At 44.9% G+C, this 60,948-nt stretch overlaps 1 protein-coding gene across 1 annotated transcript; it reads right to left on the reverse strand.

Moving 5' to 3' along the window:
* Positions 1-30,711: 30,711 nt before the first annotated feature.
* LOC142774734 (uncharacterized) lies at positions 30,712-46,219 on the reverse strand. The gene is made up of 4 exons (XM_075875697.1): positions 45,887-46,219; positions 34,558-34,631; positions 33,904-34,036; positions 30,712-31,062 (listed from the first exon to the last, which is right to left on the reverse strand). Exons 1-4 carry the CDS (start codon positions 45,988-45,990, stop codon positions 30,759-30,761), a joined length of 615 nt encoding a protein of 204 aa, XP_075731812.1. The 5' UTR covers positions 45,991-46,219; the 3' UTR covers positions 30,712-30,758.
* Positions 46,220-60,948: the final 14,729 nt, after the last annotated feature.

Consider the following 60,948-nt stretch of genomic DNA (forward strand, 5'->3'; position numbering starts at 1 on the left):
GAACACGGTCCGCTGGGTGCTAGCTCAGTATTTTACCACTGAGCCAGGCTAGTACTTGGGACTTGTTGGCCAACTTGCCTTACGCAGAGATGTTGTCAGGAAAGCAATCGCGTTATTACGACCCGATAAGCGTTTTAAAATAGCGAAATAACAAGCAGTCGTCACACAATTCGCATAGAGTAACGAGTGGATCGTCCAATGCTCGAACCCATTACAAAAGCTTGTTTTTATTTCACTATTAACTGTGGCGCATACCCACTTCAGGATCGTCGTCAGCCACTGCGTGAACGATTGGCACAAAATTCCTCGCAATAGTTTAGCGAATACCAAGCTTCTCAGAAGAATAAAAAATAGCGTAGCGAATGATGGCCTACTACCGTAAAGTTTTGTTATGAATGCCGTAGTGAGCACCAAGCAAGTGTGTTGCAGCAGTTAACCAATGAGTATTTACAAAAGGCTCTGAAAGGCGGCTCTTCTAGCTTTCGCTGTGACTATGCAGCGCCTTGCGCGCAGGCTGCGCGCTTTTTTTTCTTACTTTTTTTCTCATTTTAGGCAATATTGGTTACGGACACAGGCGACGCTAGACAACAGCAAAGCACGCGACTCTATGTGAGCGCATAACAGCGTTTGCTGTAAAAGTTACGGCTCATCAATTCCGCGAAGGTGGTCTAATAGAAAAGCTGTCTACCCACAGCTCGCGCTGTACAACCATTCACTGGCTACTATATAGGCAGCGGCTCTGGACCTCAGCTTGTGCGTTTCATCATTTCATGAACAGGATTCTAGGCTCCAGGACGCAGGGTACCAGTTCTCTGTGATGTTGACTGTATGTCACCAGGTTATTGAGAAAGTCCAAACACGCAACGCGACCTCATTCGGAAAGGGGTTGGCTCGCTGGTTCTAGCTCTCACGTGGTATCAACCCCTTATGTACAAAGGCTATCGCACAGAATATAAAATTGTGGCTGGAAAGTACGATGTAAAGCCAATAACAAAATCGGAGGAGTATGTGCGTTGGTCAACCAGAAGTGTACAAAGGGACATAAAAAATGCAGCATAAAAAACAAGCTCAAGTTTGTTGAATGTTCACACAATCTGGTGTATTATATACCTCTGACGTGTGGTTGTGTATATATAGGGCATACTTTCAGGCGCATTAGCCCGAGGCTAAGGGATCATGTGTCAAGTCTGATACATACTGCGGATTTGAAGGGTTGCCAATAAATTTCTCGCACAAATCCTCCATGATGTCAATCCAAGTCTCGTTGTAACTGCAAATGTTCAATGGGCTTGTATGATCAAAAGCTAACTCAAAGCTCTGTTAAAACATTTGATGGAATGTTTGTTACAACTAATGTCCTGAATAAGAAAACCATTTGCTTTTTAGGAACGTGCTACCATTCCACTTTCCGCAATGACAACATGTGGCGCCGACTGCTGCTCCCACGTTTAATGCGCATATACAGCCTGTAATGTGGACAGTAGGATTACCGCCACCGTAGCTCAGTGGCACAGCATCGAACGTGTTGTTCGAAGGTCGCAGCTTAGGAGCCTGGTGGTATAGAGTTATTTCTGTGCTTTCTTATCTCTTCATCATGCTTCATGCTTTCTTATCATTCATTGCTTCTAAAACATCCCCTATATTTATCCTGATATCATTGTTGTTAGCCCACATTGCTATTGTGGCGAATGAAACTGAATCTTTAGGTTAAACATTCTGCCTGTCTTTTTTTTTACATAGACTTTATGTAAATCTACGACCTGGCAACATGTCCATGACACTTATGAAGCACAATTGCTGAAGAACTGATTATTTTAAGAACGGCTACTTTTGTTCTAACACTGCGGAATAGGTGAGAAAGAGAATCAGCTTAGAGAATCTATATTTATTAACAATCACCCATGCGGATTCTTTCAAATAAATGCGCAATAGTTACAGGGCACTCACACCGCAATATATGCTGCAAAACTGCTCCGCTGCTTGTACTCAGTTGTGCTGTGGCACGACTGTCAGCTGACGTCGTAAGCAATAGTCTCTCTGCTTCTGAGTGCAGTCAATAGTCTCTGTGCTTCTGACTGCCATAGACAGTTCATAGCCATATCCGTATTGTCGATGCACTGCGTGCTTACTGTACCCGATTCGCTTCAATAAATATTTTTGCAGAATCTTCATAGATTGAAATAACGCTCTCACTAAAGTATAATAAACGGTAGCAATCACAATTTCTCGTGGACGCGCAAATGGTTAACGGAAAGATACGATGCTTATTGAACAATCTGGCACTCTGGTACCACACTTCAATAAGTAACACATTCTGATTATATGGCAATGCAATAACATTTCGATTGTGTGCATGCGCTTTTTCCAACCAGCGATTGAGAAGATTCGAAATCACAGTGCTGGCGAAAGCGTCCTCGTGCGCTTGACTCACTATGCATAACTTTACTGAAGTCCACAACATATTTGTGTAAGTTTTCGTCAGATGATTGCATGTACCCTCTTTCTACCAATATTTAATACTTCTAGTATTTAGGGTGTGACGTGCCAAAAACATGCATGTTATGATCGTGTGGCCTTACTGAAAGGCTGTAGAATTTTTCTTGATCCTATTTTCGCATGCAGTTTCATCACACATTACACTGGCCCCTAGCCTTTTGCCTCCAACGAAATGCGACCACCATTGCCGCAATCAAACGTATTATTTCTACGTAACACACCAAACACCATGACCATTGTATCAACGCCACGTAAGCTGGCACTCATTCGTTTGCACACAAGGTAAAACTATACACAGCAGGATAAAATACTGTCAGACTTCGTAACGCACCATAGGCTTCAGAAGACACCGTAAGCCAAGAATAGTCACTGTCACATTCCAAGAAAGGAAAAGAAGCCAAGGCATTCAGTGATTTACGTGCCGAAATTCGGGCTGCAAGAATTCACGGATATCTTCTACAAGAGCTCACCTGCAATCTTCTTTTTCTTCGCTGGCTCGTTTCATGCACTTCTGTGTAGCTGCCGCCACCAATCTCGATGTGTCGACGTTCTTCACGGGCCATGTCTATTTGTGTAAATGAGCAGGATGGGGTGTATCCTTAAATGGGAGTGTTGGACAAGTTGCTCACATGGTTATGTCTTGGCACGTATCAGCTTCGTAAAATATTGTGGCAGTTGTGTTTAGTAGACCACATCCCTTGTTTTACGTGGGATCCCTTGCCACATCTTACGTGGCATTTCTTGCCAACTCCCTTGTTTTAATAAGTTGTCCCGCATTTCTTGCATTTTAGTCTAGACTGATCATAAAAGCGCTTGGTAGGAGCTTAAGCGCTGACTCAGAGTAGGCATGATACTTGTATTTCCCCATGAGCGAAGAAGCAGCTGCTTAAAGTTAGGCAGAATGGTCCGGTGAGGTAGCATTGCTGGCCAGTCTATTGTACGAGAGCTCATTTTTATCCTCATATTTAACTGCATATATAAATATATATATATATATATATATATATATATATATATATATATATATATATATATATATATATATATATATATATATATATATATATATATATATATATATATATAGAGAGAGAGAGATATAACAGACAGTAATGCCAAGGAATGTACAGGGGAAGTTATTAACATTATTGGAATGTAAATAAGAAGAAAGAAAAGTGGATGAAAAAATTACCAACTGTAAGCAGGAATCGAACCTACGACCTTCGAAAAACACGGAAAACGAGCCCTTAGGTATACACTTCTTTCCCTTATATATATATATATATATATATATATTTTAGGAATGAAGATCGATGGTCCGGTGTAATAGATGATTGAAGAGAAGGACGCACGTACGAAATGTGGATTTATTAACGTTTCGGCTGGTGGACCAGCCTTCGTCAGAAGGCTGGTCCACCAGCCGAAACGTCATAACCGAGACCTTCTGACGAAGGCCGGCCCACCAGCCGAAACGTTAATAAATCCACATTTCGTACGTGCGTCCTTCTCTTCAATCATATATATATATATATATATATATATATATATATATATATATATATATATATATATATATATATATATATATATATATATATATATATATATATATATATATATATGTATATATATATATATATATATATATATATATATATATATATATGTTTTTTATCCTTTAATTACTTTTTCAGAGGTAGAATTCAGAACAAATGAAAGCAAGCGCAAATTCTTTAGTTTTGAAAGATTTATCATATTTTAGATCCGTTGTTCAGAAACAATTGTTTTAATAAAGGCGTTCTAAAAGAGGATTTCACACTACTGCTGATAATTTATCACAAATATAAATGCACGTAATCGTGTGCTTTCGGAATATTTTTGCGTTTCAACACTGACAGTGGTGTGATGCGATAAGAACAATGCTACGAGTGTTGATTGATCATCTGCGCAGCAATTACAATAGCGTGATGAGCTGTGAAGGGGTTCACAATATTGCCTGTTAATGATGAATATTCTTGTATTAATGCATGGTTCCTATCAGACTCGCATATTGTTATAAAAATATCTAACTATGGGAGATGAAGATGTGAAAGAAGATTATTGTGCAAGACCGATGTTGAAGTTTATCTCTTAGGATAAAAAGAGTCCTCTTTTTTTTGCTCGTACTTCAGTTGTAGTCTTAAGGAGTAAGAGTAGCCCATAATCGCTTCCAGGATGGCGGTACTTTCAAGTATTCCAAGTTCACAAGAACTGCAAGACGTTCTCAGATTTCTTTCCGAGCTACTTTTTTGCAACAGTTCACGTGTTGGGTGTTTTGTCCTCTTCTGAATCGGAAGCGCATGTCTATATGCTTGTATTGAAACTCGCATATCTCGCAAGTGTCACAACGTGTCCATAGGCGTTGAGATTGTTGAGAAGTGGTGGCCACTGGAAAACCTCCGTCCGCACACTTCATTCGAATAAGGTCTTTTACCGGTGTGACATATGCAGTGTCTCTTGAAACAGTGGAGTTTGTTGGACAACTCTCCGCATGCAGAGCGCACCTGTCGTCCATCAATCTTGTAACATTCCTTATTATTGTTGAGGTTGGCCAACAGAGAAATTATTCTACGGAGGAGCACACTCGGGGTTTTTCATTGACCGAGTTTTCCTTCTGATAAGACGCTTCAGGACTTTCTGTAGCTCAGCTGTGACGGGACGATGGAGAAACACTTAAGATACCTTATGGTGAAGCTGTATATGGCGAGGGCAAGTCCATCATCCACTGGCAGTTCATAAGGAGAAACCTGAAAAGTTCAGAAAGCTTTGAACTAGTGTCATGCCTTTCAAAATTGTGGTACTTGGGGGCCTTCTTTTTTTCCTCTTCAGTTTTTGTTTTTGATTCCTTTTCTCTCACTTCTCTTTTCCTAGTGTGTATCTTTTTTTTGTTTCAAATTATATCGATTAATTTTCAGTTTTCGTGACCCCGGCCATTAACAATTGTTTTAAAACGCACTTTTAAGCTGAGAAGTCTGGGCAACATAGCCAACGGTTTGTTCAGGCGGAATGATTTAAATATGCAGATTTACGGCATATTAAAAAAGTGTGACACTGACTACTAACATATTCCGTACGAACACCCTTTATTCTATCTAGCTTCACGCTCTCGGTTTGCTCCAGTAGTTAGCTGCCAAAGAGAACACGCCAGTCTCTACCATATCCTAAGAAGCTGCCCTAAAAAGAAAGGAACCTTACAATCCTCAGACTGCGCATATCAAAACGTTTCAGCAATAGGTGGCAACGTTCCTCAGGTGTCAACCGAAAACGCAAGTGTGGGTCATGGAGCGGGCAGAAGCAGTCACTAGGTCCCAAAGTATCCTGGCTGGCTTAACAACAGAGAAATCTTGTCGCTAAACATCAGCTCCACCACATCACATTGTTTCTCTTGCTCCTCTAGCACACGAATTGGCCCCCTATCTTTACGAATGAACTGAATAGGCATGCTACGGTTGTTTAAACACACATAAATACTTCTGCCTCATCGCAAGGGGTAGCAGTATAGCTGGCACTTTAACCGAGACGCTTCATAATCCATCCTTTCCGACACCAGAGATGCACCTACTGAGATGATCTGATTTGCCTACTTCAAGTCATCAAGTCACAATATCACCTACGTGTTAGCCGAAGTCAAAATGAAGCGGACCGCAAACTTTTATTTCCATCACAGTAGCAGCGCGTCGAAGTCGAGCGCGTTTATTCATCAGTAGTTCATTACACATATTTTCACCTGGAATGTTTCATTGCACATTTTGATGGTGAAAAAGATACACAGCCGCTTGGTTGTGAAGGGGGAGATAGTAATGGTCATTACTATGAAACGGCAAAATGAATCTTCCGTGAGTTGAGCCGTTACTGTAGGGCGCCAGTGGCACGAGCAATCCGCTTGACATGTTCCAAGGTTACCTGCTCGCTTCCCGAGTCCCACTGAATGAGACTCACTTGCCAGAATCTTTTAATTTTCCGGCGTGTGATGACGGATGAGCTGCTCTCGGTTTATCTTTGTCTAAAAGTTCAACTTATGCCAAATAGTTACCCATGATTGCTTGTCATGAGTTGTCAAGTCAGTTACATTTCTAAAAACACCAACGCACCAACACCACATATGTTCATGGATGGTTCCCAATTAGGACTTTTTGTACGCAAGTCAGTGATCTGCACAATTCGCTAGTAAAGATATAAGAGAGAGAGAGAGAGAGAGAGAGAGAAAGGAAAGGCCGGGAGGTTAACCAGATATTGGCATCTGGTTTGCTACCCAGCGCTGGGGGCGGGGAAGTAGGGGCAAGAAAGAGGGGTTAGATAGAGAGAAAAAAAAAACAAAAACACACACAGGAAGGGCGTCCTAGCTACAACCGTTCAGTAAGGCCGGTCGATCGCAAAAAGTGTAGTAGCGCTTTCAGGGCCCTCTTCTGTGAAGTCGCATCCTGACGATACTGCAGAATTCCCTGCTCCGACAGAGGTTGATCATCTAATTTGTTGGGTTCCTTGTGAAGGCATAGTCGTTGTTTACTATACGCTAGGCAGTCACAAAGAATATTTTGGATTGTTTCCTCTTTGCCACAGTGGCCACAGGCTGCGGTGTCGGCCATCCCAATGCGGAAAGCGTAGGCGTTGGTTAACGCAACGCCCAACCACAGCCTACATAACAGGGTCTGGTCTGCTCGGCAAAGCCTCGACGGGACTTGAAGACTTAGCGTAGGGTCAAGCGAGTACAGTCGGGCAGGCTTGAAGTGTGGCTGATTCCATTGCGATGTGGTTTGCTGGAGAGCAAGTCTGTGGAGCTTTCGTGCAGCATCTGTCCTAGAAAGTGGTAGTCGCAGTTTATAGTCTTCTGTGTGGGCTGAGCGAGCAGCTTGATCGGCCCGTTCATTGCCGATGATTCCGCAGTGACTGGGCAACCACTGAAATGTAATTTGGTGCCCTTTCTCAGTCAGGTGGTGTATAACCTCTGCTATCTCTAGTACCAGCTGCTCGTGTGGTCCACGGCGTAAGGCTGATAGTAGAGACTGCAGTGCCACCTTCGAGTCGCAGAAAATAGTCCACTTGCGTGTAGGTTGATCAACTACAAATTGCAACGCGGCGCGAAGTGCTGCCGATTCTGCTGCCGTTGATGTTGTTGCGTGAGATGTCTTGAATTTAATTGTCGTGGCCAACCTTGGTATCACTACTGCTCCAGTAGAGCTGTCCGGCTGAACCGATCCGTCAGTGTAGATATGTGTGGAGTCTTGATATTTCTCATATAAGAGAAGTAGTGTGAGCTGTTTAAGAGGCGGGGGACGACAAATTGGCCTTTTTCTGGACGCCAGGTATGTTAATATTATTCATTGGTTGAGCGAGGCACCATGGCGGAGTCACAGGTCTAGCGGCAGGAGAGAACGAAGTTGGGATCGACTCATCATGTGCGGTCACTGTTTTGCAGTAAGATGTGCATGGCCGCACAACTGGTAGAGAGGCTAGGTGATGTTGAGGGGTTCGAGCAAGGTGTCGTATATGTGTCCTCAGCACTTCCACATTAATGTGGGTCGTGATGAGGTTGTCCCTTGTGATGGCGATAGTTACCGCTGTTGACGCACTTTTGGGCAAGCCTAAACATATCCGGAGTGCTTGAGCCTGGACACTTTGAAGCATTCGTGTACTTGTTTTCCTTGCGTTGGTTAACACAGGTAGGCTGTACCGAAGGAATCCAAGGAAAAAAATCCTGTATAGGCGCAACATAGCAGTTGTGGACATTCCCCAGTTTTTTCCAGCGAAGAGCTTGAACAAATGACAGATGCCTGTCAACCGCCTTTTAAAGTATGATACTTGTGAGCTCCATGAGAGGTCTCTGTCAATTATAACACCTAGGAGCTTGTATGATTGGAGGTGACGTATTTTTTCGCTGTTTATCAGAACGCTGTAGTTATGCATTGGTTTGCGCGTAAATGCCACTAGTGCACATTTCTCAGAGGAAATTTCCAGACCTCGTTGACGGAGGTAAATATCAACTTGAGTGGCAGCTTTCTGAATTCGCGCTCGCAGCTGTAGACGTGTTACTGCAGACGTCCAAACGCAGATGTCGTCCGCGTACATTGACAATCTGACAGTACTTGGCAGATGCTCATTGAGAGCTATTAGCGTCAGGTTGAAAAGTACAGGGCTAAGTATGCCACCCTGGGGAACACCACGGTGGCTGTAATGTAGCGAAGTGTCACCATCCTCGGTTCTCACGAAAAAGGATCGCTCAGAGAGATAGCTGCGTAGCCACTGAAACATCCGACCACCCACTCCTACCTCCTTGAGAGCGGTGAGGATAGCTTCGTGTGTGAAGTTATCGTACGCCCCTTTAACATTAAGAAAAAAATAAGCGCAGAGACGCTTACGGCCTTTTTCGTGTTGCACGTAGCTGACCAGGTCTATGACGCTATCAATTGATGACCGGCCACGGCGAAATCCCGTCATAGCGTCCGGGTAGATATTGTGATGCTCCAGGAACCATTCTAGCCGTCCAAGTACCATCCTCTCCATCACTTTGCCCAAGCAACTAGCCAGTGCAATCAGGCGGTATGATGCGAGCACCAATGGTGACTTGCCAGACTTCAGTAATGGAACCAAACGGCTGGTCTTCCAGTTAACTGGGAGGGTGCCCTCTCGCCACGAATTGTTGTATGTCTCGAGGAGGGCACTCCTCACACACTCACCAAGGTGACACAGTGCTCTGTATGATATTCCATCAGGCCCGGGTGCTGATGTCCGTCTACACAAATCCAGTGCTGCTTTAAGCTCATGGATAGAAAAAAATTGGTCCATGTGGTGATCGTGTGATGTCGTGCCACCACGTGAGAGCGTGGATATGTTGGGATCTGCGAGTTGACCAGATAAGTTGGCACAGAACTCTTCTGCCGCGTCAACCTCCGATCTCTGCTGAGAGAGAGGGCTAGAGCCGTGAATAGAGACCGCTGAATGGGAGATGTCCGGAGCCCTCTTATTGTCCTCCACAAGTGTGATAAAGGCTTGCGGGGATCTAACGAAGCACAAAGGGCTGCCCAACGTTGTGACTCTAGCTTGTCTATGCGGCGTTGTATCTTCTTCTGAAGACGTCTAGCGATTCGTAAATCGTCGATTGCTTTCGTGCGTCGGTACCTTCGCTCCGCACGCCGTCGGAGAGCCCGAAGTGGTTCTAATTCCACATCAAATTCGGTTACTCTCGAAGAGCATGTGAGGGTGCACACTGTGTCTTGCACTGTGGACTTGATCACCTCTTCTAAGTCAAATGGGGTGTTCTCTTGACAGCGTTCTTCCATGAAAGATTCAAACTTGGTCCAGTCCACTCTTTGGATAGTTTCGCGTACCTTGCAAGGTGATAATCCTCTGATCATGACATATGTGGGAATGTGGTCGCTCCCATGGGTTTCTATGTCCGCAAACCATCCGGCACATCTGACGAGACCTCGAGAAACAAAAGCCAAGTCAAGGCAACTGCTGTATCCAGGGCCACGTAAATATGTTGGGCTGCCATCATTTAACAAGCACAGCTCGTTGTCTGAAGCAAACGTTATCAGACTTCTACCCTTTGCGCTGATCTTCGGGCTCCCCCATAGCGTATGGTGGACGTTGAAGTCTCCGATGGTCACCCATGGGCCAGGAGGATGATAGGATGTGTCCTAGTCTTCTGTGGTCAAATCTACTTGATGGCGACAGGTATGCACCGAAAACAGAGACAATAAGACCCTTTTTCTTCACTGTTAAGCACATATATTGTTATCGTTGGCAGGTGGTACAGGCCGAAGAATGTAGGTCAGGTCACGTCGAATAAACAGCAGGACCTTGCTGTTTCCACTATAACAAGCCGACATAAATGATTCGTATCCGGAGAGTCTAATAGCGCTCGATAAATTTCGCTCACAGATGACGATGATGGGAAACATATTGGTGGAAACGCACCGACGGAAATCTGCAATGCATGATTTCAGTCCCCGTGCATTCCACTGAAAACTTGTTGCTTTTTTGACCTCTTCTCTGAAAGGCAGTGGCTGGTGGCCCATTATCTACTCAAGAGCCGCCAGTACTGGACTCGCGTCCAGTACTTGAAGTGCACTTCTGGCTAACGTTGTGCGCATGTTGTTTAACACCGTGCGAAAGGCATTAATTATGGGTCGTAGAAGAGCAATCACTTGCTTATCCAAGTTCCGCTGCTCCTCTGTTGTCGCAGCTTGCTCTGATGAATGCGGCTTCTGATGTGGTTCTTCCACAAGTTGCGTGCGCGTAAGTGGCGGTCACCCTTCAGTAGAGAGATGTACTTGTTTTCTCTCTTCCATCGTCTGCGCTTGCCACGGTGTACCCTGCAGTTGGCGCCATTCCCAGATGCGTTGACTTACTTCTTGTAGTTGACTGTGTTCTTCGCGAAGATCTTCGACGGTGACGTCGTCGTCTTCGCCGGACTTTTTCCGTGGCCTCTTTGTGGGTAGAGCTGTCTCGCACCATTTGTCTAAGAATGGTAAACTCCTTCTTTGTGCGTGGACAGTCTTTGGAAGATGCACTGTGGGCACCTTGACAATTAGGGCACTTTAGTATGGTTGCGTTGCATTTGTCCTCGGTGTGTGGTTCTGAGCATCGGGGGCACACTTCGGAGTTCCTGCAGGCTCCCTCCACATGGCCGATCTTCTGGCACTTATGACATCGCATAGGTTTTGGAATAAATGGTCGGACCTGGTGACGAAAGTGGCCAACCTTCACATGGGAGGGGAGACAGTCCCCTTTGAACGTAATTCTCACACAATGTGTGTTACCAAGGCGGCTGACATTCACAATGACGTTATCTTCATTTGCCGGTTTTATTAGCACTGAGAGATCCAAGTTTGGAATTTCAGTGGTGATTTGATAAATGACTTCTGTTGAAGTGGTGCTATCAGCTGGTATTATAAACTTGATGTTGCCCAGTTGCGTTACTTTCTGAAGCGCGTTTAGCGCACGTGGGTTCAGCACATCGATTGCCAAGATGTTCCTTCTTGCGTTTAGACGTATTTCTTAGATCTGATTTGGCGCAATATTCTCGAGATACACAGAGAACGCTTGCCTGTTCAGCACGCGTAGACTGTCGGTAGCCTTCAGCGGCACAAACGGGATAGAGTTAGGCCATCGCTGAGGGGCAGTTTTCACGGTAGTCGTGCTTGATGCCGAAGATGCACTGACGATGCGTCGTTTAGCCTTGCGGTACAGGACGGGTTGGAAGCCGTCGTCCGAGAACTCGTCGCTTGATGCGGAGTACAGCTCAGTGTCCTCACTCTCACTAGACGCGTTTCCTTGCTTCCACGAAGCAGTCCCCGCGGTCGAACCGGACTCGGACGGTGCCCCGTGAGGTTGAACATCCATCATCACGGTATATGGGGCGACAGACCCCACACCTGCGGCGAAAAAACCAGAAAAGCACAAAGACGAGCAAGATGTGTTCCGTAAACGAATCACTTCGTCTTCCTTCCCCCTAGTAAAGATATACACAGTGGTGTTAATATGGGGCTGCCAACGAGTGCTCTTCATGAAGGATCAGAATAGTCAAAAGTACAAAAATACCGGTGCACCGCTAACAAATAAAATTTAATAATCCTGCTCATCTATCGTTATGTAACGAAGACATTTATAGCATGCTAATCATTGATTTTTTTAAATTTCGCCAGTGGAATGATACACGGCCATGAAGTTTTGGTTGTACGTAAGTGTGCTTATCAGAATATATGGGGTAAGTTAACGTTCAAATCTCTCGGATAACCAAGAGCACGTAAAAATTCAGTGCTAATTCACAACCAGAAATAATAATTAAATATGTTTTGTACGCGAATAATTGCTTGCACATATCATTAGTGATGTACACGCTGCGATGGTAGTGTGGGCGTGTCTACGTGTGGCTGTCATGAGGTATGATCATGAGCTTTTAAAACGTTGCCGCTCATAGATACAACGCCTGTATGAGTGACCGTGTTCTTTTTTTGGCAGGCTTACGTTTCCTTGCCTCTATGCGTGCGTTGATGCCTTCGAAGAGCTGATGCCTTCCATGAATTGGCACACAACTTGCATTTAGAGCCCAACTCACGCATACGCATACTTTCATGTGAACGACGCTTCCGTAGCCATGCAAAGGAATTAGAGCAGGTAGTGTGCTTGAGGAATTCTCGCCTGTGGAGTGCCACGAGAGTAGACTTCTTGGCAAATGATTTACCAAAGCTGTTGCAATGGTAAGACTTGTATTATGCGCGCATTAGGCGATGTGCCACAAGATCAACCTTTTTGTTCAACTAATCTGTCTGACATGTGGCAATGATAGGGCTTCTCGCCTGTATGCATGCAGTGAAGTAATACGAGACTGCCCTTCCGTGGAAATTATTTAGCCAATACGTTGCTATTTTAAGGCTTCTGACGCTTCTGCGTGCGTTCGCGCTGACGAAGATATCCCGCCGGTGTGAATGATTCAGCGCATGTAGCACACTTTAAGGCTTCTTGCCTGTGTGCACCCGCAGATGTCTTGTGAGGTCATACTTTAGTCCAAATGATTTACCACGTGAGCCGCAAGGATATGCCTTGTCACCTCTATGCATGTGGAGATGTCTTGTGAGGTCACGTTTTTGTGCAATTGATTTATCGCTTGATCCGCACTGATATGGCTCATCGCCTGTATGCATGCGGAGATGTCTTGTGAGGGCATTCTTTTGTGCAAATGATTTATCGCCTGATCCGCACTGATATGGCTTAACGCCAGTATGCACACGGAGATGTATTGCGAGGGCATTAATTTGTGCAAATGATTTATCGCACGTGTTACAATGATATGGCTTAACGCCTGTATGCATGCGAAGATGTTTTGTGAGGTAATCCTTTAGAGCAAATGATTTATCGCACGTGTTACAATGATGTGGCCTCTCGCCTGTATGCGTGCGCCAATGTCTCTTGAGATATTTCTTCATTTCGAATGCTTTGCCACACATTCGACACTTCTGACGTCGCTCCCGAGGTGGCTTCTGGCTGCGGTTGACGTCGCCGTGGATAAGGCCAAGATCATCGCACCATTCCCTTTCTGAGAAGCCTGTAGCGATCTACTAGGTTGGACAATACAGTTTAATACAGCGCATACAATATTCATGTGGAAGGACAGCAGCCTATTTTTGTCGATGCACAGTCTGGGAAAAACATGGTAGCTTCCATGTGAGGCCTACTGACTTATTCATAGACTTTAGCATTTTGTATATCTGTTTAGCCTTCATTCGCAGTGTTCAGCAACAACTCAACACCGGTGCATAAGGTACATATGCATTTTCCTGATAAAAAATGGACACTGGTTTTTTGTTTAGGCGTTTAAAATATTCTCGACCTAATTATTCATAATTAGTGCTTACTTGCACATAACTACCCAATGCGACAAGACAGTATGTACACCAACAACCCGAAAAAAAGCTCTAAACAAACATTTGTGCATATAGAACGGAGAAATTTTTGAGAATCAAGTCACGAGACTGCTTTTTATTTTAAATACTTTCAACCGACAACGGCATGGTTGACTGCTTATAGTATTGTTTTATCTCATCTGAGCCTGGCTTCTTATAGCTGAGCACATCGGCAGAATGTTGTTATGCAGGCTTTACGAATTATTACATTGCATATTTTTGCAAGCAAGATAACTTTACACCAACACAGTGGTAATGTGGTTTCATTTGGTATAGATAACACTTTTAAGTGATCGCGGCAGTTTAATCCGCTACAACAAAGCAAAAAGAAGGTTGTCGTTTTCCATCGGAGACTGTAGCTCGTTTTGGTATTACACGATGCCAATATTCCGCAGCTACTCCGGGGTTGTTGATGTGTGCTACATTTTCAAGGTTGTATAGATTACTGTTACCTCTAAAACAATGATCACGAAAGCTCCTAATGAACGCACGACTTTTCTAATGAACCAATTCACCATAAAAAATATTTTACAACTAGATCACTAGAAGAAACAAAATTATAAAATTTTCAAAAATAAATAAGTAAAATAGCTTCCAGTGAAGTGACGTGCCTTGACACAATAAAAGACGTTTTGAAATTATGATACAGTTGCAAATATGTACTGTAAATATTTAAAACTGCTCTTCACAAGCTCTTCTAATGCATTATCCATATACAGTACAGCACTTTTGTCTACCTTACATGCTATATAGTGCGCCATGCAGAGTTTCGTGACATTTCAAAATGCATTACGTGTAATCGAATAGCATCGAAGCGGCTCAAGCTTCTGCATAACACAAGCACACAATAGCGGATACTGCCACTCATGTTTTGGTATTTTAAAAGCAAATATTCATATTCCGCAGGCAACTTCTCATATGGAGACATATATGGCACATGCGCATGTAATTACAATCGCCCCGCAAGCATATCATACATGAAACCAGGCGTTCGTCTACCATCTCTTGCATCACGGCGTAAACGTTTCCGCTTATGACTTTTCACAAGCTCTAACACCCTGCCTACTTACATCACGAATTCATAATTCATCTTCATCACATTTCACAACGTCTGGATCACGCTTTCAACGTCGGCATGCCTTTGCGTAGAACTAACTTATTTTCATAGTCCTTCATGCCACGTACATCGAAGGAACGGAATGGCCTTCCGAACCCGCCAGCAACCACTCGAGATGTCAACTTTTTCAAGAACGCAATAGCTAACATTGTATGACCAGAAGCATGCTGACTGTATAACTATTGTTCTTTTTTTTTCTTCTTGCATTGTGCGGTAATTTTACTGTTTCTCCCTACCCACACCCCTCTGTTATGTCTATTCACCTTGAGGGTAAATAACTAAATATATAAATGAATAAATAAATAAATAAATAAATAACTCTGTTCCCTATCATTTCCGTAGCTTCAGTAGAAAAAGAAAATTCCTCAGCTCTCACTAAATCGCACAAAGCTGGGCCACAACAGAGTTGCTGTGCATGTTTCAGGTTTTCTTGTTAACCATGTTTACAGAATTTTTGCCTGCGATCGAGCGCGCTCCGAGATAATATTACAACAATTTTCCATCCGCCACATTTGGCAAACTTTTTTCCTAACGCCTCTACTGTTAGAAAGTCCTGTACCGCGTATGTGTCTCAAAGATTAAAGCAATCGCATTACTCAGAATTTTCGACCACTAATAGACAACGAGGACTCACACTGGCCCAAAACACCGTATAAGGATGCGGTAGTAACGTAACAAAGAATTGACGGAGACGAAACATGGTAAATACCGGGGCTCCGTGCTTGACATGATCTTGTCAATCATCTGTACAGAATGCTTGGGCTGTGGATAAGAGCGTGTTGGTTAATGAGGATGGTAGTTTTGTGTCTACCACGCGTTGCAGTAGTCCACCATAACAGATGTACCGCCAGGCCTGCGCGGAACGGACAGCACAGTCGAAGCGAAAGCTGGAAGATCGGCTGAGAAGAGTGATACATCACTCCAGCTACAAACTCACCAAAAATTCTGCCGATTTTTTTTATGCTGTGGCGGACGACGATAAAAAATTAAGCCTGGCGCTTTTGTAATGAGTTGCACCATTCGACGTCCCTCTCGTTACACAATTCGTACTTGGTGACACCTGGTTGTTTTTTTATGTTATAAGGCGCATTATTTCCCGTAATAATGCGATTCATTTCCCGACATGAAGCCTGCCTAGGGTCATTTTGCATGCGGATTTCAAAGCACTGGCGTAGCTCAGTGGTAGAATCTTGAACTGGTACTCAAGGGTTTCGTGTATTTTTTTTTCATTTACTTTTTTCTCACTTCGGGCGATAGTGATTACAGACCTCGGCTGCGGCGGCGACGGCAGACAACTGCAGCGCACGCGACTCCTGTGATCTCATAACAGCTTTCTTTGTAACTACGTGTCATCGATTCCGTAAAAATTGTCGAATAGAAAAGCGGTCTGTGCGCGATGATCCCCTTAGTGCAACTCTTTGCAGTGGCACTTCATGTACTAGAGAGTGGTCGTAAAGCTTATGGCTGTGTTGCTATGGTTTCGAGTGCTCGCTGTGAAACTTTGCGCACTAAATCCTGGCAGTAAAGCTTATGGCAAGGTTACTTCGGTGTTGCGTGCTCGCATTTCGGAGTCCTCGGCAGTCCTGCCGCGATTAATTTCCTCGTAAAGAAGGTAGGCGTGCGCAGTGTGCCCTGTCGGGAAGGGGGATGGTTCTTTGCAGCCCCCATCTCTCTATTACGTCGATGTATGGGGCTGTCCTTGTGCCCTTCTCCCTAGGTGCCTAGAGTGGGCGACTGCCACACCAGCCACCCCCTTCCCCTTCCTCGTGTGCAAACGCCTATGATAAAGAAGACGCGGGTCTGATTTGGCTGCCTTGGTCACTGGATGTCGAGAGTCATCCGCTCGTTTTGAAATCCCCGCGCTTCTATTGATCGCGCAAGGAACACGCGTCACCTGGCGGATGAGCCAATGACGTTATAGTGGGCCCCGCGTGATTTTAATCTGCCGCACATTGCAATGCACGCGCTTTCACCTGATTGGTGAATGCTAAATCACTTGATCTGACAGTACAGTTAAGGACACATACTTGCTCAGATTTCTCTGTGAAGCCAAACGCTGCTGCTATGCTACATCTGATAAGCTGGCTTCCCTGTAATGGCGCTCCAAGTTTTGCCCTTACCACACGGGGCTTTCGCCACATGCTGAAGCTCCTATGACCGTACGGCTTGTGCTGGGTACGGCATAATCAAAGGAGCCGCTGCTTCGCCTCCGTCTTGGTGTTTCGTAGCGTTCCGCTCTGCATAGCCATTTGCAGCAGGAACCCTACAGACAGAAAATGTTTTGTCTAGTGTTATGTAGCAATAACAGTGGAATGGCATTGCAACTAGACTGGTGAAGAAAGCAAAGGGCTATGTACATGAACAATTTTTGTGTCGTCAGGCCGAAGGAGGAGGAAAAGGAAAGCGCTGGGAAGTTATCCAGTTATCATACCAGCTGGTACGCTGATCTTCTGCGAAATGTGAATCTATTACCAATCCAATGTGCAGCTGCAACTTAGCCTTAACTGTGCTAAAATATCGCCATATTGTTAGTGAGTTCTGACGTAAGGCGATAAAGAAGTCACTTTCCAATGAACGAGTGGAGTTGCTTACGATAATAATGTTCGGCATTGCACGCAGAACATGATATTGAGACACAAAAGTATCTCCATGAACAAAAACACATCTGACACGTTTTGAGATTGCAGACTCCCACAGTCTCAAATGAGATGTCATGCAGTCCTAGCAGTAAACAAGAAACTTGTCTGCCCTTCTGTCCATGAGACTATTGTAAAGTGCACCAGTGTTGTGGAATGGGTGCTTCCATTCCACTCAATTTCATACCAAGGAAAATCAACTTGCTGCAATTCTTTTTCTTTTCGACACCTCAAAATAAAAAAATCTTAGCTCATTCTACACCGGGAATGGCCTGGCAGGTCCATTTCATTCCTGGCAGTCCATTTCATTGTCGAACATGGAGAGGTATACCTTGACATCTTTATCAAGCTAAGAATAATTGTAACAATTTACAGCTGATGTCATCAGATGACTTAAAAAGCGCGAAAAAACGCAAAACACGCCATGGTCGAGAAATAGATGTTTAATGACTTATCTCATGCAGTACAACCACACTACAAGTTACCATTGGAGTAGTTCTCCTGCTACATATAGTATTTGCATGGTCAGCACAATCTTAGGTACAATGTTAGTAGTAAACAATTGGCAACGGATGTGTTTACTTGTTTCGAGCGTACTTTTTACTAAATGGCAGCAGCTAGGTAAAGCTTGAATCTTTTGTCGGTACTAACCAGTAATGCTTTCTTGGTCTTTATCAGCTAGGTAACTACTAGGCTACAATGTTGCCATGTCTATCATAGACAGCCCCTTATATATCACGTCTCTCACATCAGCAGGGGTACCAGTAGAGTTGGCTCGTTACCCAAGATGCTTCTCAATCCTTCCTTCTCCACACCAGAGATGCACCTACTCAGATTATCTGACTTTACTAATCCAAGTAATAAAGGCACAAGGTTGCCTACGTGTTCACCGAAGACAACAATATATATATATATATATATATATATATATATATATATATATATATATATATATATATATATATATATATATATATATATATTGTGCTAAAGCCTTTGAACAGTGGGTCGTCCTCTCTCCAGCGCCTTCTAGTGGGTCGCCCTTTTCATAAGAAGAAAAGCAGCTCGTGCAGAGATTCGGTCCCCGCATTGACTGTCGCTGTCGTGAATCATCGCGTAGTGTCCGCCAATAAACCTCTTAACAATTTGGTGGAGAGTGCTGAGAGTGCTGTGCCCTTCAAACACCTTCGGTCCGCATTCGATGCCCTTGGAGCTTCGATCCCGTACCGTGCCTTCACTATACTCCTGGCAAAGAACCCCCACACTGTGGCAGAAGTCATTACGTTATGCCAATGTTACGACGAGCTGCCGCGGCAGCGCTTGATGACCCGGCGACCACCACCACGTGATGCTGATCTCTCAACTTTGTCAGCAGTTCCTGACCACGCAACCTTGCTCGCCGAAATCAAGTCGTTCGTGCGTGGGGAAGTTGCCCGCCAGGTTTCTTTACTGGCTTTTCCTTCCCCACAACATGCTTAACAGCCATCAAGTACACTTCTACCTCCGCTCCACCGAGCCATTCAGCAGCAAATTACGGAGTTTGTTCCTGAATACCACCAGCCTCCTCCTGTATCTGCGCCACCCAGCTACGCCCAAGTTATCGCCAGGCCGCCCCCACCAATTTCTGTCGCTGTTCTCCTAAATTACAAGGAAACCGTCGCGAGGTCCCAGGCCTTCGGAGAAACTGTCTCGCCCACATAAACTGGCGTCACCCACGTGCCCCGAGTGCCGCCTACCATGCACTCATATGAGCAGCCGGCTCCCCCATCGCGTTCTGCGACATGGATGGGACCCGCGAACCAATGGCGCACTGCTGACAATCGCCCCATCTGCATTGCTTGTGGTTGCGTCGGTCATGTAGCACGCTATTGCAATCGTGTGCAGCAACCGCAGGTCGCCTCCAACTTTTCCAGCCAATCAAGCCACTCTTATGACCAACCGCCGGCTATGTCACCGTCGTCCCGCCCCGTTCCGTCTACCCGCCATTCACCATCTCCACGACGTCGTTCACTGTCGCCGATGCGGCCAAGTCCACTCGAGGGCGACCAGGAAAACTAGTCGCCGCAGCTCACGAGGCAAGCGCTGCGACGCTGTCGAACTGCGGAAGCCCTCAGGAAAGCCCGACGAACGTGATAGACGTGCTTGTGGACGGCGTTCGTGCATCTGCCCTTGTAGATACTGGAGCCGCCGTATCCGTCATGGACGCAAATCAGCCGATTACTGCGCAAAGTGATTACGCCACTTTCCGGGCTCTCCCTCCGTACAGCCAGCTCCCAAAGCACTCACCCTACAGAGATGTGCACAGCCCGCCTTATGATTCAGGACGTGATTTATGCGGTCAAATTCATCATAATTCCTTCATGCTCTCACAACGTCATCCTGGGATGGGATTTTCTCTCCCTCCACGACGCCGTCATTCATTGCGCACCAACAGAAATAGAACTCACACAATTCTCTCCTTTGACGCCGGCCGACAGTTCATCTGCTGCAAGCAAGTTACTCGTCAGAGATGACACTCAAGTGCCTGCAAACTCGTCCACGGCGGTGTCGCTCTACTGCGCAATCCTTTCTGACACCGCTGCTTTCCTCTCACCATTTCATTGTGTTTCCATAACAAAAGGCTTGCAGGTTCCTTTCGCGATCGTGCAACTCACTCACGGCAGCACCACTATTTTTGTTGGGAACTCATCTTCGTACAGCGTTACGTTGGTGCCAGGGGAATGTCTCGGCAGCGTGGAACCCATTGAAGACGCGCAAGTTATGGATCAACCCGATGACATTCACCGCTTTTCAACCACTCGATATTCCGTCGGAACCGTTCTTCCGTGTTGGCATGGACTTACTTGGCCCTTTTCCCTTGTCTTTCTCGTGTAACAAGTGGATAGCCGTGGCCACCGACTACGCCACGCGTTATGCCATCACACGAAATCTCCCAACAAGCTGCACCACAGATGTCGCCGACTTCCTTTTCAAGGACGTGATCTTGCAACACGGAGCCCCATGGCAGCTGCTTACAGACCGTGGCCGCACCTTTTTGTCGAAGGTCATAGCCGACATCTTGCAGTCCTGTAAATCGAGACACAAGCTTACAACGCCGTACCACTCGCAAACCAATAAACTCATGGAGAGTCTAAATCGAACTCTTACAGACATGCTCGCTAAGAATGTTTCTACCAACCGCACCGACTGGGATCTCGCGTTGCCGTACGTCACATTTGCCTACAATTCTTCGCGCCATGACACTGCCGGTTACTCTCCATTTCTTCTGCTGTTTGGCCGAGAACCAACATTGCCTCTAGACACCGTCATACCGTCCCCTGGAGTACTGACCAGTGAATATGCTATGGACGCTATCACTCGGGCCGCTCAAGCACGCGAAATCTCCCGTACTAGCCTTCTGACCTCTCAAGAGAAGCAACGGCGCTTGTATGACCAACGACACCGCGACGTACACTTTTCGCCCGGTTCTTTGGTCCTGCTCTGGTCTCCAACCCGTCGAGTTGGCTTGTCAGAAAAACTGCTTAATCGCTACACAAGCCCATACTGAGTCCTTCGTGTAGTTACTCCTGTAACGTATGAAATTGGTACTGCCACCGCGTCGCCTTCATGCGCCCAACAGGCTACCGATATTGTACATGTTGCGCGCTTCAAGCGCTACGACTCTCCCAGTGACGTTGACATATATGCGCCGTCTTAAATGCACCGAGATGGCGCTTGTGCCGCCGGGGGTTATGCTACATGCAAGTATATTGATATTCTAGGGGGCAACGCGCGTGTGTGTCTAACAAGGAAGACGAAGAGGTGCCTCCGCTCGATCGCTGGTGAACCGGTCACGCCATTACCGCTAGTTTTGAATATATCTAATTCTCAGCCTCGTCATTACCTCATCATATCTTTTCCGTAACAATATATATATATATATATATATATATATATATATATATATATATATATATATATATATATATATATATATATATATATATATATATATATATATATATATATATATATATATATATATATATATATATATATATTGCGGTGCGGCGATGGCAAAGTGGTTAGAGCATCCGCCTCTCATGCAAGAGGTCCGTGGTTCAAATCCCGGTGTGCCGCGCAGTTTCCAACCAGATTTCAAAAAAAATCCGCGTGTTGATGGAACTGCATTAGAGGCCTGGGGTGCGGCCTCACCGGTAACCACCACCGGGAACGCACTCCCTCACCAGAGAAGGATTGGCCACCCTGGTGCAGTATCTGGCCACTACCTCCCACATGCATACGTCAAATAACTCACGGCCCTCAGTCCCCAGCAGCTGCGAAGCAACTGACCACGGCGGCAGTCCGATCTGCAACGCAGCAGAGGGTGCTAAGAATCTCTGGATCCGGTCCGGCCGCCATTGGAACATGAACTTGGCAACGTTTAACGCTAGAACCTTATCTAATGAGGGAAGTCTAGCTGTACTATTCGAGGAGCTAGAGGGTGTTAAATGGGATATAATAGGGCTCAGTGAGTTTAGGAGGGCAGATGAGGCCTATACGGTGCTACAGAATGGTCACGTCCTTTGCTTTTGGGGCTTGGCAGACAGAAGAGAACTGGTAGTGGGGCTCCTAATTCACAGAAACATAGCTGGCAACATAGAGGAATACTATAGCATTATTGAAAGGGTGGTAGGTATCGTAATTAAACTAAAAAAATATACAAGATGAAGGTAGTACAGGCTTACGCACCTACATCAAGCCATGATGACGCTTCAGTTGAAAGCTTCTATAAAGATGTGGAATCGGCAGTGAGTAAGGTAAAAATCACAGTATACTATAGTCGTGGACGACTTTAATGCAAAGATAGGAAAGAAGCAGGCTGGAGACCAGGCAGTAGGAGATTACGGCATCGGCACTGGAAACGCCAGAGGAGAGCTACTATTAGAATTCGCAGAACGCAATAATTTACGGATTTTGAATACCTTCTACCGAAAACGAGAAAACCGCAAGTGGACATGGAGGAGCCCTAATGGCGAAAATAAGAACGAAATAGGCTTTATAATGAGTGCCCACCCAGGCATCGTGCAGGATGTGGAAGTGGTTGGCAAGGTACGATGCAGTGACCATAGAATGGTACGGTCCCGAATTCGCCTAGACTTGAAGAAGGAACGACAGAAACTGATACGCAAGAAGCCAATCAATGAGCTAGCACTGAGAGGGAAAGTACAGGAATTCAGAGTCTCGCTTCAGAACAGGTACTCGGCTCTCAGTGAGGAAACCAACCTTAGCGTAGATACAATGAATGATAATGTGACGAGTATCATTAAGGAGTGCGCAATAGAAGTTGGAGGCAGGGTAGTTAGACAGGACACTGGCAAGCTTTCCCAGGAAACGAAGAACCTAATTAAGAAGTGTCAAATCATGAAAGCGTCAAGTAGAACAGACAAAATAGAACTAGCAGAGCTTTCGAAGTTGACTAATAGACGTAAGGTATGCGATGTAAGAAGATATAACATGGAGAGAATTGAACACGCTCTGAAAAACGGAGGAATCGTCAAAGCAGTGAAGAGGAAACTTCGGATAGGCAAAAGTCGGATGTATGCACTAAGGAACAAAGAGGGCAAAATAACTACCAATATGGATAGGATAGTTAAAATAGCGGAGGAGTGTTACAGAGATCTGTACAGTAGCCGAGACAGGAACAAAGAGGGCAAAATAACTACCAATATGGATAGGATAGGTAAAATAGCGGAGGAGTGTTACAGAGATCTGTACAGTAGCCGAGACAACCACGACCTTAATACTATAAGAACTAGCAGTAACCCAGATGACACCCCACCAGTAATGATAGAAGAAGTCAGAAAAGCTTTGGAGAGCTTGCAAAGAGGCAAAGCTGCTGGTGAGGATCAGGTAACATCAGATCTGCTGAAAGATGGAGGACAGATTGTGTTAGAAAAACTAGCCACCCTGTTTACGAGGTGTCTCCTGACGGGAAGAGTACCAGAGTCTTGGAAGAATGCTAACATCATCTTAATACATAAGAAAGGAGATGACATGGATTTGAAGAATTACAGGCCGATCAGCTTGCTCTCTGTAGTATACAAGCTATTTACAAAGGTAATTGCTAACAGAGTAAAGAAAACATTGAATTCAATCAACCAAAGGAACAAGCAGGATTTCGAACAGACTACTCAACAATTGACAACATTCATACTATCAATCAGGTAATAGAGAAATGCTCAGAGTATAACCAACCACTATACATAGCCTTCATAGATTAGGAGAAGGCGTTTGATACAGTAGAAATATCAGTCGTCATGCAGACACTGCGAAATCAGGGCCTAGATGAAGTATATGTAAACATTCTGGAATAAATCTACAGGGGATCAACTGCTACCATAGTGCTTCATAAAGAAAGCAACAAAATACCAATCAAGAAGGGTGTAAGGCAGGGGGACAGAATCTCCCCAATGCTATTTACCGCGTGCTTACAGGAGGTTTTCAGAAGCCTAGAATGGGAACAGTTAGGGATAAGAGTTAATGGAGAATACTTTAGTAACGTGCGCTTCGCCGATGACATTGCATTGCTGAGTAACTCAGGGGACGAATTGCAACTCATGATTACGGAGTTAGACAAGGAGAGCAGAAAGGTGGGTCTTAAAGTTAATCTGCAGAAAACGAAAGTAATGTACAACAACCTCGGAAATGAGCAGCGCTTCGAGATAGGTAATAGTGCACTTGAAGTTGTAAAAGACTATGTCTACTTAGGGCAGGTAATAACCACACAGCCGAACCACGAGGTTGAAGTAAGTAGAAGAATAAGAATGGGGTGGAGCACATTCAGCAAGCACTCTCAAATTATGGCAGGTAGATTGCCACTATCCCTCAAGAGGAAGGTATATAACAGCTGTATCTTGTCGGTACTTAGCCTTTGAGCAGAAACCTGGAGACTTACAAAGAGGGTTCAGCTTAAGTTGAGGACGACGCAGCGAGCAATGGAAAGAAAAATGGTAGGTGTAACCTTAAGAGACAAGAAGAGAGCAGAGAGGATTAGGGAACAAACGATGGTTAAGGATATCATAGTTCAAATCAAGAAGAGGAAATGGACATGGCCCTGGCATGTAGCGCGTAGACAGGATAACCGCTGGTCATTAAGGGTAACAAACTGGATTCCCAGAGAAGGCAAGCAGGTTAGGGGGAGACAGAAGGTTAGGTGAGCAGATGAGATTAAGAAGTTTGCGGGTATAAATTGGCAGCAGCAAGCACAGGACCGGTTTAACTGGCAGAGCATGGGAGAGGCCTTTGTCCTGCAGTGGACATAGTCAAGCTGATGATGATGGTGATATATATATATATATATATATATATATATATATATATATATATATATATTATTTATTTATTTATTTATTTAATCATCTATATAAACTCTAATGATTTATTGCACATTTCGATGGTGAAAAAAGTAGACAGCCATGTGAATGGGAAGAGGGCGAGAAAAATTATTTTATGAAACGGTAAAATCAGGTTTCCGTGGGCGGAGCTTTTATTGCAGAGCGCAAGTGGTGCAAGCAGCTCACTTGGCCTGATCGATAGTGGCCCGCTTGCTTCCCAGGTCCCGCCAAATGAGACCCACCTGCCACAATTTTTCAAAGTTCTTGCGGGTGATGACGGGCGAGTTTCTCTCCGGCTTGTCTTTGTAAAAAAAAACCAATTGGTATAAAATAGGTGCTTAAGACTGCTTGTCATTAGTAATCAAGTCAGCTAAATTTCTAGAAACATCAATGCACCAATACCACATAATATTTACCAGATATGTTCGCGGATGGTTCCCAATCAGGACTTCTTGTACGCAAGTAAGCGATTTGCACATTTCGCTTGTAAATATATAGACAGCTGTGTTGTTATCGAGGAGCCAACAAGTGCTCTTCTTGAGGGGTGAGAGTATTTAAGAAAAAACAAAAATACTGGTGCACCACTAACAAATAAAACTCAACACTCATGCTCATCAATCGTTCTGATCGAAAACAATTTTATTGAAGTGAATCATTGATTTCGAATTTCCCAAGCGCAATGATACCCAGCCTTGTGTTTGTGGTTGTACCCACGTGTGCTTACAGGGATGTATGTGGTCATTTAAACATCCTAAAGTCTCGGCACATCAATGACCTGTTAAAATTTAGTGCTAATGTCCAGCCATGGTTTAAAATAAAAATTTGTTTTGTACGCAAATGGTTGTTCGTACTAGTGAATGCATACGCAAGCATGGCATGTGAAGGCTTCAACGTGTGGTTATCATTAGGTGTGACAATAAATTTTCAAAAACGTCGCGGCTCATAGGTACATCGCCTGTATGAGTGACTTTCTTATTTAATTGCGATAGCAAATATGTGGACACTCTCGCACGGATTTTGGCGCCGGTGTCGGCCTTGATGTCATGCACCGTATATGTCGGAGTATTTAATAATGAAAGCGCAAGAAAGGAAATAATTCATAAAAACAATTGGTGCCGTATTTGCATGTAATCTGCAAATGTCGTCAAAAGAGGATAGTCTTGCGTGTGGAGAGAGTGAACAAGACATTTATCTGATGTTACCCGCAAGAAATTCGGTGAATGGTATTCTGGAGGCACTGCGTTAGAGTGCCTCGATCGGGTAGCGGAGGCGAACGAGTGCATCAAGTCACGCCACACGTGGGACATAAGCGCCATCTGGCCGTTTTTTTTAAAGAAAACAAAGCTTGTGGCTCTGAGACGGGTGTGCGTGCCCATCTCAGAGGTGACAAGGTGTAGAACGCAAGGCGACGGATAGGTGCCACCACCGTCTCGTTTTAGCAAAACGTTGGCAGCACTCGTATTACCGTGCAAGTGTTCCGTGTTCAGCGCACCGTGATAAGCGCTACAGTCCTTAAAATTACTTTTTGTATGCCTTTTGAAGTAAAAGGCTTACATGCAGAATACATACGTGTTGTTATGGTGCCCCAGACATGCGCAATAACTGCTTTTTAATTGACAATTGCACAAGCATGAACGCTCAACCTTGAGTATTATAGGTGGGCGCTGTGGATGGGGTCGGCCGTTTCAAATACTCGATGCTGTTAAGAGTTGACAAACAGACAAACGTACAGACAGGCCAAAATTGTTTCGTCGAAGGTCCCGAAGAAACGCTATCGTCTTTAAACGACTCCGTCGTGCAGAATCAAAGGTATCAGAATCAAAGGCATTACCAATGAGCCACTGTGGAGCGCCTCCTGGGACGTTCAAACGGCAAGCTATTTATATCTGCCACTTACTGCTGTTGGCGGTCGTATTCGGGGGGAACCTCCATCGTGCTTTCAGCCTTATCAGCGAGATGGCGCAGTGAGCACGCGGCGGCTCTCATCTCTCACGCGTACTTTGGCCCGCGTCGAGAATACGGGGATGCACACTCGATCGCGCGCCCTCATCTTGCTTTGGGGAGGTCGTACATTTCGTACGTATTCTTTTGTGGTTACCGGGTGCACAAAGGTCACTGTAATCGTTGCACATCCTCTGTTTGCGAAAAGGGCGCGGTTTTTATACAGGGCGAATCAACAACTGAGAAGCTTATTCGCGTTCGTCTGTACCTATGAGTACGTTTCGTGCGTCATTTGTGCGTGAGAAACGCGAGGCACGTTTCAATCTCCTTGCCATTCTGCGCGTGGCCTTCGAATTTGTTGCTGGTGCGTTCATTGCTTCGCCTTTATGGCAAAGCTGCGACTTTTTTTGGCAGCCTCACTTTCCTCCCCTGTGTGAGTCCGTTGATGTCTTTGAAGAGCTGATGATGCCTTCCATGAATTGGCACAGAAGATGCATATATAACACTTCTCAGGCGTATGCATGTTTTCATGTAAACGAAGCTTTCATAGCTATGCAAAAGAAGTAGGGCAGGTAGTTCACTTGAAAGAATTCTCACCCGTTCAAGAATCTAGGTGTGCTACGAGAGCAGACTTTTAAATTTCTTAGGAAACTTCGGCGAGTCCGAACGTATCTATCTATCTATCTATCTATCTATCTATCTATCTATCTATCTATCTATCTATCTATCTATCTATCTATCTATCCGCTTACGTTTGGGTTCTCTCGTCGTAACCCCCCTAATTTAGCGGAAACCAAAATTAGCATGGGTGGGCAAGATGGTTTGACGAATATGACGCGCTGGTCAACACATAAATAATGTCATGATCCCGTGAAAAAAATAACAATAAATAATAATAAATAAAACTGTGACGTCGGGTTAACATCAATTGTGGTTAGTTGCCATGCGCTGAAGTTGATTTATGTAGCAGTGTCCAGAGCATCACCATCACCTGTGTAGCAGATCAAAACGAGCATCAGGGCTTCGTATCCCTTCCAGTTGCTAATACACATGTTCTAGTTGACATCGTTGTGCAAGTGCAAAGAACTTGTTATATAAAGGTCTGCATCTCTACAACATATGTCTGTGCGTGCAACATTTGCACATATATTTCGCGTCACTTCTTGACGTGTCTTTTAATAACAAAAGTGCAACGCAGTCATTTTCCCTCCGCATGCTTCGCATAAAGTTCATTGCCAGGTACGTGGGATCTGCAGAACTTTTTTGTCTTTTGGAGTGTTTTTGTTTGTTTTTTGTCTATTCATTCTTATTTTCGTCAGTCTTGGTGAGCCAAGGCCTTTAACAGTCGTATTAAAACACACTGATTAGCGTGGGATATCTGGCTATTATAATCAACGCTTTCTCCTGGCGGAATCACTGCAAAACTTCGAGAATCGTGGCGTATTTGCAAAAGTGTGACGCTGGCTGCTAACGAGTTTTTTTAGATTCCATTCTTTCTTTCATGCATTAACCTCTCAGTTTGCCCCAGATGTTAACCGCCAAAGAGAGCACGTCAGTCTTTAGCATATCCTCTGGAGCTGCCCTAACATACAGGAACCGTGTAATCCTGAAACTTCGCATATCAACACCTTTCACCAACGGGAAGCAGCATTGCTCAGCTCCCAACCGGAAACAAAAGAGTGCGTCACGGAGCGCGAAGAGGCAGCCGCCATGGATCAACGTCTCCTGGATGCCTGACCAGCAGTGCACTTTTGTGCGCGGAACAACAGCTCCATCAAATCATAATCTTTCTCCTCCTCCTCTAGCAAACAAATTGTCACACGTTGTTTACGAATGAACTCAATAGGCTTACTCCGCTTGTTGAAACACACGTCAGTACATCTGCAGCACCACAGGAGACAGCAGCAGAGTTGGTACGTTAACCGAGATGCTTCCCAACCCTTCCTTTTCCACACCAGAGATGCACCTACTGAGATCATCTGATTTTACTACTCCAAGTAAGGAAGTCACAAGGCCACCTAGTGCACGCTGGATTCAGCAAGAAGAGAACCGACAACTTCTATCGCAGTCGTAACATGACGAGATCAAGCACTTTTATTATTCAGTGGTTCATTATACATCTTTTAACGTGAAATGATTCATTGCACATTTCTATGGTGAAAAAGGTAAAGAGGTGTGTGTGTGTGAAGTAGAAGATAAAAGTGATCATTTTTTGTGAAACGGCAAAGTGAGGTTTCCGTGGGTCGAGCCGTTATTTCAAGGCACCAGTGGCACGAGCAAATCCACTGACTTTTTCCAAGGTTGCCCACTCGCTTCCAGGTCTCGCCGAATGAGACCCACCTGCCACAAGCTTTCAAACTTGTTGCGCGCAATTACAGGTGAGTTTCCCTCTTCTTTTCTGTGGCTAAAGTCCAGCTGATGTGAAATAGGTGCCCACGTATACTTGTCTTCAATTATCAGGTCTATTACATTTCGAAAGACATCGATGCACCAATCGCACATAAAATTCACTACATGTGAACACTCATGGCTCGCAATGAAGACCTTGTACGCAAAACAAATGTTTTTACATTAAGCTAGTAAAGAGGTAGACAACTGACTTAATATGCCAATGCCGACGAGTGCTCTTCGTGAAGAAAGATTAGTTAAATATTCTAAAACACTGATGTGGCACTAACAAATAAAATTTAACACTCATGATCATCGGTAGATTTCGCCAGTGCGCTGATACACAGCCAAATGATTGTGATTGTAACCGCGTGTGCTTCTCAGGATGAATGCAGTTAGTTACATGTCTAAAAGTATCAGCTCACCAATAGCAAGTAAAAATTTGGCGCTAAAATCTAACCTTGCCGCATGTACAAAATATGTATTGTACGCGAATAATGTCTCATACAGTTCCCTAGTGAATGCGTACGCAGCCATGGCAGTGTGAAAGTGTCAACGTCTGGTTGTCATGAAGTATGACGGTGATTTTTAAAAACCTCATCATACGTAGGTACATAGACTGTATGAGTGACCTTGTTCGTTTTTGGCAGGCTCACGCTTCCTGGCCTCTCTGCGTGTGTTGATGCCTTTCAACAGCTGATGCCTTCCATTACCTGGAACACAACTTGTATTTAAAGCTAATTTCATGTGTATGCATACTTTTATGTCAACGAAGCGTCCATAGCCATGCAAATGAATTAGAACAGGTAGTGGCCTTGAGGAATCCTCGCCTGTGGAGTGGCACGAGAGTAGTCTTTTTGGCAAATGATTTATCACAGCTGTTGCAATGGTAAGACTTCTATCATGCGCGAAATGGGCGATGTGCCACAATATCAACCTTTTTAGTTCACGTAATCTATCTCACATGTGGCAATGATAGGGCTTCTCGCCTGTATGCAAGTAGTGAAGTAATGCGAGACTGTCCTTCTGTGGAAATTATTTAGCCAATACGTTGCAATTTTAAGGCTTCTGACGCTTGTGGGTGCGTTCGTGCTGACGAAGATATCCCTCCGGTGCGAATGATTCAGCGCATGTAGCACACAATAGGGCTTCTCGCCTGTGTGCACACACAGATGTCTTGTGAGGTCACTTTGTTGTCCAAATGATTTATCGCAAAAGCCACAATTATATTGCTTATCGCCTGTATGCGTGCCGATATGTAATATGAGGTTATCCTTTCGTGCAAATGATTTATCGCATGATCCGCACTGATATGGCTTATTTCCTGTATGCATGCGGAGATGTCTTGCGAGGGCATTCTTTAGTGCAAATGATTTATCGCACACGTTGCAACGATGGGGCCTCTCACCTTTATGTGTGAGCATATGATCTGTGAGGTTGCTCTTTTCTGAGAATGACTTCTGACATATGAAGCAATGATGGGGCTTCTCGCCAGTATGCGTGCGCCAATGTCTCTTGAGATGGCTCTTTTTTTTTTAAATGATTTGTCACACACTTGACACTTGTAGCGTCGTTCCCTCGGTGGCTTCTGGTCGTGGTTGACGTCGCCATAGACAACATTCAGATCCTCGCACTGTTCCCTCTGTGAGAAGCCAGTAGCGTCCCTACGATATGAGACAACGCATCTAATACGACACATACACAATTCGGTGGAAGTACAGCAGCCTATTTTTGTCAATAGACAGTTTGAATGAACATGATAGCTTTTATATGAGACCTACTCACTTAATCGTATTCTTTTAAATCGCATATTTTTGTTTAGCATTCGTTAGCATTGTTCAGCACCAACTAAAGATCGGTGCATAAGGTACACACACATTTTTCTTAAAAGTGCACACTGGTTTATTTTTTGTTCACACTAACAAAAATTCCTCGATGTATTTATTCAATAATCAATGCCTACTCGTTCACTATTACTCAATGCGACAAGACAGTATGCACAGTCACTTGAGATGAGCCCCTATTCAACTTTTCGTGCCTCTAAAGTGGTGGAATTCTTCAGTATCAAGTCAAGAGACTGCTTTTTTTTCTTCTGAGATTGACTTTCGACCTACAATCACGTCCCTGACTGTTTGCGGTACCTATTTTTCTAAGCCGAACCGACTTCCAGCTGAGAACATCGGCACAACGTTGTTGTGCAGGCTTTGCAAAGTAATACATGGCATATTCTCCCAAGCAAAATAACTTTACACAGATGTAAAAAACGTCATCTGGCGTAGATAACACATGTAAGCAGTCACGGCCGTTTTCTGCACTGCAACAAGTCAAAAGAAGGTTGTCGTTTTTCTTTGTTCACTGTAGCCCGTTTTGGTAACACAGGACGCCAATATTTTAGAGCTACTCCGGGGTTGTTGATGTGTCGTACATTCGCAACGCTGTGAGAAATAATGTTACCTCTAAAGCAATGACCCCCAAAGCTCGCGCTTTTGTTGAACGTACGACTTTCCTAATGAACTTAGTCACCGTACAAAATTTCCTACCACTAGAGGTAACAAAATATAGCACATTCAAAATGAAAAAATAAATAAATAAAGCAAATTCCACTGACGTGCATTGACAGAATAAAAGACTTAGTTCTGAAATTATTGTACAGTTGCAAAAACGATAGCCGGCGTGGTAGCCCCTGCAATGTCACAGAGAAAGTGACAAAGTGGCCTTTCAGACCTTTTCATAACACTCATTGGGTAACTACTGCAAGCACACTTGTTTGGTACGCACTAGGGCATTATTAATCATTTTTTGTGCAGTAGGCCGGCATTCCCCATGCTATTTTTTGTCATTCTTCTTAGAAGCGTGGTCTCCGCTAAAGCTTTGCAAGGAATTTTGCGCCATATGTCCATGCAGTGGCTGACGACGATGAGGAATTATAGATGAAAAGGTATGTGCCACAGATAATAAGGGAACAATAACAAGCTCTTGTGATTGATTCGAGCATCGGACGGCCCACTTGCCACGCTATTTGCTTTGTACGACGACTGGTTGTTTTTTCGCTTTTGTAAAACGCTTTACAAGTCGTGATAACGCGATCGCTTTCCCAACATCAAGCCTGTAAGGCAAGTTTCCCAGCCAGTCACAAGCAACGATGTAGCTCACTGTAGCTCAGTGGCAGAATACTGGGCTGGCATCCAGCGCACCCGGGTATGAGCCCCTGTGTGCTATTGGTGTTAGTCATTCCTGGCTAAGGCAAGTTTGACAAGTTATAAGCACCAGCGTAACTTACTGGCAGCATATTGGGCTAGCACGCAGCGGACCTAGGTTCAAGCCCTATTGTGTCATTGTTAAAAGATTTTTTTTCTAATTTAGCGCAATGTGGTTACGGACATCGGTGGCGGTTGTGGGCGGCGACGGCGGACAACAACTGCACGTGACCCGAAAAGTGAACTCATAACAGCTTTCGCTGTAAAATAAAGCCTAAATATTTAAAACCGCTATTCACAAGCTATTCCAATGCGTTATAGATATATAGTAAAGCATTTTTGTCCACCCTACATGCACTAATCTGTGCAATTGCGAGCTTTGTGACATTTTAAAAAGTTTTCTATCCATTTGCATGGCATCTAAGCAGCTGAATCGTCTGGATAACAAGAGGACCATTGCTGGATACTATGCTGGATACTGCCATTGATGTTTTGATATTTTTGGAGTAAATAATTCTATTCTGAAGGCAATGTCTTATATGGAGAGATATATGGCCCATGTGCATCTGTTCCCTGTCGTTTGAGTATCTTAAATGGAAAAAAAAATTTCCCAGATGTCACTAAATCGTGCAAAGCTGGACCACAACAGAGTAGCTGGGTATAGTTCAGGTTCTCTTGTTAACCATTTTTACAGAATTCTCGGCCTGCAATTGAGCGCATGCTGACTCTTGATCCTGATAACTTTCTATCGGCTACATGTGGCGAACTTCTTTTATAACGCATCTTTGGTTAGAAACTCCAGTATTGCGTATGTGCCTCAGAAATTTAGCCAATCTCCTTACTCAGAATCCTGGTCCGCAAAATAATGAAAGAACACACGGGCACCAAACGCCGATTAAGGGTTCGGTATTAACGTAACAAAGAATTCAAGGAGACGGAACATGGTAAATACCGGGGCTCCGTGCTTCACAATCACTTGTTAATCATCTGTACAGAATGCTTGGGTGGTGGATACATGTTGGTTAATGAGGACAATGGTTTTGTATCCACGACACGCTGCAATACTCGACCAGAACAATTGTGTCGCCAGGCCTGTGCTGAACGAACAGCACATTCTATGCTAAAGCTTGAAGATCGGCGGAGATGCGTAATAACAGCTACAAGCTTGCAGACAATTCTATGCAGTTTTTTAATGCTGTAGATGAGGACGCATACCTGCTCGGATTTCTGTGCGAAGTCAAACGCTACTGCTATGCCTCATCCAATAAGCTGGCTTCCCTGTAATGGCGCTCAAAATTTCGCCCTTACCGCACAGTGCTTTCGTCACATGCTGAAGCTCCTATAACCGTACGGCTTGAGCTGGGTACGGCATAATCAAAGGAGCTGCTGCTGCACACAGGGTGTGGCAAGGTGATTCTGTTTTCGGCCGCATGACTTTGCCCTGAAAACAAACGTAGTTCTTTGTTACTGTGACAATGATGCGTGAGAACTGTCAACAAAAGACCTAAAATCTCAAAATATTCTATAGCAGTTCTTCAGAAATGAACAGACGTCGACAATGAATCCGTACTGAAGGTCACATCTTTTGATAAAAAATAGGACATCGTAACCAAAGTTGATGTGTCCGGAAATTTACAGTGGTACTGAAGGAGCTTGTTGTATCGCGTTGTGAGGATCTTCTAATATTCATGTGATGACCTTTAGGTGGCAGTGCACGCTTTTTTTTATTTTTTGAACTTGTTTGCATCACAAATATTCCCTATTTAGGCAATGTGAAAGTCTGTCCAATTAATTTGTTAGTATACGTGAGATCACTACGAAACTCTACAAGAGTCATAGAAGCCACATGGAATTCGCACCTTTTTGTGTACTCTACGCGTTCAAAAGGAACTTCTGCTAATAAATGCAAGATGAGGCGTGCTTTCTTGCTATATTGTTGATTGGAAATATTAAATCACTTACCAACATGAAAAGACTCGCCTTCGTCCTGGTGTTTAGAAGCGTTCTGCTCTGCATTGACGTTTGCAACGGAAACCCTAAAGACACAAAATGTTTTCACGTAGTGTTATGTGACGATAATAATAAAACGGCATTGCAACTAGGCTAGTCGATAAAGCAAAGGGCATTGTGCATGGACCATTTCCCTTTTGTCATATAGAAGGGAGAGAAAAAGGAAAGGGCTAGGAGGTTATCCAGTTCTCAGTCCAGCTGGCTACGCTGATCTTCTGGCAAAAATGAATCTATAACCAAACAATGTGCAGAAGCAACTGATCCTTATTTGTGCTAAAATATCACCATAGTGTTTGAAGTGTTCCACTGCGAGACAATAAACAAATCACTTTCGAGTAAACGAATGGACTTTCCGACAATATTAACACTCGATATTTCCCGTAAAGCATGATATGTATTTACATGACCAAAAACAGATCTGCCACTGTTGCAGATTTAAAACTCTCCCAGTCTCAAGTGTCATATCACGCGGCCCTAGCAGTAAAGAGGTGAGTAGTTTACCCGTCTGCCTATGTAGATTGCATGCCTCCATTGCACCCTACTCCATACCGAGGAATAGCAACTTTCCGCAATTTCATTCCTTTCGATTCCTCAGAATAAAAAGCTTAGCCCATGCATTACCACTGCGGGAAGGTGAACTAGCTACTCTCCGCCACATCATGTGGGGAGGGTGTAAGAGCGCTATGCACAGTGGGGACGGGCAGTGCCAGGACGCCACGTATCGCGAAGAGGTGAGAGGGTGGATACGCTCCGAAGACCTGAGAACGCATCGAAGTCCATCCAGCGGCTTGAGGAGGCTTTCGCGAAGCAACGTAGAAAAGGAGCCGACAACACATCTAACGGGTGCGGAGGCACCCGAGTAACTGTCGCCTAATCAGAGCTCAACATCCTCGAGGTCTAGGCTCTGAGATTATCGGACTTTACTAATAGCCTCAATCTTGATAGGAAACATTCTCACCCTACAAGGCCAGGGGCTTCCTACGCGCTGGATGTATAATTAAATGTTATTTGTTTCTCTCCGCCAATGGTCGGGCCGGTCCATTTCGTTCCTACAATATTTAAAACTTGAGAGAGGCATACCTTGACATATATATCAAGCTAATATTGACTGTAACAACATAAATTGGATGTCATCAGATGCATTAAGCAGTGCAAAAGTGCGCAAAAGACGCCATGGTTGAGGGATAGTTGTTTAGAAACTTATTTCATGCAGTACAACAAAACTCTTAGCTCCCATAGGGGCAGTTCTTGATTGATTGATTGATTGATTGATTGATTGATTGATTGATTGATTGATTGATTGATTTGTGGGGTTTAACGTCTCAAAACCACAATTTGATTATGAGAGACGCCGTAGTGGAAGGCTCGAGAAATTTTGACCAACTCGGGTTCTTTAACGTGCACCCAAATCTCAGTACACGGGCCTACAACATTTCCGCCTCCATCGGAAATGCAGCCGCTGCAGCCGGGAATCGAACCCGCGACCTGCAGGTCAGCAGCCGAGTACCTTATCCACTAGACCCCGCGGCTAGGCTAGGGGCAGTTCTTCCGCTACCTTTAGTACTTGCAGGGTCAGCACAATCTTAGGAAAAATATTTGTAGTAAACAGTTGACGGTCCATGTGTTTACTTGTTTAGAGCGTATTTTACAACCTTCCTCGCATCTCTTTAGTAAATGCCAGAAGCTAGTGGGGCTTAAAACTTTTGCCGTTATTGACCAGGACTGCCTTCTGGTTTTTATTAGCTAGATAAATACTAAGCTATATTCGTTGCCAGATTTCTCGTAGACACCACTGCATATTTTGCAGTAATCATGGCACTCTTTACAAAAGTTTATTCAAACTTCTATTTCGGTCGTTTGATTTGATATAAAAACTCCGTGATAAGTGGTGACACCCATATATGCAATTAAAAGGGCAGACGGTGATGTGTGAAAGATGTTCATTATTTTTCTAAATTGTGTGTATGCTAACCAGTAGACAGTTTGCTGTTCTAACGAAATGGCATTCAAGCGGCTGCTGCAGCGCATTGATACCAGCTAAATCTTGATATTCTATGTGCGTGTTTGCGTGTACGTTGTCATCTGTGATTCGTTCATGCATCAGTGTACATTGCTGTGATGCGTACTTGACTTGGTAAATAAACGAATTAATTAGTGAATACTAATTAGTTGGCATGAACAATGACCCCTCGCCTATTAACCTATGGACACTTCTGTAATAAAGTTACCTTGTTGTGGCAATGCACGGGCATATATCGGCTTGTGTTAGCTAAAAAATTCGCAGATCCCACGTAAAGCGTGAATCGATGATATATGAAGCACGAATAAGAAAGGTTGATATGTCACTTCAAAGTTAGTACAACGTTGCAAGGTGGACGTAATTAATGCCCTATACGACTTCCATGTCATCATTATTATGTTTAAACGTGTCGTTTACCTTCGTCATCGATCCACGTCACGTGATACCAAACTTAGTATATGTGGAGCTAGCGAAACGACCACGAGCACGCGTGGTATGTTGTCATCTTCATACACGAAAGTGTGTCCGGATCATCATGCTTGCACCAGTCATGTACTTTCGTCATTCATTGACGTCACGTCGTAACACCAAGGGATCCCTTCGTCCCTGGACGAAAGGATCCTTTGGTGTTACGATCGTCGAAACACGTCGTCGCCGGTGTTACGTCACGCAAACACCGACGTCACGTCGCCGGTGTTTGCGTCCGGCATTCCTTCGTCCAAGAGACGAAGGGATGCCGGACGTGCTGAAACGCGCATGCGTCAAAGCAACGGAGTGCGGTGCGCGCCTGTGAGTATATAAAAGGACTGGTGCCTGGCGTGGCAACGCCGGGGTGACAAGACGAAGGGAACGCCGGTGAGCACGCGCACTGCGTCACATCACGTATTGGCACCTTGACTGTGGCATGCAGTCATGTTCTCACATGACACGCATCTCATGATTATCTTGTTTGCACCAGTCACATACCTTCGTCATCCGTTGGCGTCACGTAATACGAAATCTGGCTTATGCGAAACTAGCGAAATGGCTGCAAGCGCATCATCAGTGTGGCATGTAGCCATGTTGTTACATGGCACGGATGTCGTGATTATTATGTTCAAGACAGACAGACAGACACAGACAGACACAGACAGACAGACAGACAGACACAGACAGACAGACAGACAGACACAGACAGACACAGACAGACACAGACAGACACAGACAGACACAGACAGACACAGACAGACACAGACAGACACAGACAGACAGACAGACAGACACAGACAGACACAGACAGACACAGACAGACAGACACAGACAGACACAGACAGACACAGACAGACAGACACAGACAGACACAGACAGACACAGACAGACAGACACAGACACAGACAGACAGACACAGACACAGACAGACAGACACAGACACAGACAGACAGACACAGACAGACAGACAGACAGACAGATAGACAGACAGACAGATAGACAGATAGACAGATAGACAGATAGACAGATAGATAGACAGACAGACAGACAGACAGATAGACAGATAGACAGATAGACAGATAGACAGATAGATAGACAGACAGACAGACAGACAGACAGACAGATAGACAGATAGACAGATAGATAGATAGATAGATAGATAGATAGATAGACAGATAGACAGATAGATAGATAGATAGATAGATAGATAGATAGATAGATAGATAGATAGATAGATAGATAGATAGATAGATAGATAGATAGATAGATAGATAGATAGATAGATAGATAGATAGATAGATAGATAGATAGATAGATAGATAGATAGATAGATAGATAGATAGATAGATAGATAGATAGATAGATAGATAGATAGATAGATAGATAGATAGATAGATAGATAGATAGATAGATAGATACGCGAAAAGCCGCCGACGTTCACTAAGAAATGCTTCGCATTTAAAAATTGTGGAATTTATCAATTATTCGACTCGGCACTATTCACGAACTAGTTAGCAAACTGCAGAAAACTTCCATTTGAACGGTTAGCGCAGGCACACAGGGACAAAGAAGAGAAGACAAACGCGCTCAATCTAACAACTGGTTTGTACTTAAAAAACATTCAGTAAACAACCCTCGGTTCTGTGCACTCTGGTCAACAAGAAAAAATTTGCACTGCGCACGTGTCACAACTAACGATCACAAGTTCATTGAACAATAGATAGGAGCGAAGTTTCTTTGGCCAACAAGGCTACCGAAGGGTGGCTAACAGTTATTTTTCTGCTTGCCTATGAGATAGGCTCCCCATGTTTCCATCGAAGTACTGTTTCGATTCTCATATACCAAAGTAGTAAGGTTAAAACGAAGAGTGTGTAGCGTACTCGCCCCACGGAGGTGTGAAAAGATGGCACCTACACTCCTTGAAGTTTGGGACAAGACTAGTTTATTTTCCAAGAAAAAAAGGCTTCGAAAGCGACAACCAAAAGGGGCGTGGCTGCGTATCTTCCGCGACCCTCCGGAGATAACGTGAGGCATGTTGACCGCGTCTGCGCCGGGCGCCTCGGCATATGAATTCGTATGCGCTCACAAATAAAATTATTGAGATCACCGGCGTCATTGCCTGCTACAAGTGCATGCGCACTCATTGTAATGCATTGCTAAATGTGTGATAGGGTCACCTCCCAGACTTGATATAAGCTCCCTTAGCCTCGTATTAATGCACGTGAAAGTCTGCCCTATATATGCACAACCACACGTCAGAGGTATACAGTACACCAGACTGTGTGCACGTTCAACAAACTTCAGCTTGTTAATTATGCTGCGTTTTTTTATATACACTGTTAACTTTCTCACATTTCTGGTTGAACAACGCGCACACTCTTCCGATTTCATTCTGGGTCGTAAACACTACTTTTACATAGCACTTTCGCGCCACCTGTTGTTATTCTTTGCGATAGCCTGCGTGCAAAGAGATTGTTACCCCCTTAGATCTAGAACAGTCAGGCAACTCGTTCCCAAAAATGGTCCCATTCCAGGTTGCAGCTTCTTTAATAGCCTGGTGACCTACAGTAAACGTCACAGAAAACGGGTACCCTGCGTCCTGGAGCCTGTAGCCTGTTCATGAAACGGTCACACCCGCCTGCTGACGTAGAATCGAGTGCCTATATATAAGAAATAGCCAGTGAATGATTGTGCCGCGCGAGCTCTGGGTTTTGTAGTTGTTTTTTTTTTCAATCAATTAACTCGCTAGCAGTCGCTGCCTGTGCCACAATTGCGAGGCGAGAAAGGGTTAGCGCTGAAGATAACAGAGGGGAAGTGGATGCGTAATGTGTAAATGCCATTGAGAAGGATGCCTAGAGTGTAAAAAAGGAGGGATTGAGCGTAGACTAGCAGTCACTGCATGCACGGCGCTGAGAGGGTGGAGAGAAGGGGAGGAGAGAGGGAAAAAACCGTGCATGCGCCATAAGGGCGATCACGCCTCACACAGGATTGGTCCTGGAGTCTTTGTGTCTGCTTAAGCACACACGGATGCCGACATTCCAGTACTTGGCTCAACGAAAGTGACTTTGACTCAAGACTAGCTAAAATTGTTTTGTTTGGCTCACTCTGCCTCAAGCTCATCATTGTTTCACTCACCCAATATCACTCAGATGCGAATTCACAACCTTATCTGAGTTAGTACGAGTCGACTAATTAGTGAGTTTTGTGACCTACGAAAGCATGGCATTACACTTTAGAGGTGTTAGTACTTGCTTAACAAAATATAGACCTGGTGATGCTGTCCGAAGGACACCTGATACATACTGCGGGTTTGGAGGGTTGCCCATGGTTTTCTCGTACCAATCATTCAAGATGGCCCCGCCGCGGTGGTCTAGTGGCTAAGGTACTCGGCTGCTGACCCGCAGGTCGCGGGTTCAAATCCCGGCTGCGGCGGCTGCATTTCCGATGGAGGCGGAAATGTCGAGGCCCGTGTGCTCAGATTTGGGTGCACGTTAAAGAACTCCAGGTGGTCGAAATTTCCGGAGCCCTCCACTACGGCGTCTCTCATAATCATATGGTGGTTTTGGGACGTTAAACCCCACAAATCAATCAATCAATCATTCAAGATGTCATTCCAAGTCTCGTCGGAACTAGAAATGGTTAACATGCATTTATGATCAAACGCTCACTCATAGCTGTGTATAACATTTGCTGGAATGTTTCTTATTACTAAACCATTAAATGAGAAAACCATCTCTTTTTTTCAAGAACGTGCTACCAGTCAACTTTCCGCAATGGCACCATGCTGCGCCGGCTGCTGCTTTCACGTTTAATGCACATATGTAGCCGATAATGTTGATGGTGGAATGACCGCCACCGTAGATGAGTGCCATAGCATTGAACGTGTTATTCGAAGGTCGCAGGATTGGAGCCTCGTTGTGTCGAGTTACCTCAACGCCCTCTTTTCTTTTTTTTAAGTTTATAATAATTGCTTCTACAAGGATCCCCTACATTTATTTGGGTATCGTCTCACGCTCGTTCGCAAATCGCCAGAAGCGTGCACTGGTTTTCGGATTTTTAATCAAGGGGCTACATTCCAACATGCCTGAAGGTTGACGGCTTTCCAAGTCTCAAGTCTTCCAGAGCCGTCGAGAGCACCGCTTGGTAAAAGTACATTTTATTCATAGAAAACTATGTTTGTGGCTCCACCCTTCAACCTAGAGGACGCAAGGAACAGTGTCCTACTGTCCCACGCGTTCGCTACTGGGAAGCTCATCTAGCAGAGATATCCACATTGAACTCCAGAAACTGCGAGCGATTCGTCGTCGTGGAGAACGACGTTATAGACGCACGAAGTCATTTGATGGTCTGAGAGTGGCCAGACGCACACCCATTTAAATCTTTGGCACTTCAACTACGCTGCGAAGAGATTGACGGCGCAGAATCTTTCTCTCGATGAATTGTCTGCGGAGACAACTCAAATGGGACAAAGACATCCAACTGTACTGTATCCTCACGTGATCCCCAATTGGAGTGTTCGATTTAAATAAAAGAACTGAAGGCTGCGCTTGCTTTATGTAGACGTTCTTCAGCGCCAGGACCTGACGGTATCACCTACCGCGCTCGGTGTCACCTAGGAGATCAAGCTCGGAAGGTACTCTTGCTGTTATACACCTACTCCTGGAAAACTGGCATGGTTCCACAGAAATGGAAGTAAAGTCACCCGGTTCCACTTCCCGAAGCCTGCAAGTCACCTTTGGACATTTCCTCTGACCGCCTGATCGCCCTCGCAAGCTCTGTGGGAAAATTAAGGAAAGAATGATTTTACGCCGTCTGGAATAGTACCTAAAAGTTCTACGAACTATATACAGATGACATGTGCGGGTTCAGACGAGGCCGCTCATCAATTGACAATATAGTTGACTTGGCGACATATGTAGAGCACCAGAAGGCCTGCAAACAGTGATGTGCTGCTCTGTTTCTTGACGTTAAATGGCTTACCACAATATCATTCAGGAAGCCTTTCTCAGCAAATTAAAAGGAGTAAGACTCGGTGGTAAGATATATACGTTTGTTCAGAGCTACCTACAGAATAGGCATTTTTACGTGCAGACAGAGAATGGCCCGACACCCGAGTATCACAGTAGCTGAGGAGTCCCGTAAGGCGGAGGGCTAACCGGACATTGTTCAACCTAACAGTATTTGGACTATTTGGCAAGCATTTAGGCAGCGTACGACTTTCCATTTATGCAGATGACACCTGTGCGCAGACACCAGGTGTACTTGACTTCAACTTCGCACTCGACTTCAGAAGGTAGCATCAGTGACATCGCACCACCTACGTAAACAAAGGCTCGTAATCGCAAGTGGAAAGTGAACAGTCGTGACTTTCGCCAGAAGGCCAATGTCCGCCTACAGCATATCAATTAAAGGGCAATTGGTGTCACGCAGCCGGAGTCACAGGTTTTTGAGAGTCATAATCGAGCGAAACCTGCCTAAAACACCACACGTACACTACGTGAAAAAGCGGCTGACCACCATTTGTCACTTGTTCAGGTTCCTTGCTAGAAGAAGTCTCGGAGTGTCTAGCGAGTCTATGTTACAGCTGTACAAGATATTAATTATTTGATTCCTGCGATACAGCTTACCTGTTATATCTAACACTTTCAAAACTAACCTGCGCACTCTCCAAAATATTGAAGCCGACTCTCTTAGGGTATGCCTTGGTTTACCACGTTGTGCTTCGACGGCTCAAATCCTTGCCATTGCACAGGACTACTCGATCGTGACGCACAACACCATTGAAACGATGCCTATGTACCTCAGGCCACACGATCGGAATCCTTCCCACCACTTGGCCACCTTCACTACTGAGAGGCCCCGCATGAATTTGAGTGCAATTGTCTACGCGCATTGTGATTCGTTTACATCAGGTTTTACGCCTGCGGAAAAATTGGTGTATCCTTCGTGGTGCCCGACACTTTCACAAGGACGTCTTCAGATGCCTGGAATAGAAAAAACAATCAAATTCGCTTTCATCAGCCCTAAAAGAATTAAGCTTGCACCTCTTGCACAAAATATACAATCACCACGTGCACATATACACCGATGGTTCAACCACAGCGTCTGGTTCTGGCGGCGCGGTGGCGATTTCAGCTAAAGGAATCACTCTGCGAATCAAGCTGTCACACGTCACTACGTCTACGGTGACATAACTTGCGGCTTTACGTGTCGCCCTAGAGTACATCAAATCCGAGAGACCGAGTAATTGGTCTGTGTTTTCTGACATGAAACCAGCCCTACAGTCAGTCATTCAACGAGGTTGCCACAAACAGTTAACATATGAGGTTGTCAAGCTTGTTAACCACGTCACTAAAACAGTCCACGAGGTCAATTATCAGTGGCTACCTGGTCATTGTGGGATCAGTGGCAATGATTGCGCAGACAACGCGGCTCGCCATCCAGCCAAGAAGAGCACACTTTCCGAATCCTTAGTCAAGGACAGGTGCTGCAACGCAACTTCGCCACCTGGCACGTATTCTGTGTCTGCTGGAGTGGAACACCCCAAGCATAAGACATACGAGACTCTACCAAATAAATTCTCGACTGCACCTCTATCCAAACTTCAACCTCTATGCGAACTTTGTCGACGTCAAGCTTCGCTACTTTGTTGTCTTTGGTTGGGGGTTGCCTTCACAAACACACATAAAACCCTCATTGCAATGACCGACAACGCGGAATGCGACGTCTGCGGCACCAAAGAAGACATTGCTATCTGCTATGCCGTTGGACGGACATGTGGGGTTTAACGCCCCAAAACCAATATATGATTATGAGAGACGCCGTAGTGGAGGGCTCCGGAAATTTAGACCACCTGGGGTTCTTTAACGTGCACCCAAATCTGAGTACACGGGCCTACAACATTTCCGCCTCCATCGGAAATGCAGCCGCCGCAGCCGGGATTTGAACCCGCGCCCTGCGCGTCAGCAGCCGAGTACCTTAGCCACTAGACCACGGCGGCGGCGCCTGCTATGCCGTTGTCCTCGATTCGCCTCTGAAAGACAGAAGCTTTCTGGCGAATTGCGACAACTGGGCGGTCGGCCACTCTGTATGCAGATGCTACTGGAACACCGTCCTCGTCTTTCGTCAGCTGAAAATGCAGTCAAAGTCGTCTTGTGCTTTTTTACGACTACAGGCCTATGTGAGTACCTTCAACTTTTGTGTAGTGCCACCACTGCATACGCGTCAGCCAATTGACTGACAATCTTTTTTTTGCCTCTTTCTCTTCTCTTTCCTCTCACTCCTTTTTGTACTCCCCTTTCCCATTAACCCAGCGTAGGGTAGCAAACCGATCATGTGCCTTCTTCCTACCTCCTCTTGTGTTGATCTTTTCCTCGCCATTTTTGTTAGTCTACATTATTATTGTGGCGAATGAAACCAAGCCCTTAGGTTAAACTTCTTTCTGTCTTCATTTTGTTCTTTAATTAAAGATATGTGAATCAACCTGTGAAGAGGTCCATGACAATTATGAAGCACAATTTAGCAATAACTGATTATTGCCGAAATGGCTTCTTTTATTCTAACACTGCAGAATACGTGAGAAAGAGGAATAGCCTGAATAATCACTGATCTGTATGCGATAACTGTCACATATGTGGTTTATTTCAATCAAATTCAGAAAAGTTACTGGGCCCCACACCACGCTCTGCTGCAAAACTGCTCCGTTGCTTGTACTCGGTTGTGCTGTGGCACTGCTGTCAGGTGACGACCTACGCAAAAGTCTATCTGCTTCTGACCACATTTGACTGTGCTGACTGCAGTATACAACACCATGCCACAAGAAAACGACCACATATTGCGTATACTACATCGTAGGTCCGCTGCGCAAGAGATTGTTGGCACAGTGCAGGTGAAGGCTTACGCGACTATCGGCCGGTTCTGTTTGCTTTAGACGCTTCAGAGCCAAATCCGTATCATCGATGCACTATGTGCTTACTGTACGCGATCAGTTTCAATATTTATTTCTGTAGAATCTTCATAGAATATGATAACGCGTTCTCGCTAAAATATAAAATAATGGTAGCAACGGCAATTTTTCGTGCATGCGTAAATGTTCAACGGAAAAAAATACGATGCTTATTGCAACATCCCGCATTCTGGTACCACTTCATTGAATAACACAATCTGTACCCACGGCAATGCAATCGCATTTCGATTCTGCGCAAGCGCGTTTCCCTCCAGCCTGTGTGAAGCGTTCGGAATCGCAGAGCTGGCGAAAGCATCCTCGTGCGCTTGACTCACTATGCATCAGCCTATTGAAGGCCACAGCCTATCTGTATAGGCTTTTGTGAGAAGACTACATGTAAGGTGCAACATCATCTTACTACCATTGCTTAATAATTTGCATATCTAGGGAGTGACTTGCCAAACTATGATACGATCATATGGCCTTCGTGAAATTCTACGGAAATTTTCACTATTTGGTTCTTGCGTGCAATTTCATCAAACATTGCTCTGGCCCCTAGCCTTTTGCGTCCATCGAAATGCGTTTTTTCTGTCGCACTCCAAGCCCCATGACCATTGTATAAACGTGGCAGAAGCTGCCATTTATTCGTTTGCACACAAGTAGTCACTATACAAAAGGGGGTAAAATGCAGTCATCCTGCGCACCGCATCGTAGGTCTGAAAAGACACCTTATGCGAAAAATAGGAACCAACCCCACCCCGGAATGGAATAGAAGCCAAGAAATTCAGTCATTTACGTGCCGTAATTTGGGGTACACGAGTTCACGAGAGTATTCTATAAGAGCTCACCTGGAATTTTCTTGAGTCGAGCTTGCCTCTCGCATTTCCTGATGTGCCGTGTAGCTTCCACCACCAATCGTGCTATATCGAGGTAGTTGTCCTTCATGGGCCATGTCCTTTGGTCTAAATCGGCTTGTCGGGGTGTATGCATAAGTGTTCGAAGGAAATCTCACCTGGCTATGACTTGAGACGCGTCAGTTTGGTATGTATTTACGAGCAGCTGCCACTACCAGTTGTAAAGTATTGTGGCAGTCGTCCTTCTTCGGCCATGTGCCTTGTTTTACGTGGGAGCCTGACGGGCGCTTATCTCGGTGAAAAAAGCGCTGACAGCCATCAACCGACGACGAGTGTAGCTGTCTGCGCTGTGCCATAAAGTATAAAGCATCGGCACGTGACACAGCGCATGCGCGTCCTAGCGCGAACCGTGTATAATAAATAGCCGCTTGAGGCTTTGTATATTTATGACGAAGCGTGATAATCTAGGCTGTCTGGATGCTGCTATATCAAACATATCCACATTCTCACCTGCGTTGGCAAAGTCCGCCGTGTCTTCCGACTGCTTGTTGCGATCGCCAATTAGTAATGAATGAATATTTAGCGAAATGTTGTTTTGTTAACTACGCTTACTTCCACATCTTTGCTAGTAGTGTTGTTGCAAGATGGCAGCGTTGCGACGTTCGAACCTCGTTGATACCCAGTTGCGCACGATCCGGTTGAATGTAAAGATTTCCAACTGTTCGTTTATTTAGCTGAAAACATCCATTTGAGCGGAGTTGGGCACAAACCGGTGGAAGCCCAACAGCAAATGAGATGCATCAAGCTTCCGGGGGGGGGGGGGGGGTAGAAGAATCAGTATACTCCACTAAGAATGCCAAAGTCATTCACTGCAAGTCCTTCAAACGCCGGCTCGTCATGTTCTTGAAATAGTAGGATCACTCATTGTATAATTTAACATGTTCCCAAATGCGCTGCAGGGCTTTTGTCTTGCGATGTTATAGCGTGTTACACTTCACCAATTTTTTTACCAGCCGGGCTGTTTACACGAGCTGATGGTTGTAGTCCCGCAAAGAAAAATTGTTGTCGTCATGAACGCGCACGAGCTATATTCGTGCTCTGTTTCGTTTACAGAACCCGTGGGCCCTTGGTTAGATATGTAATGAAGTAATCATCGGGCGGATTGAACGTCCGCAAACAAGGACGTCATTATGAGAGATGACGCAGTGAAGGGCTGAAAAAATTTCTACCGCCTGGGGCTCTTTAACCTGCCCCTACGTCGAAGTGCGCGGGTGTCGAGCATAATTTCACCACTACCGAAAGAGCAGCCACCGATGGTGGGATTCGATCCCGTGACCGGTGAGTCAGCACTAGAGCATCGTAACCAATCAACCACCAGAGTGTTGTAATGGAAATGCTCCAATGGGTGAGATAACGGGTATAGGAGAGAAAGAAGGATAAAGCCAGAATTTTATGGGGAAAAATAAAGTGATTCGTCGAGGACACGGAATTCAGACACATGCTACCTACGATTTGAAGGTGGACATCGAAACCTCTCGGCCAGTCAGGCACACGCTAGATACTTTCTATAGAATAGCATAGGAAAGAAATGGGAGAGGGAAGGGGCCGTAAAGAGGATAGATGTGAAGCGCGGAGGAGAGAATAGACGTAGGGAGAAAGGTACACATAGTGTAGAAAGAAGCAGAAAAGGAGACAAAGAAAGAAAAATACAAATACACATAGAAAAAGTTGGTGCAAAAAACAGTCATTGAAAAAAAGAAGCAAAGATAGCCTCCCAGTTATGCACTTGCTTCAGGCTTCGCGCCACCATCTTGAAGCTGACTTCACCCCCCCCCCCCCTTCCATAGTTTCACTATTGTGAACGCCAAATTGATCGACAGATATTTCATTTGATTGCGAAATTGCAACAAAACTTTCAAGCAACGCTCTCACAGAATCAAGAAGTATGTGGTCATGTATTTCTTGCATTTTAGTCAAGACTCATCATGAAAGCGCATGAAAGGTGTTTACCTGGTGACTCAGAATAGGCATGACACTAATATTCCCCAATGAACGAGGAAGCAGCTGTTTTATGTTTGGCAGACTGTTCCGGTGAGGTTGCATTACTTGCCTCTCTATCGAAGGAGAGCTCCTTTTTATCCTCAAATTTACTGGATATGTGCATTTTGTGATTTATAATTTTTTTAGCCTCAAAGCTCGCACCAAATGAAAGCAATCGAAAATTGCTTAGTTTTGAATGAATTATTATTTGTCAGATTCGATGTGCAGAAATAATCTTTTTCGTAAAGTCATTGTAAAAGAGGATTTCACACTAATCCTGACAATTTATCACATATATAAATATACGTAATCCGGTGCATTGTGAATATTTCCGCGTTTAAACACTGACAGCGCTGCAATGCGATAAGCACCAAGCTACGAGTGCTGATTGATCATCTGGGCAGCGATCCGATAACGTGAGGAGCTGTGACAGGATTCACATTATTACCTGTTGAAGATAAAAATTGCTGAAGTAATGCATGGTTCCTTTATGTCGCGCATATGGCTCATTTTAAAAATAGCTAAAAACGGAAGAAGAAGATCTGCGAGGAGATGGTTGTGCAAGTCCGACCGTAAAATTTATGTCTTAAGATAAAGAAGTTCCTCACTTTTTTCTTCGCCCGTACTTCAGATGTGTTCTTAATGAGTAAGACTAGCCCATAGGTGCTTTAAGATGTCACTAGTTCCAAGCATTCGGCCAAGTTCACAAGTACTGCAAGACGTTCTCAGATTCCCTTTCCGAGCTACTTTTTTCGCAGCAGTTCACGTGCAGGGCGTTTTCTCTTCACCTGATTCTGCAGAGTATCTCTGAATGCTTGTTTTGATTATCGCATTGCTCGCAAATGTTACAACGTGTGCATGTGCGTTGAGATTGTTGGAGTGGCGGCCACTGGAAAGCCTACGTTTGCACACTTCACCCGAAAAAAGCCTTTCGACGGCGTGACATATACAATGGTTCTCGAAACAGCAAAGTCTGCACACGTCGAACATCAATCGTGTTACATTCTTTAAGGTTCTCACGGCCAGCAACACAAGCGAATCACTCTACGGAAGAGAGCATTCGGGGTTGGGTGGGTTTTTATTCTGATTTGGTGCTTCGGCACTTTCCTTAGGTCACCTGCAGCAGGACGATTAAGAAACATTCAAGCTACCTTGTGGTGCAGCTGCATATGATGACGTTTGGTGTTTTTTGGCACAAGGGCCATTTCACGGCCGAAGAGCGCCAGGTCATCTTAGTAAAAATATGGACAATGATTGTGATAAGCGGCTGTATAAGGGCCATAAAGTTCTTTGCGGTAAGGCGGGTAAAAAGATACAAGTAATAAAATCATGACTTGCCGTGAAAAGTGTGTGTGGTGTGAATAGGTGGCAAAAATTTGGTGATAATCGAAAACTATGGTAGACATATATGGCATTAGCACAAGTGCCTCACTCGTTCATACCCTTGCGTCCAAGGGCCGTGGGGCAAGTGCTTTCTTGTGTAGCCACCGCAGGAAAAACCTCTCTGGAGAGGTCGCTACGGAATGCCCGGGTATATGATATGAAAACTACGAATTTCTTTTAAAAACGCTAACAATAATTTATGACTAAAAAGCGGTTCCCTACCGACGAACATTGCAGGGTGTAAAGGTGTATGTTGTCGGTAGGGTAATGAAAAATGTTGTTTTCTTAAAGTTTCTAATTCTTTGCACTGGATTAACATGTGTAGGACCGTTGAGGCTTCACCACATCTGTCACACAATGGTGGATCGCCACCGAACAAAAGATATGTGTGTGTCGTGTATGTGTGTCCTATCCTGAGCCTCGTTAGTATTACCTCTGTATTACGTGATTTTGATACTGGCAGCCAATGACCAAGGTGTGGCTAAATAATGTGTAGTTGTTTTGTGTGTGTCTATCCCGCTTGCTCTGCCAGTAGTCCCTGAGCTTTCGTTTGAGAAACGGCTTAAGATCAAGGGCTGTGATTGATATGGGTGTAGTGGCAGTGCTTTCGTGGACGGATGCAGCAAGCTGATCCGCCCTCATGTTGCCATGGATCTCACGGTGCCCTGGCACCCAGCTCACTACAACATGTTGTTTGAGTGTGTAGGGTGTGCATAAAGTGGAGTAAAGTGAAACGAGGACAGGTTTTTTTTTGTTTTTTAAAATTGTGCAGAGCCGTAACCACACTGAGGAAGTCCGTATAAATTACTGCTTTTTGTATTTGTAGTTGTTTGATGTGTTTAGCAGCCACAAGTATCGCGTAAGCTTCCGCTGTGAAGATACCTGTGCCTGGATGTAAAGGGCCAGCATCCGAAAAGGATGGGCCGACAGCAGCGTAGGACACAGAGGAGTAGACTCAGAAGCATCGGTAAAGAACTCAGGACGTGTGTACTTGTGTTGAAGTTCCAGGAAGTATGTTCGGATATGGGCAATAGGCGCATGTTTTGTAACTTCTAGGAAAGACACACCGTAGTCTATAGTCTGCCACTGCCACGGTGGCGGGTATGCTACTGGAGCCATTAAACTGTGTTCAAGTGACACTCCAGTTTCTTCAGCTAGACCCTTCAGGCGTACTGAGAAGGGCTGCCTCATCGAACGCCTGTTTTGAAACAGAATGGAGCTCAACAAATCATTAATAGTAGAGTATGAGGGGTGCTTATTGTCTGCTTTCACCTTAAGAAAATATACAAAAAACATGTTCTTTGTAGATGAAGGGACCATTCATTCGACTCCACGTAAAGGCTTTCTACGGGGCTGGTGCGAAAAGCACCCGTAGAAAGGGGATGCCCAAATGGTGCACGGGATCCAGCATCTTCAAAGCACTTTGAGTCGCAGACTGAAAACAACGGCCCCATAATCTAAGCGGGCGCGAATGAGGCTTCTATACATGTTCATGAGAGATTGCCTATCACTACCCCACGAAGTATGTGACAACACTTTTATAACATTCATGGCTTTTAAACATTTTGTTTTTAAATACTTCATGTGTGGTACGAAGGTCAACTTGTTGTCCAAGATTAAGCCTAAGATTTTATGCTCGGCTTTGACAGACAGATGTTGCCCGTTTAGTCGAATGTCAGGTTCCGAGTGCATGCCTCTCTTTCGAGAGAACAAGACACACGTGCTTTTTTGTGGGTTAAGTCGAAATCTGTTTTCATCTACCCCTTTGGAGACCTTGTTTAAACCCAGCTGAACCTGCCGCTCACACAATGCCAAGTTGCATGAATTAAGCCAAGCTGAACGTCGTCGACATATGTACAATAGAACATATTGCGGGGGATGGATAGGTGCAAGGAATTCATTTTGATAATACAAAAATGTACAACTATGTACACCGCCTTGTGGTACTCCCGTCTCCTGGACAACTGTTTGGGAGAGAACACTGCCTACACGGACACGGAATGTTCGATTGGACAAGTAACTCTGGATTATGAAAAACATTCTACCGCGCACACCCAGGTGAGACAAGTCTCTTAATATGCCAAAACGCCATGTTGCGTCGTAAGCCTTCTCTATATCGAGGAACACAGACAGCAAGTATTGTTTGTTGGCGAAAGCGTCTCGGATCTGTGTCTCGATACGCAGCAGATGGTCGGTGGTGGATATACCCTCTCGAAATTCACACTGGAATCGGTCGAGCAGACTGTGTGTTTCAAGGAGATGTAAAAGTCGGCGGTTTATGATATTTTCAAAATGTTGACAAAGGCAGCTTGTAAGAGCAATGCGCCTATAACTTGAAACTGAGGAAGGGTCCTTGCCCTCTTTTAAAATGGGAATAATTATAGCCTCTTTCCAGGAAGCGGGGATGACGCCAGAAAACCAGATAGCATTGTATAGGGACAGTGTTGTTTTTCGCGTTTCGAGCGGCAGGTTTTTTAACAATTCATACACGACACGATCGTGGCCTGGGACAGAACTACTGCAGCAATTTAGTGACGTTTGTAGCTCAGCCAAGTTTAAAGGCTGGTTGTATGCCTCGTAGCTTGTACACTTGTGTTCTAGTTTCTGCTTTTCTATCCTTGTTTTATATCTTTGAAAAGCTTGAGTATAGTGTGATGAGCTAGACACCTGCTCGTAATGGGCACCGAAGAAGTTTGCCTGATCTTCCAGTTTGTCACCCTGTGTGTTAACGAGTGGGAGTGTATGTACTTGTTTTCCTGCTATTCACGAACCATGTTTCAGACTTTAGCCTTTTGTGTATGTGAATTGATCCCCGTTAAGAACTTGCGCCAGCTTTCCCTTCTGGCCTGCCTGCGCGTTCTCCTGCTTTGAGATTTTATTTTCTTAAAGCTGGCAAGATTTTCGGCTGTCGGCGAATTCTGAAACAACCTCCATGTCTTGTTCTGCTCCTTCCGTGCATTACGACACTCGATGTTCCACCATGGGATGCGTCGCTTGCCAGGCAGTCGAGATGTTTGCGGGATGCACTTGGCTGCTGCGTCAATAAGGAAAGCTGTGAAGTACTCCACAGCTTCATCTATGCTTAACCCACATATGTCTGTCCAACTTAAAAAAGTAGTGTTATAAAACTGTTCCCAGTCGGCTTTGTATGTCAGCCATTTGGGAACTTGTGAATGACATTTGTATGATGTTGGTGTAGTCAGAATGACAGGAAACTGGTCACTTCCGTAGGGATTATTTATAATTTTCCATTGGAGTAGGGGTAGAAGTGAAGGAGATGCAGTACTGAGGTCTATGGAGGAGTAAGTATTGTTTGGAAGGTTATAATATGTTCCCTCTTTCCTATTCAACAGGCAAGCACCTGATGAAAAGATGAACTGTTCGATGAGACGACCTCGTGCATCACATCGAAAGTCACCCCATAAACCGCTGTGCGCATTCAGGTCCCCGAGAACCAGATAAGATTCCGGTAACTCATCTATTAAAGACGGGAAATCATGTTTTTCCAGGCGGTGTTGCGGCGGTATGTATAGAGAGCAGATGGTGACGAGCTTATTCAATAGAACTGCTCGTACATCCACTGCCTCTAGGGATGTTAGTAGTGGTAGATGACTACATGCTACTCCTCGATTAACAATAATGGCTACACCACCAGATGACGCCACAGCATCATCTCTGTCCTTTCGGAAGACAACATATTAACGCTAAAAATTCGTATTCTTGGATTTAAGGTGGGTTTCCTGTACACACAGCACTTTTGGAGAATGTTTGTGTAGAAGTTCTTGGACATCGTCGAGGTTACGCAGTAGTCCCTTGACGTTCCATTGTATAATTTGTGTCTCCATTATGGGAGTAAAGAAGTGCTGTGTGTACGAAATGAGTGTGGCTGGTGTCTAAAGAGAGAAGTGACTTATCTTACAGAGCCTTTAGAAGGCCCTGTAATTACCGTTTCGTCTTTTTTAGAGCGTTCGACGGAACCCCGCCGCTCCTTTGGCGCAGTCATCGCCGGTGCAGTTGATGTGTCCATCGCCTCAGGAGAGACGACAGACAATGTAGTTTTCATTGTAGGCTTCGTCGTGACAGACGGAGCCTTTGACCCCACCGGGCTTGAGGTCGACGGACCTTTTTAGTTTGTGTGGTGCCCTGGCTGCTTCCAGGGTTCACAGGAGCCTTCGGTGGCGCTGTATTCAAAAAGGGTGGGGCAGCCGAGGCTGCTCCCCCCATGGGGGCTTGTCGTGTTTGCCTCGGCACGCTGGGCGTGGTTCAAGGCATTGCCGAAAACCGAAGTGGTACTGACCCCCCTCGCACCACTTCGGCATACGATGTGTTCCCAGCAAAATGCAGGGAAACGCGCTGCCGCGCTTCACGGAAGCTTATGTTCAATTTAAACTTTGTCATTATAATTTCTTTTTCCCTTTTCCAGGCCACGCATGACCTGGAATATGCAGGATGGTCACCCTCACAGTTTGCGCCGTAAACTTGTAGCTGACAGTCATCGACAGCGGTATGACCTTTGGTGCCGCATTTCGAGCAGGTAAGCTGTCCTCGGCAGCTCTGGGAGCCATGCCCGAACCTCTGACACTTAATGCAGCGCTGCGGGTTTAATATGTATGGTCTGACCGGCAGTTTAAGATATCGTGTTGCTATTTCAGTGGGGAGAGTGCTAGATGCGAAAGTGAGTATGATGTGTTTCGTTGGGATTTCTTTATTCTCTCTTCTCATTTTGATGCGCTGCACCTGAATGACAGTTTCTTCTTTCCAGCCTTTTAGAAGTTCATCATCAGAGAGGTCTATCAGGTCTCCATCTGATACATTAATATTACGTTAAGTTTTATTGGCGCAAGGGCATCTAAGGCCAAAGAGCGCCCTCCATCTGATACAACACCCTTCACGGTGTTCATGGTTCGATGTGGTGTGATTGTGATAGGCTGATCCCCAAATGATGTAAGTTTATGCAGTCTCTGGTACTGTGCGTGCTCTTTTATTTCAACAGGTCACCACTGGCAGTCTTTGTGGCTTCGTAGCCTGCGCCTAGCGTTTCTATAAGGCCTCTGGACACAAGGAAAGGTGAAATGCTTCTAGCTTTCTTTTCTGTACTTTCACAGTGCAGTGAATGATGTGGTATTTCGGGAAGTTATCTTTCTTGTTTGGAAGAAATTCGAAATTTGCATCGGTATATCATCCACGGGCAGTATAAAAGGGGTATCCTAAAAAATATAGGACGGCTTTGCAGTAGGGCCAATGCTGAAGAAAGTGCGACGCTGGGAATCCCTTTTCGTTTCTCTTCAGTTTTTCCTTCCTCTGCTTCTGTCTTTTTTCTCTCTTTTGGAGTGTTTTTTTATTTTTGCTCTAATCATATCTCTTGACGCTTGTTTCTAACACAAACACACCATTCATGTTGGAATGTCTGGCCATTATAGTCAACAGTTTTATATTGCGTAATCACTGCAAAACATAGAGAATCATGGTATATTTGCAATATGTGACACTGACTACCAAAAAATCATTTCCTTAGACCATTTATTGTATCATGCATTAACCTCTCAGCTTACCCCAGATGTTAACTGCCAAAGAGAGCATGCTAGTTTTTACAATATTCTCTGGAGCTGCCCTAAACTGAAGGAACCTTACAATCTTCAGACTGGGCATATTGCAACCCAACATAAATGTAGGCAGCATTGCTGATCCCCCAACCGGAAATACAACTGTGGGTCACAGATCGGGGCAGAGGCAGTCTCTAGGGCCAGATGTATCCTGGCCGGATCACCAACAGTAAAATGTTGTCGCTGAACATCAGCTCCATCACATCATATTATTCCCTCCTTCTCTCCTCTAGCACACGAATCGTGCCCCAGTTTTCAACAGATGAATTTATTACGCACGTTACGAAGATCGAAACAAATATTATCACACCTGCCACATCACAGGGGGCAGCAGCAAAGTTGGCACGGTGACCGAGATGCTTCATAATCCTTCCTCCATCACACCAGAGATGCACCTACTGAGATCATCTGAATTTACTACTCCAAGTAATGAAGTCACAAGGTCGGCTAATGCTCGCGAAGTCAGCAAGAAGAGAACTGTCAACTTCTCCTTCTATCGCAGTAGCAACACGTCGAAATCAAGCACTTTTATTCATGAGTGGTTCTTTATACATATTTTAACCTAGAATGAATAATTGCAAATTTTTATATTGAAAAGACAGAGAGCCATGGGATTGTGAAGGGGAAGATAAAAATGATGATTTTTATTAAACGGCAAAATGAGGCTTCTGTGGGTCGAGGCGTTATTCTAGGGCACCAGCGGCACGAGCTAATCACTCGACCTGTTTCAAGGTTGCCCACTCGCTTTTCAAGTCCCGCCGAATGAGACCCACGCGCCTCAACCTTTCAAGTTTGTTGCGTGCGTTTATGGGTGAGTTGCCTTTGGCGTGTCTTTGTCTAAAAGTCCTACGGATGTGAAATAGTCATAAAAGTTTGCTTGTCATGAGTTATCAGGTCAGTTACATTTCTAAAAACATCAATGCACCAATATCACATATGTCCGTCTATAATTCCCAATCAGGACATTTCGTACGCAAGCCAGTCATCTGCACATTTTGCTGTGAAGATGTGGACAAAGTTTTTAATTAGGGGGTGACACGAGTGCTCTTCGTGAGGAATGAGATTAGTTAAATGTACTTAGATGTACTGGTGCAGCACTAACGAATAAAATTGAACGCTCATTCTCATCTCTCGTTATGAACAGACACATTTATTGCATGCAAAGTATTGATTTCGAATTTCGCCAGTGCAATGATACACAACCATGTAATTGTGATTGTAACCACGTGCACTTATCTGGATGAATGTGGTTAGCTAAGTGTCTAAAACTTTCTGCACACCAACAGCACGTGAAAATTCAGTGCTAATGCACATCCATTACTGAGTATACGCTTTAAGTTGGATATTAACGAAAACTTAGAGTGCTTAAGAGAGATTGCTTGTCTAGAAGAGAAGAAACAGAATTGTGACATGCCTGGAGGCAATACATAGATGGTACCGACCACGCGTTTAAACTCTTCAATGCAACGCTTGTGACATACCTTGTCCGGCCTTCTAAACCATTCAACTAAACCATCTCAACTAATTGTCATCAACTTCCTTGTGCATCAAGCAAATTACACTTGAAACTTCTAAACGCAAAAGACTAAGTCACGGATAATATAAAATAATGGGGTGGTATTAGTGCAAAGTTTCATCTTATTTGCTGTTGCTCTTAATTGCTGTTGCCCATACTTATGTTTTAATTATGTTTCCATGTTTACTTATGTTTATGTTCCGTACACTTTCTTATGTTTCTATGTGATCTAGCCCTCATAGGATGTATATTACTTACTTATAGTGTTAAACACATATGTCTCTGTGCTGCTGTGAAACCTTGTAATTCTGGACGCTGGGCTCGTCAAGCTGCCGAAAGACAGCTTTTATTCGCCGCTCCTTTGTCTATTTTGAAATGTAGAAAAAGCAGGCAGGCAGGCGGGCAGGCTGGCAGGCTGGCTTGGCAGGCTGGCTTGGCAGGGCTGGCTGGCTGGCTGGCTGGCTTGGCTGGCGCGGCTTGGCTGGCGCGGCATGGCTGGCTTGGCTTGGCTGGCTGGCTTGGCTGGCTTGGCTGGCTTGGCTGACTTGGCATTGCTGGCTGGCTTGGCTTGGCTGGCTGACTGGGCTTAGCTGGCTTGACTTGGCTAGGCTGGCTGGCTGGCTGGCTGGCTTGGCTGGCTGGCTTGGTGGCTGGCTTGGCTTGGCTGGTTGGCTTCGTTTGGCTGGCTGGCTTGGCTGGCTTGGCTGGCTGTCAGGCAGGCCGGCCGGCTGGCCGGACATACATTTGATGTCGTCAGATTACTTAAAACGCGAGAAAATACGCAAAACACACCATGGTCTATAAAAAGTTGTTTAATTACTTATATCATGCATTACAACCACACTAGGAGTATTTCTTTCGCTACCTATAGTATTTGCGTGGTCAGCACAATCTTAAGTGTAATGTTAGTAGTAAGCAGATGGAAACGCAAGTGTTTACTTGTTTTGAGCGTACTTTTACTAAATTCCAGCAGCTAGTAAAGCTTGCAACTTTTGCCGGTACAAACCAGGAATGCTTTCTTGATCTTTATCAGCTAGGTAAATACTAGGCTACATACGTTGCCAGATCTGCCTTAGACAGCACCGTATACATCACGTCTCTCGCATCACCAGGGCTAGCAGTAGAGTTGGCTCGTTACCCAAGATGCTTCTCGATTTTTCCTTCTCCACAGCAGAGATGCACCTACTTAGATCATCTGACTTTACTACTCCAAGTAATAAAGTCACAAGGTTGCCTACGTGTTCGCCAAAGACAAAGGGGACAGCCAACGTTTCCTTCCATAAGCAGAACAAAGGGGGTGTTCACCATCACTGTAAGCCTACTCAAGGGAGTTTGATGAATAGTGAGCGTTGGTAAAGCGGTTTCCTTCTCGAAACATGGACGACGTGTGGCTGTTGTGAATGGTGGGATTGACGAACCACGTCCTCGTCAAGAACTTCGTAGTTCACTTCACTGAAACGACGGAGAAATCTATAAAGGCCAAAATAGCGGTGTAACAACTTTTCCGACCGGCCCCGTTGTCGAATGGGAGTCCCAAATCATACTTGTTCTCCTGGATGGTAAGAGACATCGCGAGGACAAGCGTTGTACCGCAGCGAGTCGATACAATATTGCTTATGGACTTGTTCGACTGCAAGCTTATGAGCTGCGTCCGCTAGTATATCAGCCGTCTTGACACTAATGACTATCTGGTAGAAGCATGGCATCCTCCATTGTAGTGCCGTCCCTGCCATGAAGCAACCGGAATGGTGTGAATCTAGTTGTTTCTTGCACAGCGGTGTTGTAAGCGAACGTGACGTAAGGGCGAATGTCATCCCAATTTTTGTGGTCTTGTTCAACGTACATAGATAGTATGCCGGTGATCGTCTTGTTTAGTCGCTTATAAGGCCATTGCTTTGTGGGTGGCATGCAGTAGTTTTTTATGTACTGTTCTGCTAAGCTGCATGTCGTCTTGTATCATCTGGATGGTAAAAGATGTGCCACGATAAGTTATGACAACTGCTGGTGCTCCATGTGGGAGGACGATGTTCCTCACAAAAAAGTGGGCAGTCTCAATCCCGGTGCTACGTTGTAATACTTTCATTTCGCAGTAGCGCGTCAGGTAATCTGTAGCGACTTCAATACAAAGGTTGCCGTCATAAGACTGGGGAAATGGTGGTAGCAGATCCATGCCAGTTTATTGGAACGGTTGCGTCGGAGGAGTGACGGGCTTCGAAAAAGCCGGCTGGTCGCTGATGTGGGGCTTCACGGCGCTGGCTCCCGCGACATGTTTTCGCGTAATGCTTCACGTACCGATTGAATTGAGGCCAGTAACATGGCTAGGGAATTCGAGCCGAGGTACATGTGAATCCTAAGTGGCCTAAAGAAGTCTCATTGTGACAGGCGGACAAGACATCGGCTCGTAACGCTGGTGGGACGACGAGCAGATACTCAGTTGCGTAAGGGTCGAAGATTCTTTTATAGAGGAGACTTCTGCGAACACAGAACAATCAATGCGAGCGTGCAAATGCTGCTGGTGGATGCAGCCTGAGGCCTTCAAGATATTCGACAAATTGTTGAAGCTCGGAATCGTTCATCCGCTGTTGAGCCAAGTCGGATACACTTACGGCGCAGAGAAAACGGCCGTCTAGATCGTGATCACCTTACGCTGTCGTAAGATGAGCTCGGGAAAGGCAGTCCGCGTCAATATGCTCCCGGCCAGACTTGTACAAGACTGTCAAATCGAGCACCTGCAGGCGTAAGCTCCATCTGGCCAGACGTCCGGAAGGGTCGTTCAGTTTCGCCAACCAGCAGAGTGCATGATGATCAGTAACAACTCTGAACGAGCGATTGCACAGGTAATGTCTTAATTCAGCTATTGCCTAGACAACAGCTAGAACCCCTTTTCAGTGGTTGTGTAATTCGCCTCCGCAGATGATAAAATCCGGCTCGCATAAGCAATAAGACGTTCGACGCCGCCTTGCCACTGGACGAAGACTGCACGAAAGCCGATGTCACTGGCGTATGTGTGTAGTTCAGTGTCAGCATGTTCGTTGTAGTGCCCGAGTAAGGGCTCAGTCTGGAGACGCTGCTGGAGCTCGAAGAAAGCGCGTCTTTGCTCAGGTTCTTACGCGAAAAGAACATATTCTTTTGTCAGACGTGTTAGGGGTTCGGCAATGTTTGCTAAATTTTGCACAAAACGTCTGCAGTATGCGCAGAGGCCTAAAATTTGACGCACATCACGTTTGTGGCAGGTGGTGGGAAATCTGCGACAGCCAATGTTCTGCTTGGGTCCGGCCGAATACCATCGTGGGAAACAAAGCGGCCGAGAATCTTATTTCGTTGTAACCAAAATGACATTTTTCTGGTTTCAATTTTATATCAAGGGGTGGGAAAGAGAAGTCCGGGTGAGAAGGAACAAAAAAGGAAGGACATAGGGTAAAGGGAAGCACAGATTTCTGTAGCATCGCATATGAATGGTAAAAAATAGAAGTGTAATTGAGAAGTAAGTAAATGAGTCATGCATGAGGTAATTCAACGCATAGTCTTCTATAGCATAATATATCAAGAGGTGGGAGACAAAAAAAAAGGGGGGGGGGGGGTTAGAAGCAAGTAAAGGAACACGAAAGTAGCTAACGTGGTTGCTTGGGCGAGTTGGTACGACATGATTCACTTAAAAAACAGTGCCAATAACGAGGAACAAGAGAAAGAAGAAACACTTCTTTCTCTTGTTCCTCGTTATTGGCGCTGTTTTTTAAGTGAATAAAGGAACACAAGATGGGGTGAAGTAGAGCAGATTCTTACATAGCTTATTGTCACAATCTTTTCTCAACTTTTGTTATCGCCTTGTTACACTTTAAGTAATGTTCAGCGCAAACCGCGCCTGCAGTGTTAGAGAATCTTTGGGACTGTAGTAGGTCATTTTGTTAAGATTACGCACGTAACGTGAACACTAAAGATTATTCTAGAGCTTACTTCAGTGTCATCGTGCTAGCGATAACACTGGAATATTCGACGGCACATGAATATATGTCGACATGCTTCGCCGCTTGTCAGTTTATCGACGGATGAAGCTCAATTCACTGCTCTCAGTGCCAGTGTGTATCGGTGTAATCTGACTTTTTGTTAATCGGGCACAAGTTCACCCGAATGAACAGTTTGATCTTCGAACTACATCCTGCTCCATCCGTCGACGTGACGAATCCATAGCATCTGATGGAAGTGCTCCTCTTTTCATGTACAGGAGGCTCCCACCAAGCCGTGAACCCCGCCCACGCCGCGAAGAAGACACCAACACCAGCAGCGACAGTCGCGGCAGCCGCAGACTGAAAGGACTAGCCATCTAATACGGACCCGTACCGGGAAAGATGAAAGCCATGACGACGACGACAAGCGGTACAATGGGAGCTGCAGCGTCTCCTGCAGTGGTAGTGATGCAGAAGCCAGTAGAGCCATTGACATTCCGTGGATCATCGTTTTAAGACCGGGATGCGTGGTTGGAAATCTACCACCGAGTGGCCACCTTCAACCACTGG

This window comes from Rhipicephalus microplus, chromosome 10 (assembly GCF_043290135.1).
Source record: "Rhipicephalus microplus isolate Deutch F79 chromosome 10, USDA_Rmic, whole genome shotgun sequence".
NCBI lineage: Eukaryota > Metazoa > Arthropoda > Arachnida > Ixodida > Ixodidae > Rhipicephalus > Rhipicephalus microplus.

What these genes read in the sequence shown, in the direction of transcription:
- LOC142774734 (XM_075875697.1), bottom strand. Translation starts at nt 45,990, where the DNA reads ATGGCCCATGAAGGACAACTACCTCGATATAGCACGATTGGTGGTGGA. An exon ending in TCGACTCAAGAAAATTCCAG is followed by an intron (nt 34,632 to 45,886) that starts GTGAGCTCTTAT and finishes TTGTGTCTTTAG; the next exon opens with GGTTTCCGTTGCAAACGTCA. An exon ending in TGTGACGAAAGCACTGTGCG is followed by an intron (nt 31,063 to 33,903) that starts GTAAGGGCGAAA and finishes CTCATATCGTAG; the next exon opens with GGACGCTACTGGCTTCTCAC.